At 37.8% G+C, this 72,089-nt stretch overlaps 2 protein-coding genes across 2 annotated transcripts; both read left to right on the top strand.

Annotated features, from left to right (window-relative positions):
* The first annotated feature begins 13,362 nt into the window (after nt 1–13,362).
* LOC131058971 (uncharacterized) lies at nt 13,363–64,495 on the top strand. Its single transcript, XM_057992478.2, has 5 exons — nt 13,363–13,644; nt 61,344–61,482; nt 63,199–63,425; nt 63,588–63,845; nt 63,918–64,495. The coding sequence occupies exons 1-5, from the start codon at nt 13,603–13,605 to the stop codon at nt 64,230–64,232; spliced, it is 981 nt and encodes a 326-aa protein (XP_057848461.2). The 5' UTR covers nt 13,363–13,602; the 3' UTR covers nt 64,233–64,495.
* Nucleotides 43,155–46,973, top strand: LOC131058955 (uncharacterized). The gene is made up of 5 exons (XM_057992475.2): nt 43,155–43,899; nt 44,012–44,295; nt 44,486–44,955; nt 45,072–45,483; nt 45,587–46,973. The coding sequence occupies exons 1-3, from the start codon at nt 43,169–43,171 to the stop codon at nt 44,632–44,634; spliced, it is 1,164 nt and encodes a 387-aa protein (XP_057848458.2). The 5' UTR covers nt 43,155–43,168; the 3' UTR covers nt 44,635–44,955; nt 45,072–45,483; nt 45,587–46,973.
* Nucleotides 64,496–72,089: the final 7,594 nt, after the last annotated feature.

Here is a 72,089-nt window from a genome sequence, read left to right as displayed (position 1 = left end):
CTTCTTTGCCATCTGCTTGTCTAGAGACTTCATCACCAAGATAGGTGGGTACTTGTATTTTGATTGGTCCCACATGTTGTTTCAAACAAGGTATGGTACCAAGGTTACCATAAAGGGTAGAGCCCATTGCCCAAAACCACATTGATCCCTACACCCCCACCCCTATAAGCATGAACTACACTTTGCATGAAGAGGGGGAGGAGTATATTGTCAGTGAGCCTACTACTCTTTTGCAAGAGGTCCCTGATTGCTTGCTGAATGAATGGGCCAATGGTTTTTCAGTTTGATCCATTAGTTGAGACTGAAGAGACTAGGCTTGGCACCTATTGTATCCATGAAGAGGATACTCCTATCCCTAAACTCATCAAGACACAAGGAGACTCAAAGGAGTTATGGAGCATGTTTTTTATTTTTTAAGAAACAAGAATGATGCAGGTGGTTGTGTGATGCTTGTTTCTCCTGAGAAAGATAAATATTTCTTCTCTTTTAGGCTTCAATTTGGTTGCACCAACAATGTTGCTGAGTATGAAGCCTTAATCCAAGGTCTTCAACTTGCACAAAGTAGAAAGATCAGATCTTTGCAAGTATTTGGAGATAGTGAGTTGGTTTCTAATCACATCCGATCTCAAAATGTAACAAAAAACAACCTACTCAAATCATACAAACACGGGGTTTAGGATTTGATTGAAGGATTTGAGGCCTTCAATATCCAAAGCATTCCTAGAGGTCTGAACAAGCGTGTTGATAGGATTGTAGCGGTTGGTGCTCAAATCGACATACCAGTGCATGTTGCAAATGAGAAGGAGCAACACATCGAGCTTTTTGTGAGGCCTGCTGGCCCAGACAGTCAAGTAAATTGGCAAGTGTTCGAAAGCGATCGGTAGATTGTCAACTTCTTGCAAAATGAAGCAGAATTTTATGCTAAAAATCAGTCTAAGCTGCAAGACCAGTATGGAGATCAAATCATGCAACTTAACTCCAACAAGTTGCCTAAAGGTCTAGTTACCTTGGAAGGCATTTTCAACTCAAATGATTAGTTGAAGAAGAAGATGAACTTGGTTGCAAAGAGGGGGGGGGATAACAAGACAGTTGTTGTCATTGAAGTTAGGCCTCTAAACTTGGGCAAGGTGTGTTCCTCAACCGAACAAGAGGCCTTTGTTGAACTTTGCCAAAAATATGATGACATAGTCGCTTGGACCTATGAGGAATTGAAGGGTTTTGACCCTAGCTTAGCCCAACATACCATAGAGCTAAAATCGGATGCAAAGCCAGTTAGAAAAATGAAAAGGCCAATAAACCCCAAGATTGAGACACTAATGAGGAAGGAGTTGACCAAGCTCATAGAAGCCAATATCATCTTCTCTATCAAGAACTCCTCTTGGGTGGCCAACCTTGTCCCTATAAGAAAAAGGAATGGGGAAATTAGACTATGTGTTGTCTTCAGGGATCTCAATAAAGCCTCCCTCAAGGATCACTATCCCCTTCCCTCTATGGAGCAGATTCTCCAAAAGGTTAGTGGATCGGAAATATTTTTATTCTTGGATGGGTATTCAGGCTACAATCAGATCTTGGTCCAAGAATCAAACCAATACTACTAAGTGGAGTACCTATGCTTATTGCAAATGCCCTTTGCACTAACCAATGCAGGTGCCATGTTTTAAAGAGAAATGAACATGGCTTTGAAGGAGGTATTAGAAAAGTTTGTACTTTTATACCTTGATGACATAACTATTTATTCGAAGCATGCAATTGACCATCTTGGTCATCTTGAGCAGGTGTTCATGAAATATAGGGAGTATGGTGTGTCCCTGAACCATAGCAAGTGCGTATTTTCTACTGATCAAGTAATATTGCTAGGACACATTGTATCCAAGGAGGACTTGACCATTGATCTAGAGCGAGTGGAGGTTATTCTTTCTCTTCCACTCCCCAGTCACAAGAAAGGATTGCAAAGTTTCCTTGGTAGGATCAACTTTGTGAGGAGGTTCATTCCCAACCTTTCCATGATAGTAAAACCCCTCACTTCCATGTTGAAGAAAAACTTGGTTTTTAGTTGGACCAAGGAGAGGAGGGCCGGTTTCAAAGAGATCAAACAAGAAATCGCTCAGGCTCCTACCCTCGTTAATCCTAACTATGAAAGGGATTTTATCCTCTATACCTTCAGAGGAGAATCCAACATCTCAGTTGTCCTAACACAGTTGAGCGATGGTAATTTGGAGTGACCTATTTCTTTCTTTAGTGAGGGGATAAAGGGCTATGAGCTTAAGTATAGCTATGTAAAGAAGCAAGTCCTCACTATTGCAAGGGCATTAAAAAAGTTCAGACACATGTTGTCTAAAAATAAGATCCAGCTCTTAGTGCCACATGCAGGTGTCAAAGATTTCCTTCTGTAGCGTCCTAAAATTGCGACACTTGCAATTTCGACTGCATTTCGGTCTTCACGATGGCGACGCAACACACAACCTGAATGGAGACCCCAAAACTTGCTCACGACACTGAAAACTGCATTTTTCAAGCACCCTGGCCTAAACCTCCTTGCACCCTGCTGTCCCGAGAGGTGGGACTAGAGCGCCCAGCGCCCTGGTCCCTGGGTCCTATTTTGGGCCCGATCTCCTAAGGGGCTCGGGTCTTTTTGTTTGCAATTTGGAAATTAACTTTCCTGGTCGGCCTAAGGTCGGGAAAATCAGTCTATCAGCCCTAAAAGACAAGTATATAAACTACATTTTTCTCTCTCATTTGGCATGAGGAGGATATATGTAAAAGCGTGGAAACTATACTCAAGCATTCAAGCATTCAAGCATTCAAGCATTCAAGCATTCCTTCTAAGTCTCCATTCAAGGCTAAGTGTTGCATTCAAGTCAAGGATTCAACCATTGAAGAGGAGATCATATACTACATGTTACATACAACATACAACATACAACATCTATACCTTTGCACATAAGGATACAAACATCCTTAGAACAAGGTATTAGTACTTGTTTTACAGTCATTTACATTTATAGCTCTTGCTCATTTCTTGGTTAATTCCAAAACCGGGGTTTGACCTAAAGGCAAACCCCTAATCCCTAACCCCCCAATCGTCTTCGCTTTTCTGTGTGTAGGTTGCAGGTACGCGGCTGAGATTGAAGATCTGGAATCCTTGTGCAGAGATGAACCGATCCCCCTTCATTTGACGGATTTTTCGGAGGACCGTGGCGCCGGGCGCCATCGTCTCGACAACTTTTGCTCAAATTTGCAGGACAGCGTCGTATCAACATTTTACTGCTAATTCCAGGTCCGCAGCTTCATACTATAACCTGAACTCAGTTTATAAGCAAATCTTTATGACTTTCTATGCATGCTTAGCTTAATTCTCCTATGCACATTCTTTACAAAAGAGGGTAGCCTTGCTTTCCTAACCCTTGAAATTCATTTAGCATCCAATCTTACATTGTGTGGGATTGGATCTAGTGGGTTTCAACCCCTCTTTTGAATGTAAAGTCTCTCCCCTAAGTGAAAACCATCGAATCCTAGCGAACCTCCCTTCTCTCTCCTTGGAGTTGGAAGAGGGGAGAACAACTAGGGTTCGATCGCGATTTTCCACTTTACACCTTCTAAACAAGGACATTGGTGAGAAGAGGGTTGGGTGTATAACCAAGGTCATGGAGTATGACATCAACATCGAGATCACCAAGCTTGTAAGAGGCTAGGGCCTATGTGAACAACTTGTCTCATCTTCTAAGACTACTTCAGAGGTCGCCCTTGTGTTACAAGAGGATCAACCAACTGGAAACAACACTCAATTTAGTTGGGTAAGTGACATGACCACATTCTTAATGGAAGGTAGATACCCCCAAGTTCTAGACATGACCAAAAGAAGGCATTTCAGGTTGCAATCCATTCCCTATGTCTTAGTGAATAACACTATGTTTTGAAAAGACTCCAATGGAGTCTTACTAAGATGTATCGAGCAAAACCGAGTCAGCAGATTGCTAGAGGAATTTCATGAATGTGGATCTTCAGGGGGCCACTTATCTACAAGGACTATGATTATCAAAATAATGACGGCTGGTTATTACTGGCCATCCTTATTCAGTGACTCACATAGATGGGTGAAATATTGCAAGAAATGTGCTCTCTTCTCTAGGAAGCAAAGATTAGTTGCCCTACCTCTTCACCCCATCCAAGAAGATCAACCATTCACACAATGGGGTTTAGACTTCATTTTCATGATAAATCCACCTTCTATTGTTGGCCACAAGTGGACCTTGACCACAACAAATTAATTCACTAGGTGGATAGAGGTAGTTGCATTGAGGGATGCCACTAAGGCCTCAATGTTGGAATTCCTTGCTAGAATTGTAACAAGATTCAATGTACCCTCCACTGTCATTCAGACAATGCAAGGGCATTTGTTGGAACCCAAATCAGTTCTTGGGCAGTTAAGTATGGTGTATACCTGAAGACATCATCCAACTATTACCCTCAGGGTAATGGTTTAGTTGAATCTTCCAACAAGAACCTCATCAGGATAATTAAAAGGATGATTGAAGATAATCAGAGGGCATATCATACTAAGTTGAGGATAGCCTTATGGGCTGACAAGATCACACCCAAGAGGGCAATCGGTAACTCCCCTTTCATGCTAGTATATGGGAAGGAAGAAAGACTATCAACTTCCCTAGAGTTACCCTCTCTTGAACTAGCACATCAGCTGGAATTAATAGAGAATGATGCCATGACAGTAAGGTTCGATGAGCCAACGGAGCCAGAGGAGGTTAGAAGCCAGGATATGCATACACTTTAGACTCATCAAGAGCAGGTCAAGAAATTTTTTGACAAAAAGGTGACTCATAAAGTTTTCAAAGAGGGAGATCTAGTTCTCAAGTGGGATGCAGACAGAGCCAAAGTTGGGTGACACTCCAAATTTGATGCTATTTGGAGTGGTTCATATATGTCATCACTAGTTGCAAGGAGGTCAATACATTTCATCTCTCCAGACTTGATGGTGAAGTTCTTCCAATCCCAGTGAATGGGATTCATCTCAAGCCCTGCTTCTGAAGAGGGTGTTGATGACTATGTAAATATTAGACTAGAATTTGTTTTTCTTTCATAAGTGCTTGTGCACCTACCACACTCTCCTTGAGAGGGTGTGCGTTCTAGTTTCTAGTTTTCCTCCAAGTGATGGCGCACACATGTTTTGGCTGTTTTCAATTACTCGGTGCCCAATGGATGCTCAAGGCTTCTATACTTCATGCTAAGTAGGCAAACATCTTGTAGAAATCGTCAAAATTTTTGTCATTTTATGACACCCTTGGTCCATCAGTAAGAACCGATTAGAGATATGATCCATGGACCAGTGTTGCACTAGTTGATCAAGGAGAAAAGAAGATAAATTATGAAGTATGAGGTATTGCCTTGCCCGAAGGAAGTTCCTCCCTTGGCCTTTTCTTCCTTCCCTATAATTCTGAAATCTCGAGGTTCCAAAGTTCCTTCTCTTTGCCTTCTCTTGTTTTTTCTTCTCCAGAACTACAAAACCCCAAGGTTCTGAAGTTTCCTCTTCATTTTCTTCCCTTCCCCGGAACTATGGAACCTTGAGGTTTCGAAGTTCCTTCCCTTTGCTATCTCTCCTTTCTTTTCCTGGAACTCTGGAACCCCAAAGTTCCAAAGTTCCTCCCTTTCTTTCCCCTCCTCTTTTGTTCCCTGAAACTCCGAAACCCCGAGGTTCCAAAGTTCCTTTCTCTTCTTCTTCCCTTCCCCAGAGCTCTGGAACCCCAAGGTTCCAAAGTTCCTTTGCTAAGTCTCACCTTTTCTTTGCCTCCTTCTCAGTTACTTTCCCTCTTCTTCTCTAAAACTCTGAAACCCCGAGGTCCCGAAGTTCCCTCCTAAGCTTTCTTCCCTTCTTTCTTCAGAACCCCGAGGTTCCAAAGTTCTCTTCCTTTGCTTCCCTTCTTCTTTCCCGAAATTCTGAAACCTCAAGATTCTGAAGTTACTTCCTTGGCCCTTTTCTCAGTTCCCTCAAACTCCAGAACCTCAAGGTTCTGAAGTTCCTTGCTACTCTCTCCTTCTCGAAACCCCGAAACCTCAAGGTTCCAAAGTTCTTTCCTTGCCTCCCCACTTCGAGAACCCGAGTTTCCAAAATCCTTGGACTTCTTTCCGACTGACAACACTTCCGGATGGTGTGATCAACACTCAAATCTTTAAATGCTCCGATGACTTTTGTGACGTGTGCACCTTCTTTTACGGAGCGATTGGGGTGCATTTAATATTTTTGGTAGGATTTACATCAAGGGAGGTACATGCTCATGCTTATTGTGGTGATTTATGTCATGTCTGCATGCTTTGACTTTGGAAGGTCAGTCAATCCACCCTTCTCAGAATTGCATTTTCAGGGTATGGCTAGGTTGCTTGCATGTAGAGAAGTCAAGTGCATGCACTTCCCTGCACTCCCAGACTGACATTTCCCTAGACACATAGAGGTCATGATCACTCTTGTAACCAATTTTATATATAAAGGTTGTTAAGCCTCATTGTAAAGGGTTCTCTCCCTAGTGGCTTGAGCTATTATATGCTCTTTCACTTCTCTTGTATTTATCTTGCATTTTTGCAGCTGTAAGTTTGGCCATTGGCCTTATAATGAATTGAAATCACCATTCTTGCCTTCCTTCAACTTATATATGTTGTGTATGTTTCCTTACCTTAATCATAGGTGTATGTTTTGTGTCTCTTCTCTCATATATGTGGTGTTAATTTGTTTCAGAGTGTGACTTGTGGGAAGCCTTCTCCCCTCTTGATATTTAGCGAATTATAACTTCCATACATGCATTGGGGTCACTCATACAATTGAAGGTTGTGTATCTCCTAGGCATTTCAGTTGATTATTTGTGTCATTTCGAGTAGGGAGAGAAACAATCTCTTCTTGGTGCATCACCTCCTTTTGTTTTAATCATTTTCTCTCTTCCCTTTTCATCTGCAAGTTGTTAGGATAGGCTTAGGAGTAAGTTTTGACGTGTTGAGTTGGTTCAACACTTGCACCTGGATTGAGAAGGAATTCAACTTTCTCCGGAGATTCAACCCCCTTGCGCAAGGTCCCACACTTCGGGGTTGATTCCATGTTTCACAAGGTTGCTGAGTTGATAGCTTAGCAAGGGTGCAAGATTTTGTGATAACAGTATCCTTTCTTTTCATGACTCATAGTGAGGGGAACTTTACTACTTGCAGTCATGGTTCTCCCTCCTGATCTTTCCTTTTACTTTGTCAATCAAAGTCATAAGATCCTTAGTCCATTGAGGGCTTGGTGTATCTTTACTCCTTGATGTGGTGAAAGTCTTTCAATCTTGTCTCCTTGTACTTTATCGGTAGTATTGGCGTACGCTTATACTCCTGCTAAAGTGGGGGCTAAGTATAGTGTCATAAAATTGTGACCCTTGCAATTTTCGATCGCATTTGGGTCTTTGCATTAGTGGACAAATCCCTAAGCCTGATCGAAGAGTTGAAACATGCTCATGTCATCAATAACTTGCATTTTCCATCATAATGCACTACCTTTTGTTGCTGCCTATCCTAAATTAGGGTAGGACAGGGGCATGGCGCCCTATTTTGGGCCCCCTTTGGTCCCCCCTTGCATTGGGCTTGTCAATTATGAAGTGGGAAAATTTTCTCTATGTCGGCCTAAGACGAGAAATTACCCAAATACCCCTAATTGCCAAGTATATAAGGAACACTTCCCCTCCTATTTATATAAGCGACGATAAGAAGAAATAAGTGAAGTTGATCATAAGTGGAAATAAGTGAAATCAGGTGCAAGCATTCAATCATTCATTCAAGCATTAAGCATTTCAAGTCTCCTTTCAAGGATAGTTGTTGCATTCAAGACAAGGATTCAACCATTAAAGAGGAGATTTCTATCAACATTAAGACATCCTATTTCACATATCCATTCAAGCAAATTAGTCTACAAAGGTTGCAGGTGCATGGCTATAATTGCAGGTTTAGGCTTCATTTTCAGAGATGGAAAAAACCTTTTCGGTGCACGGATTTTTTGGAGGACCGTGTGCAACTTACACACGGTCCCTACAAATTTTGCTCAAATTTGCAGGGAAGCATTGTCTCGACATTCTACTGCTAATTGCAGGTGCACAGCTTCATCCCGCATCTCTATCTCAAGATATAATCGTTTCTTTGTCATTTTCAGCACTTAGTCTCAATTTGCTTAATTCAACTAGTCTATTACAAAAGAGGGTTAATTTACTTTCCCAATACCTTCCAAATTTACTGCAATTCACTTAGTATTCGATCTATTACCATTGTAGATTGGATCTAGTGAATTCAACCCCTCTTTTGAATGTAATGTGTGAAAAATTGAAGGGAATCTTTTGTGAAACTTTCATCCCTCTTTTGAGGGATTAAAGCTTTCCACTTGATCTCCCCTCATCATTTTTCACCACATTACACTTACAAACTTAATTTTAGTGAATAAGTCTTGTATACTCTCAAAATTGGTTGGATTCAACCTTATGAGTTCATTCTCCAATTGATGACCTCTTAACTCATCCTGCTTACCAAAGAGGTTTTCCAAAGTGGTCCACACTACATTTGGTGTAGTGGCAGATTCAATGTGAAAAAGAAGGTTAGGAGAAAATACATAGAGTATTAAAAGCTTCATCACATTTATTAAACCATTTAATCATTTTTCCAACATCTTGTGGTTCAATTTCAAGTCCCACATTAGCATGATGATATCCATGTCTTTTCAGATATATTATCATAATAGATTTCCATTCAAAATAATTATATGGTGTTAAAAGAGGAAATGTAGATGCATCCATGATAGAAGAAAATAAGATTGCAAAGATTCACGAAGAGTGCAAGAAAGAAGACACAAGAGACACCCCCCCTTTCCACTAGTCTCAAAAATCACCCCCCCCCGAAATATTACAAGGTTGACACTTTATAAGTAGTGCGTTTACAAGGCCTTTTATCAGATTACAATGCTTTTAAGGCTCCAATGGCCAAAAATAGAAATTTTTAATAAAAATAATTTTGATACAAGATCTGAAAAAATTGGCCTTATATTTGCTCAATGCATCTCAATACCTTTCCAACAACTATTCGTTTTTAAAAAATAGAGTTGTGAGGTGAAATATATGACATGTTCAAAGAAAAAAATGCAACTGATTCAACCTACAATATCTGATGAAAAAAGAAAAATATTTCAATGAGACTTGCAAGAATGGAAAGTGCTCATTACCAGCTTCTCGTTGAGTATTCGTTTGCAAAAATCCAACACTTGAGGCAAATGTTATGCAACTTTTAAGAGAGGTTGCTAAATTTGCCTACTAGAAAAATGGCTCATTCCCTATTCAAACTTGATTTCTACAAAAAGTATTGATTCTCTGGCAACACCATCAAAAACCCCAAAAGTTTTTTGATGTTGGGAAAAAAACCCAGAAATCGTTTTTCTTGAAATGAGAAGTAGATGGAATTTTGAAGCTAAAATGAAAACAACTCCAATAAAAAATAATTCACCCTAGTTTTTTTTACTGTGTCCTCTAAACTCTAATTTTGTTGAAATAAAAGTCACTGTTGACTTTCTCAAGCCTTTTGGACACTCTGAAAATGCCGAATAAGCTTCCAATATTACCAAAAAGCTACAATCAACTAGATCTTACAAAAACACATATTATAAACCAGATTTAACTAAAAGCTTATGTTCCTTTAAATTGTTTAGATTCTCCAGGTCACACGAGAGTGCAAGAGAAGAGCATACTTGGTTTTTAAAGAAATTATTAGCTATCTAAAAGTCTCAAACCTTTCAAATAAAAAAATAATAATAATGAGCTATACCAGACAACATAGCTCTAATACCATGTTAGATTCTATGAGAAGCGAGAACCGAACCAGGATTTGATGTCGGTTCTAGATCACATGCAACTCCAACATAACAGATGATCTAAGATCAAAATAGCCGAATGAAGATAAATTTGATATGAGAGAAAAATAGAGACATAAGAGAATTTTGGAGAAGACTCGCATCGAGCTATCTCTGAACTAGTGAAGGTGAGAGTATATTGCTTATTATATAGGAAAATAATAGCATATACATCCAAGGGGTGCATTAACTTCTATTCCCCATAAAAGTGGAAGGTTTTACCTTTTTGGTAAATTTCAAAACATGTGGCATAAATTCCTTACATGAAGATAGGAAAGGAATTGATAAAGTTGGCACATAAGGCCAAAAGAGGGTGAGAAACCCAACTACCCCATAATCCACTTAGGAAATGACAAAATCATGGTTATGAGAGGTGGCACAACAAACCAAAAGAAGGTGTGTAATTCAACTACCCATGTGAGGTGGAAGTTACATATGTAGCTGAAGAATTTTGCCACGTGTCCTCATATTAACCACTCCTTATAACCTAAGCAAGCTTAACTAATATGTGTAGGAAAAATAAATACCCCCTAACATAAGAAAAAAAAAAAACTTACACTAACATAGCCTCTAACTAACATTGAAGAATCCCTGAGGAGTCCCATTCACTATAATAAAAATGGAGGGCTTGGTATAACACTAAATATCCAATGTAATGATTCCTAATACAAACCAAATCTTTCCATTAGCTTGAGAAGGATTCTCCAATCAACTCATTGCATGACTTCTTGATGTCTAATTTAATTAACATGCCACTTGTTTTGGTTTTAGTTATTGAATAAATAACTTTATGTACTCTATATTTTTGAAATGATATTTGATAGAATTAGTTATAGATTTTTTTCATAATGTTTGAGATAATTATATATAAAGTATTGCACAGTGAAACATGACTAAATTGAAAGGTTTCCATAGAGCTCTTCTTGGGAATAAAGACAATTAATGTACTTTTGATATCCCTCAACATAGTGCATTTCTTCTTTGATTTTTTTGAAACTTCTCATATATTCCATTCCAATAATGTGCCAACATTTTTTAAAGAAACTTGTTGAAACATAATTGGGTCTTCTAACTTTTTTTGGAAACATTTTCTATGTGGCAAGTTTGATCTTGTCTTGAGTGAAAGGCTCCATTAACATGATGTTTTGTTTATCCCATAGGATTTTTGTGTTGTGTCTCATCATTTAAGTTTATGCAATCTTAAGTTAGAGCCCTCCCAATTGTTAAGTAAAATTCAAAAGTACTCCACAAATTCATTACCAATGTCCATGGGGTTTCTAGAATAGGTGTCATCCATCTTCTTAATGCTAGTGATTTTCTTATATGATCTTCTAACCTTGATGGAGTTGTGGAAAAACTAATGTTCCTATCTTCTTCATGGATCTAGGCTTCTTTAGGTTTTTTCCTCGAGTAAATCTTATTTCTCCAATATCTTTGCATGCTCTTTCATTAGCCTTTTTTCATTAATGCTTCCTAGTCCATTCCATGGCTTAATATATTTTTTCTTTAATGGTGATAATTTAAATTCCACCATTTCTTTCTCTTTAAAGACATTTTTGAAGTGTTTCCATTCCAAATGTTGTTTTAGATGATTCTTAATATATCCAAGATTTTGTAGATGTTGACATTTTGTTCTCATTTTATTTGTGGATCTCATTCCACTAGGTTTCAATGGAGCCACACGATTTCAAAATTGAATGGGCATTAGGGAGGAGGATGGTCTTCAACAATTGTAAGCTGGTGAGAGAAATAATTTGATTGATAAATTATACATAATAATTATCATTCATATTCAAATGGGAGTAAGGGCAAATAACTAGTGCATAAAAACCTATCCAACCTCTCCACGATATAAGAGGAAACCCCAACCTTCTATCTATTTAAGTGTAGGAGCCATTTTTTGGAATGATATCATGTAGATTATTCTTTTCTACAAATTCACCAATAGGGATTTAAATGCAAAATCCCCCCCCTAGTTTTATTTGAGCTTAAGAATTGCATTTAAGTATGCTAACAATTATTATAGTTAAGGCTAATTATTTAAGAATGGAACTTAATTGTTCCTACATTGATATTTTTTGATTGGATCCCAAAACACCATATACATTAATGAGTTAAAAATTTCATTTAATGGAATGCCTTGGCATCTTACATTTTAGTGTGTATTGGCTACAATAACCTCAATCTTAGTTTTTATGGGACTCCAAAGTACTAAAAAATACCCAAAGGCCCCTTTAGCTTCCATAAATTCACCCTACCAATATGGTCATTTTTGCATTAGTTTGCCAGACTATTTTGTTCAATTTCATTACTTGAAGAAACAAGGTTTGTCAACTTTTGATATTGTTGGTGTAAATTATGTCTCATAATTACACTTTACTTAAGTTGACTTAGAATAATGCATTTATTGTAGTTTTCATATGAGACACTTAGAGAAAGTGTGCACATAGGGAAGTTACTTGTAGGAAAAATTCCACCTTTTGTGGTCTTATCTTGTTGTCACATTCCACCTATGGTGGGTGATCCACCTTTAGTGGAATTTTTTTTTTTTCTCCTACCTACCCTTGTATCTCATTGGGCCACATGTCATGATTGTGTGCTCTCATAGCCTTGCCTTTATAAGCATACTCATTTACATTATATGTAATCTAATCCGGTTGATCATCTTATTGCATCATTAATAAGAATACAATTTGTTCTTGTCACATATTATTTCTCTCTTGTTCTTGTGCTTTCCATTAGACTCTAGATCTTGGTTGCTATAGGCAAATTCTCACAGATATTTCTATTTGATGCTTTTTCAAGTGCCATTTGTTAAGGGCATATAAGCCCCTAACATTCCATATAATGATTTTCATTGGTTGTTGGGAAGGAGAACTCCCTTCTTGGAATTCAACATTATGTTATTTATTTTCATTTAATTGTATATAGACGTATCCTTTTCTCTGAATTCCTTATTAGTTTTGATTTTATTTGACTTATTAGCATTTCTTCTAGTGAGAATATCTTTATATCATATTCAAATGTTCCTTTTTGTCCAGAAGTCAAATAATTCTATACACTTTAGACCCTTCTCATAAAAGTTGGGAGCTTCCCTCTACTTATTAATAATACCAAATATCTTTAGGACCTCTTCAAGGATAATCTTAGTTTTAGGTGTGATTATCCATCAACTCCTACTCCGTCTGGTCATCAACCTTTTCTATTTCTAATACTTTGTTAGGGGATTTGAAGAGAGTGGACAATTGTTTCCCACTTATAGAAGTTTCCCTCGTCTGCGTCTTTTGTAAGCCTTGGGATAATGTCCATACATCACTTGAGCATTACAATATATCACAAGAGCCTTCTAATTCACTATTTTTCGCCATGCCCCAGTCTTTGAATTGATCTCAATAGAAGATGGAACCCAGTTTATATATATACCAATTCCCTCTAGGTTTGTCCATGGAACCCATCCCTAGCAGCATATTTATCCCCCGACTCGAGCGACTCTCATTAAGAAAGGTTCTATGAATTCTCGTTGAACACACAATTTACTTTAAGGCAACGAAAATGACGTTGAGAATTCAAGTTTACAAGTCATATTTGCCCAGAGCGTTCTTATAAGTCAATCAGTTACTCGCAAATCATCTTATACCAATTTCCGTCGTCCATTGAAACCCATCCCACCGTGTAGAGCATTCGCAACAATGGTTAAGGCCATTAGAGTACACCAGCTAGGAGGCCCTGAGGTACATCTCTTTTTTCCGATCATATTTTTTTTCTGCAATTTCAAGCAGAAAGAACTTCGAGCTCTAATGATTTCCTAACTGCGATTTCTCTTCACTTCATTCTTATCGTGTGTGTTGTGCATCTGTTATAGCAAGTTTTGGGGACTAAGAATGAGCTTGTCGTTCATGGGTTTCTGTGCTGGGGTTTTGAGAGTCTAATAGATTAGTTTCGGTTTTAAATATTAGAGGGTTTCGAGATTAAACGCTTTCTCGTGCAGGGGAAAATACAAATGAATTTTCGAATTTTAACTGTTTACAATTCTTCCGAGTGTCTAGAATCGTTTAGCTGAATGTATACAGTAAACCGTAAAGTTCTGGTTGAAGTTTTGAGATTTAGAACTCGTAATGCAACCCTGTTTAGGTTTTTTTTAAAATGGAATTTTGCTGATTACCGAATTTAAATTTGAGGGGGATGGCGAGAAATAATTATTCGCTAATAACCATTGGAGTTGCTCCTATATGGTTTGGGTGGATTGGCAAAGGTCTTGTATTGTCTGGAGCGTGGTCACTAGGTTGAAAGCTCATGCAAACCGATTTCTCAGAATCAGGAGGTTGTACCAATTAATTTCTCAGAATCAGGAGGTTGGACCAACTGATTCCTCAGAAGCAGGAGGCTGTTCTAACTGTATTTTCTATGTTTAGAAGTATTTTTTAATGGAATGAGGAGGTTAGACCAACTGATTCCTCAGAAGCAGGAGGCAGTTGTAACTGTATTTGCTATGTTTAGAAGTAGTTTTTAATAGAATCAGGAGTTTGGACCTAATGGTTCTTCAGAAGCAGGAGGCAGTTGTAACTGTATTTGCCATGTTTAGAAGTAGTTTTTAATGACTAGTCTTTTAGGAACTTGATGCAGGGAGACTCTCCTCCTCAAACTACACATGCAAATCCACAAATGATTTGACTTAAAAATAATTTAGGGTACTTCCCTATCACAAATTAACAAAGAAACAACAAGGGGATTAAATAGGAAAACATGCAAGACTTGTTTCTTGCTTTCAATTGATTATCTTGAAAATGAATTACATAGTTGTTCTGAAATTACAATTTTTTCAGCCTCAAAAGGGCACATACTTAAATCTGAAATCTGATTTCAAAATCAGAAAAACATGCAAGAGAAAACTACAAGGAAATTCTCAATCTGAAAATAATTCTTCAACTCTTGAGCCTCAGTTTGTTCCTCTAACTCTGACCTTCAACCTGCAAACTGAAAAACTAGAATCTCTAACTCAGCCCCTCAATATATAGACTCATGGGGGCTCAAAATACAACCATAAAACATTACCATGGGTCAAAACAAGGTTCTGAAAAACCATGGTAAAAATCCATATGACACCAGCATGTAAACATAGTAAAATACAATAAATGAATTACATGGCCTCCACATGTCCACCACTTTCTTATCCAATCAAGTGGTTGTCATAAAGATGCTTTGTAATTCCTCCAAAACCTCAAAAATAGCATATGCAAAGACATGCAAGCTTGGGTTCCCCAATTTGGGAAACATGCAAGTGACATATGTCAACATGCATAGGCATGCACGACAAAAGTCACTAACTTCCGAAATGGATGCGTAAGTTTAGTATTCTTCCAGGATGCTCTTTCATCCATTGTTGACAAGTGTTCACAAATTTTTTCCACCTTTCAAAGTGGGTGCATTGGTCAAGGATTCCTTCATTGTGCCATGTAACCTCCATCGACATGTATCCAACTCCCTTGTAAGATGCCACCTTGAGGACTTGGCCAAATATTTAGGACCCAAAAACATTAAATTTATTTATCAGATGATTATTCTAGACATTGCACAAAATTGAATAAAATATTTTTGGTTGATGCAAGGTTGCCCTTATACCATTGGGATGCTCTTGCATCAGAAATGTTGCTATGTGATCACTAAATAGAGAGAATTACCCCATGTTCCCATTCAGTTGCTTAAGAGCAATTTCTGCTTAAATTTAAGTAGTTGGAGTGTTTCCATGCAAATTTTTAATTTAGGGAAAATGATAAATTGGAAGTTTTCCCTATTTTAGTGGAGCAGTTGTTGCCTAAGAATTGAAAATAAAAAGAGTGGGGGGTTGGAAATAAGTAGCAACCGCTTAGTGGGAAAAGTGACACGTGTCTCCACATTTTTTCCCTCCTTTTTATTTGCTTTTAATTTTTATCTCAAATTTTAACTAAATAGATCATCATTATTAATTTCATTTAAAAACACAATTTAAGATAGCTTCTTAAAAATAAGCAGCAAAATTGACTATTCATTGGGCTAATAGTTCCATAAATATCTGCTTAAAAAATTGAGCAGTGGTTGCTAGCTAAAATAAGCCAAGCACTAGCACGAGGATCAAATGGGAGAGCAAGTCTCCTGAGCAAAGGGGGATTTTAAGTTGAAGAAGAGAGGTAGGTGGTGGGGGTAGTAATTTAGTATTTTTTGGTAGAGGGAAACGAGATTCATGTAAACCTCTTATGTGTAAATAAAAGTTACTTCTTGATATTTTTTGGATACGTTGTAAGTGAGAATGTATTCCTCACTATCTGCCTATGCTATTGGTTAAGATTTATAGAATTGTTCTATGTTGAAACTAAGCAGCAAACCTGTTGCATCAAAACCCAAGCATTGCAAAATTAGAATAATTGAAATTGAAGGGATGCAAAATTAGTATAATATACGTATGAGATGAAGTTGAAAGTTCCCTCATCCTGACAAATCATTTTCACATGTTGAGTTGTTGTGTTGGATAGACTGGGATTTAGACATCATCTCTACCTAACACTAAACACTTTCATCTGTGATGAGTTGCATGAAACATTTTCCAACCGTTTGCATTTGCTATGGAAAAGAATTGCAAATCAAGAACTCGTTCTGAATAACAATTGCACTTTGGGGATGGGGAACCTTAGTTCTAGCAATATTAGGATTTCAAAATGCTCTGCATGTATGTTTAGATCAATTCAAACTAAGTATTTATACTCATCTAAGCAAATAAAATAACTAATATAATTACATTCAATAATTTTATATTCCAAAATCAATAGATTGTTTATGAAATGGTTCTAGGAGCCTTTGTGCATCTCATGACAAAAATAACTATTGAAAAATTCTAAGAGTATGTAGCGAATAATAGTTGTGCAAAATGTTTTGCACATAGCAACTTGTATCATGATTTTACCATCCTCAACCATCTTGCAAACAAAGTGGTGTTAAACATCTATGCTTAATATGAGCATGGTACATTGGATTCTTTGTGGAACAGATAACATTTTATTTGTTACATCCAATCTTCCCCTTTGTACACTCAAAACCGATACCTTAACACAATCTTTGTAACTACTCTACCTCCTTGCAAACATGTGTAGCCACTATGTGCTCTACTTTTGTATTGGACATCGCAACCATGAATTTCCTCTTACTCATTCAGTGAATTGTGCCCCCAAATAGAGTAATACATAGCCATTGGTTGACCTCTTGTTGTCTGAATCTATAGCCTAATTTGCAAGAATAAAACCTTGTATACCCAACATCTTACTCATATGAGTTCAATGATAACAAATACAATAATTCAAAGTCCGAGTCAAATATTTGAACGCCTTTTTCACATAATTTTAAATGCCCTCTACTATGGTTAGACATAAACATGCTAAGAACTCCAATTGCTTGGGGAATATTTGGTTTGGTACAAACTATTGCATATATTAGGCTACCTATAATATTAGCATCAAGCATATTATACATACTTTCAAAATCATTATCCAACTTAGGCTATTGTTACAAAGATAATTGAGTATTTTTTTGGTCAGTAATAAGATATTTTATTAATTATCAAAACATTTTACAAAGTTTGATACAACTTTCAGCCACCTTCCGATTCATAGTTTTGAGCTCAAAAAACCATATAACCCAGAACAAGGGCACATAAAGCCCAAACCCTAAAACTGTTAAATTAGAACCAGAAAGATAAAAATTCAGAAAACAAAACAAGAGACTTAACGATTTATCCTGGGAAAACCCTCCACCTGAGGGTGAATTACCCAGCCACACCAAAATTGAATCTTTGAATCTTTATTATCAATATGAATCTAATACAATGCTTTTAAGTCTAACAAGAAGCTCTTAGAAAATGAGGACTTCTACCTTACATTCAGAAAATGTCCTCTTTACGATGAGATGAGATCACAAATCAATCGAACATAGAATAATAATACTGAAAGATCGAAAAACTACAAGACAGCTGAAGATGGCATCATCCCTTAAAAAAAGGTCCACCAAAAGATTACTGAAAGCATATGATAAAATTGTCTTGCTTAAGAATATAGCTGCACTCCTCGAAGAACTTGTTGCAATACCCATTCCAAAAAGAAAGAACACGAGCACGAGAACAATATAACACGAGAGGACAGAAGACGGAAAGCAAAGAGACACAAAGATTTCGATGATAGTTACAAAACAGCTTGAAACTCCTCCGGCACCGACAAGGTACACCAAGACGTCGACACACGAGATCCTCATACTGACGGAGCTCATGAAAGAGACGAAAAGAATATGATACGATACAAAAGGAACTGAAACACATTCTGAAAAATCATAGCGAATATAGGGGAATTCACAGCCACAACAGAAAATGATATCTACTGAAGTTATAAACATTAACACTCCCTCTTAACAAAGGAGATATCATTAATTGATTACAAGTCATGGAGTCTCTCAACATGACAAAGACAATATGAAAGCAACAAAAATTAATCACGGATTCTCTCAACGTGATAGGCATCATGGATTCACTCAACATGATGTTCACCATGGCTACTCCCATGAGTGAAATAGCACAAGCTCTCATCATGGAGTCACTCAACGTGATGTTGTCATGGAGTCTCTCAACATGACATTCACCATGGCTACTACCATTAGTGAAAAGAGGCTCAAGGGCTTTCACCTTAAATTTCTCTGTCACAGAGAAAAATGCATTACAAGGGATTGCACCTCGAACTTCTCCTTCATAGAGAAGAACTCATTAACAACATGAAAAGATTCATTACAGCTGAGATTCCCTCTTAGCAAGAGCATCGTTCTCCACAATGCCAAGCTTGTCTCGGAAATAACAAAACTTCACTCTAGGAAGTGGCTTGGTGAGAATATCCACTGTTTGCTCTGCAGTGCAAATGTACTTGAGCTCCATTGCTTTCCTTTGAACCATATCTCTCAAGTAATGAAATTTTATTTCCACATGCTTGGTTCTATCATGAAAAACAGGATTAACCGAAAGCTTCACACAACTTTGGTTATCACGATGAATCACTGTAGGTTCCAAAGGCTGTCCAAACAATCCTGCAAGCAATTTGCAAAGCCACATTGCTTCTCTAGCTGCTATAGCAGCTGCAACATATTCAACTTCTGTTGTACTTTGGGCCACACATGATTGCTTCCTGCTGCAGCAGGAAATCATAGTTGAACCTAAGCTAAAACAACAACTGGAAGTGCTCTTCCTGTCAGATACACATCTTGCTCAGTCTGAATCAAAAAAACCTTGCAATTTCAGACCTCCACAAGAAGTATGTTTTAGACCACATCCCAATGTACCATGCACATATCTCAATATATGTTTAGCTGCAACAAAATGAATCTGTCTAGGTTCACTCATAAACTGACTGAGAGTGTTAACAACATAACATATATCAGGCCTAGTATTAACTAAATACATCAAAGATCCAATCAATTGTCTATACATCGTGGGATCAACCAAGTCTGAACAAGCTGCAACCTCATGTAACTTTTTCAGATTTGCTTCCATGGGAGCTGCCATAGACTTGAAATCTAACATACCAAATCTTTTCAAAAGATCAATGGCATATTTCCCTTGACTCAATATGACTTCATTTGGTCTTTGCCACACTTCTGAACCAAGAAATTATGCATCAAACCAAGATCTTTCATCTCGAATTTAGAAGCTAACTCTTTCTTACATCTAGCAATGAGATCATCCTCTCCAGTAAGAAATAAATCATCAACATATAGAACTAAATTAAGGCTTTATCATCAATTACCTTGAAGTAGATATTTGGATTTGCATCATTTTTAAGAAAACCCAAGCTCAACAAATACTGATCAATTCTTTCATACCAAGCACGTGGAATGTAATATCCCCATAATTTTTTTTGATTTTGTCACAAAGTTACATTCAACACAACACTTGTTATGGTTAGGAAATGAAAACCAAATGTTGCTGAAAGTAACCCTCCACTTTTTGATCACCGAGAGCCCAATTTGGGAGGGTGAGAGCATACAGTGTTGAGGGGATCGTTAGATGCCAATAACTGAAAATGATTACAATCTTCTGGCGGCAAGCTAGCCCCTTCCGCTTATACAACGGGATAATGAAAACAATGCAATCATTTGGCGGTAAACCCGCTAAGGACAAGCTAAAGAATTGAAGAATGCAATCACTCAACCACTTGTTGAGCAGGAGGACTAGAAATGAAATTCGAATCAACTCTACCGCTTATGCAACGGGAGGACAGTATTACAATATCCAAAATATAGGCGGCAAGCTAGCCTCTTCCACTTATGTAGTGGGAACAAGATGAGCAATTACAATAATAAAGAGCTGATAGTACTACTAATCAGCACTACAATGTTCATCACAAAATTTATAATTTAAGTAATGATGCTAATCTAAGCAGGTGGCCAAGCCAACCTCTTCCACTTAGATAGTGGGACAGTTAAAAACCAAGAAATTGCTGTTAGTACTACTAACCAACATTACATTGAATAGAGAAGTGGAAACCAAGTGCTGATTAAGGACTTACAATTGCATCGAACACTCCAAACAACTCTAACAACCCAACCAATCACACTCACCCAAAATACACTCCAAACTAACAACTTAGAATTCTGAAAAAACCATCCACACAGGGAAAGTCGCAGACCAGCAAGCTAAAAACCCACCAAATCACTCATATCTTTCTCTATACTCAACGAAAAACCCCCAAACTAGATGCAAATGAAAGATGCAAAGAAGGCGATAAGGATATAATATATAAACAACAACTAACAATGCCCCAAACCCAAGACACACAACCTAAAGCACCTCCAGCATAGGGCGTACCAAAGCATAAGTTCGATTTTGCAAAATAAAATTCAATACACCACGAAAACTAATGCAAACTTAGAGGAAGAATCGCCCAAGGAAGAGAAGATGAATAAGCAAATACCCAAAATGAACAAACACACTCACAGGGAGCTACGAGCGAAAATACACTCCAGCCACACTAAATCAGCAATCTGAAAACTCACTAACAACACTCCAGAAATCAAAACACCACAAATCTTCATCTTTGTTGAGCTCAATCTGCTCCTCTGGATGAGAAATAGTCATAGGTTCAGCTAGGCGCTATCTCTCAAGCACGAAACTGAGGAACAAGGAGGTATGCATCCCTCGAAGTCAGAGTCTGACAGCACTTCGACAACACTTTGTTATCGTAACAATAATGGATACCAAAATGAGAGCCCAAGGTTCTTATTTATAACTTTTTTCTCAAGGTGAGCTTCTTTTCCCTCCAATATGGGATTAAACAACCACATTCCAATTTCCTTAATTTGCATTTCATTTCATTTCTCCAAAATCGCCCATTACTTGGTGGCAAATACACTTTATAAAAAATACATTGATAAAGTGTATTATGGCGTTTTAAAGAATAAAGTGAATTATATCATAAAATTGTCTTATTTTTCCTCCTAAGGCGTCCATCTTGCCTTATCAATAATTCACTTATAGAATATTTTCCTCAACCAAAAATCGCCCACATATAATTAAGGAAATGACTTAGATATCAATATAACTTAAGCAATCTCCTTGAAATAAATCGTCCAACCTTGGCGCCTGACTTAGGAGAATTAATAAAATCCTCTGAATAACATATGCTTTCCCCTTTCCTAAGTCGACCATCAAATAATTTAAATATTAACCTTAGAATGGAGTATTAATATTTAAATAAATCATCTTAAAATCAAAGATTGATCAGAACCAAATGAGTCGGAAACTGAAGTGCTGAAAACTGTCAAGGTGAATTGGGTTGGAGCTTTGCACTGAACTACTAAAAATAGCACTGCCTGAAATGACACTTACTAAAAATAGTAAGTTCTGAAAGCAACTCCAAAAAGATTGCTCTTCAAACCCTGAGCATGATCTCCGAAAACCCAGAAACCTTGACGACTGTCACCAACTTACTAAAAATAGTAAGTTCTGAAAACTTCTTGGAACCAAATGCATGTCATACCCTTGCGAAGCTCTCGGAAAACCCAGAAGGAATCCACAGCCTGAATTGTAGAATTCCGACTAGTCAATCATCAAACAGCTCACACAGACCTCCACGAAAGTTGGAAACCCTAATTCTGCATTTGACTGGCCTACGGGCATCCAAGGATAGGCTAACAGTCATTGGAAAGCGTAGTGCTGAAAATGGGGACATTACATGGAGCTTGCTTAAGACCATACAAGGCCTTTTACAATCTGCATACATGTGATTCTTTCTCATGGATCACAAATGCATCTGACTGCTCAATAAAAACTTCTTTTTCAATTACACTATTCAAGAATGTTATCTTTACATCCATCTGATGCAATTTCCACCCTTTAATAGCTGCAATAGCAATAATAGTTCTGATAGAGGTGTACCGAGCTACAAGAGCAAAGGTCTCCTCATAGTCTATACCTTCCTTTTGAGAAAAACCTCTAGCTACAAATCTAGCTTTATATTTTTCAACACTTCTATCAGCAGCATGTTTAATTTTGAACAGCCACTTAGAAGAAACAATAGATTTACCTTTGGGCCTAGTAACTATGTCCCACACATCATTTTTGATTATGGATTGGTATTCCTCCATCATGACATCCTTCCATACTTGCTGTTTTGAAGCCTCCTCAAAACTTGAAGGTTCATATGCTATAATATGACTCATCAAATCAACGTATCTTGCAAACTTATGAGGTCTTTTACTTTCCTTGAGAGTGCCACGTGGGGTTGCATATTTTTCAGCCTCTTGCATAGCATGTCTAGCCCACAAAGGTCTCTTCTTATCAGCTGAAGCATTACTTGGACTAGCAGTAGTGTCTATAAGTTCAACTGGATCAACAGGATTAATTGAATCTTCTAACTCTATAGACTCCCTTTGAATCTTTGAAGGGGAATCCGGGACAGCCATATCCAAATCTTGAGAAGACACAAAATCTTCTCTATCAATTTCCATAATAGATTCTTTAGACCTTTTGCAAGCTACATCTTCTTCAAAAGAAACATCTCTGCTGATTTCAATTTGCTTTTGACCTGGAATTTAAATTCTGTATGCTTTAGATGATTCTCTATAACCAACAAAAATACCTTTCTTTCCTGAAGGTTCTAACTTAGTTCTCGTCTTTTGGAATATGAATTTACATTGGACATCCAAAAATCCTGAGATGACTAATATCTGGTTTAGAACCTGAGAAAGCTTCTTCAGGTGATATATTATCTAGAATTTGATGTAGACTACAATTCTGAACATAAATAGCTGTCCTGCAAGCTTCTGCCCAAAGAAATATTTGAAGATTTTGATCGTGAATCATGGCCTTTGTTGCCTCAACAATAGACCTATTCTTTCTTTCAACAATTCCATTTTGTTGAGGATTATATGGAACACAAAACTCCCTCTTAATCCCAACTTCAAGACAAATTTTTTGAAACAAACCAGAAGTATATTCACCCCCATTGTCAAATCTTAAAACTTTGATCCTCTTATCAGACAGATTTTCAACAAGGGCTTTAAATTCTTTAAATCTGGATAACACTTCATCAGACTCTTTGGATTTAAGAAAATAAATCCAGGACTTACGAAAGAAATCATCAATGAAAATGACATAATACCAAAAACCACTTAATGAAGCAACCAACATAGGTCTACACAAATCAGAATGAATCAGCTCTAGGACATCTTTAGCTCTACTTTCACTACCATGAAATGGATGTTTAATGTTCTTACTTAGAGCACATCCTTTGCAGATGCCCTCATGATCTTGATTCAGCTTAGGAAGGCCGACTACGACCTTCTCCATGGAAGACAAGGTTCTGAAATTAAGATGAGCAAATCTTTTGTGCTACTATTCACTTGAACTTATAGAATCATGAGCAAAAACTTTAATAGGATGAGCTGAAAGTCTATAAAGGCTTTCGTGGCGAACACCAATCTCACGAGCAGAAATAAAGCTTGAGTTCTTCTTCCATGCAAGGACTTTTCCATCAGCAAATGCAACATTATAACCTTTATCTTGCTGAAATGGAAATTAGATTCCTCTTAATTCCAGGAACAAACAGTACATCACTCAAGTGAAGAGGAATACCTGAATCTAAACAAAAAGAAGTAGAACCAACACCCTTCACAGAATAGGAAGCATCATCACCAATGATAACTTGTAAGTGAGAGTCTTTACCTTCCATATTAGAGAGGTGCTCACGATAACCTGTAATATGGCGGGAGGCTCCACTATCAATAAGCCATGTATCATTGTCAGTAGGAATATTACTGGAGAGAGCAGAAATAAATAAGAACCCCTCTGAATTTTCACTAGACTTTCTATGAGGAGAAACATTTTCAACATTTGCTGCAGCAGCTTGAGGCTTGGGTCTTGAAGGACATTCTCTACCAAAATGACCAAATTTGTCACATCTGAAACATTGTACTCTAGAGAGATCCTTTCTTTTCTTAGATTCAAGAGCTGAATCAAAATTTCTATCTCTGTTCCTTTTGAAGTTTTCTTTCCTTCCTTTTCTTTTAGACGCATGGGCAGCAAGATCATGATCTTCTTCATGATGAGATTTATGTCCAATTCCTCTTGCCTCCAATCTGCATTCCTCTTGAATGCAATCAGCCCTCAATCGATCAAACTTAGGTAATTCATTTCTTCCACTAATACCTTGAATGAAAGATTCCCAAGAGTGAGGAAGACCATTCATGGCCAGCATAACTAGATATTTATCCTCAATAGAATCACCAATAGCATTGAGCTGATCCTTCAATTCCATAATCTTCATAAAGAAGGAAACAACAGATTCACCTCTCCCCATTTTAATATGAAAAAGTTGATGTCTCAATGCTAGAGCTCTGCTAGTACTATTGAATTCATACAAGCTTTGAAAGCACTCGAACATATCTTTGGCTGAATTCAATTTAGATATAATAGGTACTAGATGATCCTTAACATAATCAATTAGAATCTTTCTAGCCATGAGATTATTCTTCCTCCAGTGAGCTTTCTCGGTATCATCTGAAGGTTCATCTACAACAGACTTTGCATAGTTAAGAAGATCATTCTCTTCTAGCACAATAAGAATCCTGAATTTCCATGAAGTGTAATTAGCTGCACTATCCAATCCGTCTTCAACTTTGAGTCCATTCACCATGATGGAAAACTTGAAATAAACAGACTAGAGCTTCAAACAAAGAAAATTTCAAAACTAAGCAATCTGGTTCTGGATCTTTTCTTTAGACCCGCTATAATACCATGTTAAATTAGAACCAAAAAGATAAAAATTCAGAAAACAAAACAAGAGATTCAACGATTTATCCTAGGAAAACCCTCCACCTGAGGGTGAAAAACCTAGCCACACCAAAATTGAATCTTTATTATCAATATGAATTTGATACAATGCTTTTAAGTCTAACAAGAAGCTCTTAGAAAATGAGGACTTCTACCTTACATTCAGAAAATGTCCTCTTTACAATGAGATGAGATCACAAATCAATCGAACATAGAATAATAATACTGAGAGATCGAAAAACTACAAGACAGCTGAAGATGGCATCATCCCTTAAAAAAACGTCCACTAAAAGATTACTGAAAGCATATGAAAAAATTGTCTTGCTTAAGAATATAGCTGCACTCCTCGAAGAACTTGTTGCAATACCCATTCCAAAAAGAAAGAACAGGAGCATGAGAACAATATAACACGAGAGGACAGAAGACGGAAAGCAAAGAGACACAAAGATTTCGGTGACAGTTACAAAACAACTTGAAACTCCTCCGGCACCGACAAGGTACACCAAGACGTTGACACACGAGATCCTCATATCGACGGAGCTCATGAAAGAGGTGAAAAGAATATGATACGATACAAAAGGAATTGAAACACATTCTGAAAAATCATAGCGAATATAGGGGAATTCACAGCCATGACAGAAAATGATATCTACTGAAGTTATAAACATTAACAAAAACTACCATCAGTAACCCTACATCCATATTCACAGTAGCAATAAGCACCCAAATACAAACTAAAACAGCTACCATCCGAGACTATACCATCTTTAACCCATACATACTTCGACCATGTCACAATATACATATTCTAAAACAAAATTTAGAAAGACCTATAAAATTATACAAAATGCAAACAAAACCTTGCACAATTAATTGTCTTTTTCATTTCTTCCTCACAGATTTTAAGGGTCCATTGACCTAGAAGTCCTTTACATCAAATTTTCTTGTTGGTGCCTCCTCCCCAAGCATTCGTTTACCTCGTGCATGCTCTTTCTCTTTTTCTTGCAAGAAGTGCTTCGAGGAATCCCAACTAATGAAGGCCTCTGCCCGATGCTCATCTCAATTCATTCCTTTTGCCCACCGAATAAAGGGCATGAACTATTGTGGGGCATCACCCGTTCCTTTGCTCTCCTCAATCACCAAAAAACCCACCCCCAGAGTGGCCCTCTCCAACACTGATTGAAGTCCATATAACCAGTCATTCATAACACACCCCTTTAAAATCCATTCCACCTCTTCCTTCCTACCCACCTCTAGGCCCCATGCATCTACCATTGAGACAATGTCGGCATTTGTTCGATAACGATGCTCCGTCACCATGAATTCATCCCCTAGTAAAATCTCCAAAATCTATAGATTAACATCCTCATCAAATTTGAAAAGGCTCTTCAGTCTCTTCTCAGTAATCTTCCCCATGAAAGCCATATTGCTGGCACGATGTAACCAAAGAAAATGTAGCCTCCATATTCTATCACCTTCGCCACCCATCCTTCACAATGAGCGCCAAGCAACAACTGCAGGCATAAATAATTCATCGACCCCTGTCACATCCATTCAATGCCGCTTATTTCCATAATTGTCCTCCAAAATGGTGGTGGTCCACCTCATTAAATCTCAAGATCAACATTGCGAAGATCTTAACGCACGCCGTCCATACTATCATTGAAACTAACAACCCACTTGGACAATTTGTCCGCAATCTCATTACCACCTCATCTCACATGGACGATTTCAAAGTCGTTGAAGGTTGATAATATTTGATTGCCCACAATAATAAAATTATTTAAATTCCATGCGCTAATTTGAAATTTCCCCTTTCTTTAGTGCATTAATAATAATTAGAGAATCTCCCTCTAGGTATATTTTAGACATGCCTAATCTTTTGCCCAATTTTAAGACTTCAACTGTCGCCTAGGCTTCGGCCTCATTATTCGTGCCCTCTGCAAGTTTCAATGCTCCAAAGGCAACAATACTTCCTTCCCAATCTCTCACCACAAATCCAGCTCCCGATGGACAAGGGTTGTCTTTAGAGGCCTCGTCAAAATTCAATTCAAATTAACTTTCCATTGGTCTTTCCCACTCCACCTTCGTCACTTGATTTGGAACTAGATTAACTCAAGCTTGCCCATTAACAGGCCAAAGATAATTGAGTATTGACAAGTAAAAGAATACTCATTGGCTTACGCTCCTACATGGCGAATTGCTGCAAAATAGTGTGAACATATTTTTGTGGGTTAAGCCAAAGCTTTTTGTCAACCCAATCTCCATTAATCTTCATACCCAAGATATATTTTGTAGACCCCAAATACTTCATGTCAAATTCACTAGAAAACTAAGTTTTGAGCTCCCTAATCATCCCCAAGCTAATTTCAATAAACTTGTCATTAACATATAAGACAATGATTAGGAATTGATCATCAATTAATTTGAAATAAAAAAAATGCTCAGTCTCACTCCTTACAAACTTGAGCTCCAATGCAAAAGCATAAAATTTCTAATATACAATCAAAATGATTGCTTCAAACCATACAAAGACGACTTGAACTTGCAAACCAAGTTTTCTTTTCCTTTCATGACAAAATCATTTGGCTATTTCATATAAATTTCTTCTTCAAGATTTTGACACACAAAAAACATTTTTACCATCCAATTGCTCTTCGTCAAAATCGCAAGTGTTGGAATTAGCCAAGATCTGAAAGTGCCAATTGATTACCTTCCACAAGTGAACAAAAACGAGCACAGTAGTATGTCTATCATATACAAATGAAGAGTGTATAATACAATGATTGACCTTGCATATATAGGCAAGGATGAGGAGGTGAGAAGGTATGAGTGAAACTCTAACTACTCCTCCAAAGGTGCAAACACTTGTGAGTTCACTTGACAAGGGTGTGAGCAAGTGGCAAGTATGCATGCAATAGGCGTCTCAAGTGATGAGGATACATGTCTCAATGCAATGAAGTGTGACAAAAGCATAAAATAGCTTAAATAAGTTTAGCTAAGTGTGAATAGGTCACTCACAAGAAAGGTGATTAGCTAACTAGTTTAACAATGACTCTATTTACACTAACAACAAATAATTGCAATAGAAAGTAGGAATATAATAGAAGTAAGTTTAGTTATAGGCGAAAATGGTCCACCTATACTTCCACCACCAATCTAGTCTTGTACTATTTTAACTTACCATCTACTTTGAATTGAAAATCATACCCATTGAAACTAAATTTCAAACCATGCAATTGGCAATTGAATTGATGTTAGGAAGAGATCCAAGCTGCCACTTATAACTCACATCTCTTGCATGACAAGAGATCTATAGATAGATTCCTAAAAATATATGATCTAAAACAGCACACTGGGCTAAAAATAGAGATGATTAAAATAGCATGGGCCATAAATCTATGTTTCACAGGGGCATCCTACTCCTAAAACCAGCTTGCTTGTCCCAAGAGTTTTTCAAAATGATAGAATGTCCTTGAGATGTGTACATGTGTCTCTAATATGAAACATACCTGCAATTTTTTTTTTGGTTTTTTGTTTGACGGTGGATTGTTTTGGGCTTGTTTATTGTGTTCAACATTTTGGGGGTTTGTTTGATAGGTTGTGTCTAGTTTGCAAAGATGAATCAATGGTTTTGTTGGGTGGGTTTCTTTCAACAAAGTTTCATTCAGTGGGCTTTATTCACTTAGAGACCACACAGATATAGAAAGGGAATTGCAATAAATACCCATAGCTTACATTTCTTTTCAATCTAGTATATCTTAAAGGATGGTTCTCATTATGTGTGCATCATTGCTTGCAATTTCCATACTGATCTAGGACAATTGGAACTTTAGTTAACAATATTATGAAATTTGGAAGATCAAATTTAACTTATAGGTGAAACCACAAATATCTATGATTTGATTTTTATTCAGTGTCTTCTCAAGTGTTTATTACATATTTTCTCATGTCTTCTAAATGCCTTTGATTTTATATCAACTCTTATATGCTATTTCCTTATAAAAATATATCAAGTAGATATGTGTTCTAACTTTTGTATGGTTAAACTTGTAATTATTTGAGTACTCCTATATATCTTTTATACTATCGTCCTGTTGTGACCATTTCACACATCACCCCATCAAAATGGGGACCCCCTCTCTTTTTTGGGTTTTGCTTTCTCTTTGCTTGGCTTCTCTCTGCTTGTTTGGTGTTTTGAGTGAGTTAGTGATGGCCTAGGTTAGTTAAGTTAGGGTTTCCTTCGTAGAGCTTGCCTAGGGTTCCTTTTAGGGCCAAGTCTGGCCTAAGCTTGGGGAAGTCATTATTCTCTGCCTAAAACCCTGATGTAAATTTTAACAAGATCTTGCCTGAGAAAGTTGGAGAATGTATATTTTGTAGAGGAAGTCTTGAAGGGTTTAAGTCTAGATGAGTTAGGGTTGTGAGTTGTTAGGCCAAAGTCTTGTCTTCTGTGGAGTCTGAGTTGGTGTGATGATGCAAATAATCGAAGTGTAGGCACGAACGACGAAGGCTAGCAAGGGCAAGTTTGGAGGGATGTAATTATGAGAAATAGACCTGAAAATTTGAGAGAGAGTTAAGGATTTGAGCTTAAAGAAGAATTTTCTTCCTGACCCTTCCAAAGGGTCTAGAGTGAATTCTCCTAAGAACCTCTCTTGGTCCTAACTTGGGCTATAACCCTTGCTTCCAGGCTTCAATTGAATGAAGAATGATCGATCCATGCCTTTGGAGGTGAGTTGCAACCAAGTGAGATGAGGAAAATTGGAGAATTTGAGCTAAGAAGCAAATTTCACTCCTGACCCTCTCAAAGGGTCCAAAGCGAAATTCCTCTTTAGGTCCCATCCTTCCAAAGGTACTGTTGTGATGTATTCACACATCGCCCCATTGCAAATGGGGACCCCTACTTTTTGCTTTCTAGGGTTTTTTTTCTGGGTCTTTTTGAGTTTTGTCTGTTAGCCTTTGCATGATGAGTGCTGTTGGGGGATCGCTAGATAGGAGGCTCTGCTTGAGCTAGGGTGAGTCAGTGGATGCTCTAGGTTAGAGTTTCGTTCAAGGTCTTCCTTTAGCTTAGTTGTGTCTTGTTTGAGTTCAAGTGAGTCAGTGTCATCTCTCAGGGTTAAGATTGATCCAATTGATGAAAAATGAGATCCTAGGCATGATTTGATGAGAAGAAGATCAAAGGAGGCCAGACTGGGTGAGATGAGCGGAATAGGTCAAGAAGTTTGAGCAAAACTCAAATTTCGCTCTTGACCCTTCCAAAGGGTCCAGGGCGAAATTTCATAAGGAACCTAAAATTGATCTAGGTCAGTGTATGGTTGAGAAAGTTGGCGAAGGACATGGAATGAAATTGATTTAGGATCAAGTCTAGGGCAAAGTCAAGATAGTTTGAGAAGGGATTTGAGCATAGAATAGGAAATTCGCTCTTGACCCTTCCAAAGGGTCCGGAGCGAATTCCTCCATTTGACCCTCAATTTTGGCCTTAGGTGTTGAAAATGAAGATTTTTGGGCTAAGTAAGAGGCAAGTTGGCCTGGAGATGATAGGAGAAGTCTTGAAAAGTTATATCCAAGGCAAGGAAAGGAGGTTTGAGGTATGAAATGAGCTTAAGGATGAATTTCGCTCTTGACCCTTCTAGAGGGTCGAGGGTGAAATTCATATTTCCTCTGCTTTGCTCCTTGTCTTGACCAAGTTTGAAACCTCTATTGCATGGTATGGAGGACTTGGATGCATATTTGCCTTAGGAAGAAGGTTTGAAGTGACAAAATGATAGAAATTAGCCCGGAGAAGGAAATTCGCTCCTGACGCTTCCAAAGGGTCCAGAGCGAAATCCTCATTTGACCCCCTATTTTGCCTAAGGCATTGAAAGGCGAAGTTTTCAAGCTAATTTGGTGGTAAGTGGACTTGACTGTGGTGAGAAGAAATTGGTTAAATCAAGTTTGAAGTGAGTTGAGGAGGAAAGAGGTGTGAAATCAACCCAAAACTTGAATTTCACTCCTGACCCTTCCAAAGGGTCCAAAGCGAAATTCTTAGAAGACACCCACTTCTTCCTTGATTAGACCAAAATCTTAGTTTCTAAGGCATATTGATTACTGTGTTGGCTGAATACTTTAGTCCATAGCCAACTGTTCCACAAAAGTATCTCAGGATGTGCTTGGCTGCCACCAAGTGAACATGCTTTGGCTGGTTCATGAATTGGCTAAGTGCACTCACTGCATAGCAGATATTTGGTCTAGTGTTGACTAGATACATCAAGGATCCAATCAATTGCCTGTACTATGAAGGATCTGCAAAATCAAAGTTAGCTGCAGAAATTCTCAACTTCTTCAAGCTAGTTTCCATAGGAGTATACATAGCTTTATAATCCATCATACCAAATCTTTTCAATATATCAATAGTATATTTACCTTGACTTAGAATAATTTCATTAGGTCTTTGCCACACTTCTAACCCTAGAAAGTAATGCATTAGACCTAGATCCTTCATTTCAAATTCAGTAGCTAATTCTTTCTTACACCTAATGATGAGACTATCTTCACCAATTAGAAATAAATCATCTACATATAGAACGAGAATTAACATTTCACCATTAAATAGTTTAAAGTAAATGTTAGGATCAACATCATTCTTATAAAATCCTAAACTAAGTACTTATCAATTCTTTCATATCAAGCTTTAGGAGATTGCTTGAGGTCGTAGAGAGCCTTCTTCAATCTGCACACATGAGTTTCTCTATTATGAATCTCATAACCTTCAGGTTGTTCAATATAGACTTCTTCCTTAATAACACCATTAAGGAAGGCAATCTTTACATCCATCTGATGTAATTTCCAACCTTTATGTGCAACAATAGGTATAATAGTTCTAATGGAAGTATATCTAGCAACAAGAGCAAATGTTTTTTCATAATCTATGCCTTCCTTTTGAGAAAAACCACGAGCTACAAATCTAGCTTTATATTTCTCTATACTACCATCAACAACATGTTTAATTTTAAAAAACCATTTGGAAGAAACAACAAACTTACCTTTAGGTCTAGGCACAATATCCCAGACATCATTCTTGATGATGGATTGATACTCTTCGTCCATAGCTAACTTCCATGCTTGCTGGTTCATGGCTTCTTCTATGCTGGATGGTTCAGCCTCAATGATGTTGCACATCATTGCAACATAGTTGGAGAGCTTCTGAGGTCTCTTACTTTCTCTGAAAGTGCCACTAGGAGCTGCAAACTTTTCTGCATCTTGAATTGTGCTTCTAACCCAAAGTGGTCTTTTCTTGCTAATTGCAATGTCTCTAGGTCCATCAGTTGGAACTAGAGGCTTAAGAGGATTATCATGCTCAATAGGTTCAGGAGGTTCAATAGACTCCCTTTGAATCTCAGGGTTAGTATCATATTTTGATTATCATTGACTTCTTTATCATTATCAATAAGAGAACCTTTAGATTTCTTGAAAACAATATTTTCTTCAAAGGTGACATCCCTACTTACCTCAATGTACCTTTGACCAGGAATGTAGATGTGAAATGCCTTGGAAGATTCACTATATCCAACAAGGATACCCTTCTTCCCGGAAGGCTCCAACTTAGTCCTCTTTTCCTTTGGCACATGAACATAGACAAGACTTCCAAAGATCCTTAGGTGGCTGATATTTGGTTTGATTCCAGTGAAAGCTTCCTGGGGAGTTATGTTCTTCAGGACACAGTGAGGGCATCTATTCTGAATGTACACTGCAGTCTTGGATGCTTCAGTCCATAAGAAGGTCTGCAGGTCCTGATCGTGAATCATAGCTTTGACAGCTTCAATAATGGCTCTATTCTTTCGTTGAGCTACACCATTTTGCTGAGGATTGTAGGAAACACAAAACTCCCTCTTAATTCCTGTTTCTACACAAAAGTCATTGAAGCCACTTGAGGTGTATTCACCTCCATTGTTAGATCTTAAAACTTTAATCCTTTTACTAGACATATTTTCAGCTAGAGCTTTAAATTCTTTAAACCTACTTAACACTTCATCAAATTCTTTAGATTTTAGAAACTAAATCCAAGTCTTTCTAGAAAAATCATCTATAAATGTAACATAGTATAGAAATCCACTAGGTGAAGGAACATACATTGGTCCACATAGATCAGAATGAACAAGTGCTAATTTTTCCTTAGCTCTACTTTCACTTTTATGAAATGGACTTTTAGTGTTCTTACCTAATGCACAACCTTTGCAAGCATCATAATGAAATTGATTAAGTTTAGGCATACCTTTAACCATCTTTTCAAGTGAAGGAAGTGCCTGATAGTGAAGATGGCCGAGCCTTTTATGCCATAGCTAGCTAGATTCAGGAGCTTCATGAATGAGTGCTCGAATGGGGTTAGCTGAAAGCTTATACAAGCTATCATATCTATTTCCAATAACACGAGCAGATTTAATACTAGATTTCTTAGGCCATGCAAGTACTTTACCCTCAAAAAATGCTGTTTGATAACCTTTATCTTCTAGGGCAGAAATAGAAATTAAATTCCTCTTAATTCCAGGGACAAAATATCACTAAGATGCAAGGACATGCCAGATTCTAAATTTAAAGAAGTGCTACCAAAACCTCTTACCGAATACTGAGCATCATTACCAATTACCACGTGAAGGTTGGACTCTTTCTCCTTCAAGTTTGAGAGATGCTCTCGATATCCCGTGATGTGTCTAGATGCACCACTGTCTATCAACCAAGTGTTACTATCGGTTGGCACATTGTTGGATAAGGCAAAAATGAAGAGATAGTCTTCATTATTCTCTGAGTTTGCAACTTCATTCAGGTTGGCCTCTCCTTGCATGGGCGGATTCTGACATTCTTTGGCATAATGTCCAAACTTGTCGCATTTGAAGCAATGGACACGTGAAAGATCCCTTGGCTTCTTCCTTGAATCGAAAGCAGGAGGTCTGAAGTCTCTATCTCTTTTGAAGCTGTTCTTCTTCCAATGGCCTCCCTTTCTTCTAACATGTTGAGATGCAAGCACATGTTGATCTCCCCCATGAGAGCCTTTATGTATTTCTCTGGCAGCAAGGCATGACTCCTCTTGAATGCAATCTGACCGGAGGCGATCGAAGGAAGGGAATTCAGCTCTTCCACTTATGCTTTGAATGAAAGGATCCCAAGAGTCAGAAAGACCATTCAAAGCAATCATGACAATATCCTTGTCCACAACCTCGCTTCCAATGGTGTTGAGTTGGTCCTTCAATTCTTAAATCTTCATGAAGAAGGACATGACTGAATCTCCTTTGCATATTTTGACTTGAAGAAGTTGCTGCCTCAATGTAAGTGTCCGACTGATGTTGTTGATCTCATATATCCCTTCAAGATGTTTAAACATCTCTTGGGCTGTCTTCAGTTTGGAGATAACTAGAACAAGATGATCCTTCACGAAATCAATAAGGAACTTCTTTCCCTTGAGAGCATTTTTCTTGAATTGCTTTAGTTCTTCCAGATCCGAAGGTTCAATTAGATCCTTGTCTTGCACAAATTGTAACAACTCCAATTCTCCAAGAGCAAGGAGGACACAAACCTTCCATGATGTAAAATTGAGGGCACCTTCAAGTCTGTCCTCTACTTTCAAACCTGTAACCATCTTGCAAAACTAAAATAGCAAACTGAAAGTGAAGTACAACTAATAATCTGATTATTTTGAATGAACCTAAAGCTCTGATACCATGTTAATTTTAAGCAACGAGTTGTTGATTTAAGCAATTAGATTATAATCAGACTGTGAATGAACAGTAACAATAATAAAACACAAGACAAAAGACACCAATACCCTGGGAAAACCTCTCTCTTGGAGGTGAAAAACCCAACCTCAAATACAATATGTATTATCTTAAATGTAGGCAATTACAAGGCAATACACTTATCTTAGATTGTTGTTCAATATATCAATGAAGCTTGCAGCCCTTATCAACAACGGATGGATAGAAGGATCAACAACAGATGTATAAGGTTAGATTCACACAATAGAAGTCCTTCTCAAGTTCGTATGAGGGTCTTTGACTACTTAACCACAATCAACCTTGAAGATTTCGCACAATAGACTTGTGTGAGTTCGTGTTGATGTGTTTTTTATGCACATGCGAACACAGAATAAAATACCCAAAGGTATCTTATCCTCTCTTGAGTAAAGTTTCCCGACTGCTGAAGATCTCGCCGAAGGATCAGTCAGAGTAACTCCAAGGTTCTGTTATGTAGGATCTCTACGTGTGGATAAACTCTTCGTGGTATGATATGATTTTGCTGGAATCACAGGGGGACTTACACTTGATGACTGAACGTCTGATTTGCTTTGAATATTGCTGGAATTTCACTAGATTTTGAAAAAAAAGGAAAAGGATGAGGGCGAGGAAAGGATCTAATTCTGACACTAAGAATGTAGGAGCAATGAATAACCTTTGATGAAATTCTAACTAAGTCTTGTTTTGACATCCCAAGACCATCTCCACAAGGTTAGTGCGATCTTCGGAGGAAAGCTTTATGATGTTCATATCATCGCTACAGGCATAAACACCATCAAGCTGATGCATATCAGTGAAGAAGCGACAATTGACGTTAAGCTTAAACTGAATGATTCCAGTTGACTACACAAGGCAAGTTTGCAATCAACAAACTGCTAGTAGTATGGATAAACAAATTTCACCATCAATCAAACACATTTCTTCCATTCATCTAATAACATGAAATCAAATCTGAGAAGTATAAAGACCATGCAAATTGTTGAATCGACCCATAGATTTCACCATTTCTTCAATGAAGTTTACAAGTCTTTTACAACAACATCTTGGCAACAATCCTTGCCTTCGCTTTCTATTCTACTCTAATTGCTATTCTATCGACTGACTATTCACTATTAACTAACTATTCACCTTCTAACTACTGACTAACTCTTATTAGCCTTTACAAATGAGGAGCCAGGGCTTATATTGCGCTCACAATACAATTCAATGGCCCAGATCAATTTGAGATCAATGGCCGAGATTTAACAATAAAAACCCTAATTAGGGTTTGTTACAACAAACTCAATTCTGGCCAATGAAATAATTGCATTATTTGGACACATGTCTTCTCTGGAATATTCGACCAATGGATAACCGGGGTAGGTACATCGAAGTTTGTGTCATCTTTGATGAGTCAGGTACATTGAATCTGGACACGCTGAGGTGGACCAATCCGACTAGAGGAGTGATGACTGGGACGCCACCTTATCTGACACTTGCAACTTGGTTGATGTTCAATTTGATGATGCTGAGAAGCTAACTTTAATTAACTCTTCTGAGACTATCTGCTTCTCCAATGGACCCTTTCTTTAACCTCTTTTGTCTTTGATGTGCAGGATGGATGGTGTACCTTTCCTTCAAATGCTGGATTGGAAGAGGTCGTCCTTGATGATGCTAGACTGGAGGAGGTCGTCCTTGATGATGTTGGACTGGAGGAGGCCGTCCTTGATGATGTTGGACTGGAGGAGGTTGTCCTTGCCCTGGCCTGGTCTTCTTTCACCTGCAAGACAAACCATAAAATGATTAAGGACACATAATATATTTATTCTAACATAGCATTTTATACCTTAAATCATCAACAAGAAGACATCAAAATGAAGTTTGCTCAAGGTTCTCCCCAGGGACAGGCTCCATAAGAATTTCGCCCTAGACCCTCTGGAAGGGTCAGGAGCGAATTTTGCATTCCTGGCCAATTTAGACCTCTTTTCAACATTACCTCACAATTAGCTCCTCGCTTGGCCCAAACAAGGTGAAAAATAGTAGTTTCAAAGGATTTCGCCCTGGACCCTCTGGAAGGGTCAGGAGCGAATTTCGCATCTTTGGACAAATTCCATCATGTCTCTACTCCAAAATGCCTTCCAAGGCAAGCATACGCTATCCTTCTCCTCACCAAAGGCTGGGAATCCACAACTTGACCTTCCTCATGGGCAAACTAGGTGATTTTGGGAATTTCGCTCTAGACCCTCTAGAAGGGTCAGGAGCGAAATTCCTTCTTTAGGCTTCATTTTACACTTCCTTCACCTCAATTCATCTTGCAAGGCTTAAATAACCTCCCTCCAGTCTTTTCATGCCTTAGGAATCAAAATCTTGCCTTGACACAAAGGGGAAATAGTGATTTTGATGAATTTCGCTCTGGACCCTCTGGAAGGGTCAGGAGTGAAATTCACTCTTTGCTTGCCTATTCACACCCAATTTCACTTTCTTCACTTCACTTCATCTGGACTCCCTCACATTGAACCCATTTCCCAACTTGCCAATATTGGTTTGATCTTCACAAGGCCTAAAAGGTCAAATTCGCTCAAAAACCTAGCCAGGGACAGGACCTATGCAGAATTTCGCTCTGGACCCTTTGGAAGGGTTAGGAGCGAAATTCTTATTTTAGCTCAAAATTCACACTTTGATGGTCAAACATCTTTCCAAGGTATTCCAAATAGTTTTTCTCACCCTAGTTCAGTCCTGACTTAGCACAAAATTTGGAGAAAAGGATGGTTTTAGTGTTTTTTGCTCTGGACCCTTTGGAAGGGTCAGGAGCGAATTTCTTCCTCTAGCCCAAAATCATCATTTTTGGAGACCAAAATCCATTCAAGGGCAATCTCAAGGGCTTCTATCATCTTTGTCCAGGCCTAGCTTGGTCTAAATGCGAAAGGAATAGGTGGATTTTAGAATTTCACTCTGGACCCTTTGGAAGGGTCAGGAGCGAAATTCTTGATTTGGCTCAATTCCTTCAATTTCAATGTTTCCTAGCAACTTGAAGTTAGTTTGCAATTGTCTTGTCACAAATTTGGAAAAAAGTGGTTTTGGTGAAATTTCGCCCTAGACCCTCTGGAAGGGTCAAGAGTGAATTTCTTAATTTAGGCTTATTCCTACATCATTTCAAGTTGAATTCACCTCAAAAGGCTAGAAAACACTTCTCCTCTCACATCCAACCCAAGTTTGACTTGATTTTGCAAGGGAAAATAGGTGGCTGAAGAATTTTCGCCTTGGACCCATTGGAAGGGTCAGGAGCGATTTTCATCATTTGGCTCAATTCCTTCAATCTTGATAATCATTGGCAATTTGGAGTCATTCCTAAGGCCTTCTTTAATCATTATCCACACTAGATTTGACATGAAACTAAGGGAAAAGATAGGTTTTGCACAATTTCGCCCTGGACCCCCTGGAAGGGTCAGGAGCGAATTTCCCTTTCTAGCCCAAAATCATAATTTTTTGAGACAACAATCAATTCAAGGACAATCTCAAGGGCATCCCTCACCTTGGTCTAGGCATGGCTTGGTACAAATTTTGGAGAAAATGATGGGTTTTAGGATTTTCGCTTTGGACCCTTTGGAAGGGTCAGGAGCGAAAATCTTGTTTTAGGCTTATTCCTCCATCATTTCAACTTGAATCCACCTTAAAAGGCAAGAAAACACTTCTCCTCACCCATCCAAGCTACAAAAACCCAAGTTTGACTTGACTTTGCTAGGAAAATAAGGTATTTTAGGAATTTCGCTCTGGACCCTTTGGAAGGGCCAGGAGCGAATTTCCTATTTTGAGCTTGTTTTGACTACTCCATTACCTCAATCCAATATTCAAAGGCAAGAACACATCAAAGTCCTTCTAACCATGCCATAAAACTCAAGAATTTGACCATCTCCAAGAAGAAAATATGAGTTTCCAAGAATTTCGCTCTGGACCCTTTGGAAGGGTCAGGAGCGAAATTCACCCTCTTGGCTAAAATCCTTCATGTTTCAATGCTTTCGAACATTTCCAAAGGCCAAACATGTCTATTCTTCCTTTCAAGATACCTTGCAAATCAAAATTTGGTCAAACAAGGAAGGGAATGAGGTCTAAGAAGATTTTCGCTCTGGACCCTTTGGAAGGGTCAGGAGCGAAAATCATGATTTGGGCTTGTTTGTTCAATTTTCAAACTTTCAATCTCATTTGGGAGCAAGCATAGATCATTCTTCAACTAAGGAGCAAGGTTTCAAGCTAAAACGAGGGAGTAAATGAAGTATATAATGAATTTCGCTCTGGACCCTTTGGAAGGGTCAGGAGCGAAATTCATCTCCTAGGCAAAAACTTGATTTTCTAAAGCATCCCACTCCCTCTTAGGGCAAGAACATACTAATTCCTCCTTCATCATGCCAACGCCTAGCCAAAACAAGGAAGAAAACAAGAGATATAAGGATTTCCGCTCTGGACCCTTTGGAAGGGTCAGGACCGAAAATCATGTTTTGACCTTGATTCTTGATTTTTCAAACTCTAATCTTCCTTGGGAGGCAAACATAGACTACTTTACTTTCATTTCCACCTTGGTCCTGACTTTGGCTAAAAGAAAAAATGAGTGTTTTCAAGAATTTGGCTTTAGACCCTTTGGAAGGGTCAGGAGCGAAATTCCTAATCTTGGCCAAAATCCTTCACATTTTCACATCCCATCACCTCAAAGTTAGAACGTTGGTCTAAACAAGGGAAAAAATGAGGTTTTCAAGAATTTCGCTCTGGACCCTTTGGAAGGGTCAGGAGCGAAATTCCTACTTTAGGCTAATTTCCATCATTTTGTCACCTCAAATCTCCTCTCAAAGACAAATGTGCATCAAAACCTTCCCATCACGCCCGAGAAGTCAACAAACTTGGTCATGCCAAAGAGCAAAGTGGAGAAAAATGAATTTCGCTCTGGACCCTTTGGAAGGGTCAGAAGCGAAAATCATCCTTGGGCTCAAATCCTGACTTCATTTTCACATTTCCTCATTCAAACAAGCATTTTTACCTTCATTCAAGCCTAGGAATGCGTTAGTTCTAGGTTTTGGTCAAAGTAGAATGTCTTATGGAGAATTTCGCTCTGGATCCTTTGGAAGGGTCAGGAGCGAAATTCGCTTTGGACCCTTTGGAAGGGTCAGGAGCGAAATTTGACATTTTGGTCTCTCTGTCAGGATCATTTTATGGAATATAACATTTAAGTATAAGTGTACTTTAAGTGATATTCCATATACACTGTTAGGATGTTTGAGAGTGGTTTCGGACCTCTAGGAGTTATATTGCAAAATCTAGTTTTTGGAGGATTCTTCAGTTTTCCAGACAATCAAATTTCAGGATCAGGACATTCCAGACAGCCAAATTTCAGGATCAGGACATTCCAGACTTAGCCAAATTTTAGGATCAGGACATTCCAGACTTAGCCAAGTTTCAGGATCAGGACATTCCAGACTTAGCCCTTCAAGAATGATACTCACTCACCAAGCAAGACACAATTAGCAACAAGAGCAAAACCAGGCCCTAAGGAAGACTTTCAAAGAAACCCTAATTCTAGGGCCCCAAAGACTCACCTTGGCTCAAGCAGAGCCTGCCATCCTAGTGATCCCCCTGGCGACACTCGAAAAGCAAAGGCTAATAGACAAAACTCTAAAACCTAGAAAGCAAAACCCCACAAAGCGAAAAAAGTCTCCATTTGCAATGGGGCGATGTGTGAATACGTCACAACAGTTTGCTTGAGTGAAGGAGAGATTGCTGCTTGGAGAGCAGATAACATTTGCATGAGATAATGTGATTTTTTAATTACTTAGTTTGCTGTTATATTTATATCCCATCTTTGGCGCCAACCCTCAAGTCGGCTTGCATTTAATTTATTGATTTATTTTCATTTATTGCCTTTCACATTACAAATTTGGGTCCAGCCCAAAGCTACAATTAAGTGTCTCCACGTTACAAGTTTGGGTCCAGCCCAAAGTTACAATTGATTGCCTCCACATTACATGATTGGGTCCAGCCCAAGATAATTCGATTTACATAAGAGATAATACATTTGTATTTATAATGCAATAATCAGGTATTCGAGCTAGCTATTATTTTCAACAGATACATTTTCCATATGATTAACTCTTAAGGCAAAACCAGAGATTACCGTGTGAAGAAATAGTGGGAGATAATAACGTACGAGAAGCTGCAACTATGTCCATAAAGGAAGACAACGATTGAAGTAAGCCAAGGGAGAAAGGAAATACAGAACACTTAAGACAGGGATAACATATACAATGGAGTAATTGGTGATAGCTGTTAAAGATGATAGCTTCAATCAAATAAATATGATCATGAATGAGCCTTACATCATTAGAATAATTTATATATGTATACCAATATACATAATAATAATAATTGAGTTTATTATTATTATATATATTAATATACATACATTAATATTCTTGTCATGAATAAATTAAATCTGATTAAATGATCTAATGACTGATCATATATCGATCATCATCTTCCAAGTGTAAAATCTGTGATCATGCATGATCCATACCCTGACGATAGAGTGTATCGACTATCTTCTTCGATTTACCATAAATCGATAATGTGTATCGATTTACCTTAATCGATAATGTATATCAATTAAATGAATATTCTTCATTTTAACATACCGATTGTGAATCGGTTGTGTTAAATGAATAGTTAACTATCAATTGTGAATCGGTTTGATAACTGAAACGGTTTGTGTTAATGCATTATGAAACTACCAATTATGAATCGGTATGGTATTTGTAATATTAAATGAACAGACATATCGGTGGAGAGACATGTCTCCACATGTGTGGAGACATGTCTATCCATCGATGTGCTTCCCCATTTAGATATATATAATTCACAAACAGATCGATGAAGGTAGTACAACAATCAATAAGTATATGCCTTTGAAGATCGATCTATTCTTCTCACTCAGCAATAATCATACTTGGTAAATTAATTTACTGTGTATTCCTCCTTAGTGGAGACATGTCTCTCCATTGATGTGCTTCCCCATTTAGATATATATAATTCACAAACAGATCGATGAAGGTAGTACAACAATCAATAAGTATATGCCTTTGAAGATCGATCTATTCTTCTCACTCAGCAATAATCATACTTGGTAAATTAATTTACTGTGTATTCCTCCTTACACTTGCAGCAACCTGCAAGATTCATAGGTTAGTAAGAGCATCATTTGTGAAACATAAAATTAAAAGATACCTCTATTCTATCTACTAAGAAATCTAATCTACATCAACATGGTATCAGAGCAAGGTCAAGGAAGATCCGATTAGATTTGAGATAAGTAGATTACCTATCATTTTGCTCTTAAGAAAAATCACATTTCTTTCTTTAGAATGGCAAGTGGAGTCAGATTCGAAGATCGTCTTGAAGGAGCATCAAAGTTTGTATCATGGAAGTTTAGGATTATGCTTACCTTGAAGGAAAATGAACTAGATTCATTTATAAAGGGAAACATACTTGAACCCAGAGTTGGACTACTTGCCGAAAACTCGACGAGTAGCAAAAACTTGCAGAGTTTTTGGGCTAGGCGAGTAAATTCAACTTCTACTCGCCCAAAAGTTCCCCGAGTTTTTGGCAAAAACTAGGCGAGTCCGAGTTAAAAACTCGCCCATCTGTTTCCTCATAGCCGAAAACGGTAGAAAGTATAGTCATTTTTTGTTTTTGATTGGGTTTTGGGCTGAGAAGAGGGAAGTTGACTTGGAGTGACTTGCAAGGTGATTTGGAGTGATTTTTGAGTGATTCCAAGTGGATTTGAAGGAGATTTGAAGGGAAAATCAGATTCCCAGGTTATTTTAAAAATTTTTTTTCTATGCTTTTTTAAAACAATTTGTTTATTTTTTTTGCATTTAGATGGATTAGAAATGATTCCTAGGTAGTCTAAATCCTTTTTTAAGTTATTTGCACAAGATTTAACACTAGATTTGACAAGTTTTGTTGAATTTTCACAATTTTTTGAAAAATCTAGTTTTCAAAAAAAAACAAAAAACCCTACTTTAAAAAAACAAAACTTTGAATGATGTCTAAATTTATTTAAACTAATGTAGATAGTTTGCTAAATTGTTTAACTAAAATGTTAATTTTTTTTTCACTTTGTATGTGTAGGTTAAGTAAGCATTAATCATGGCAAGAGAGCAATGGCCACTAGATCCATGCCCATCTGGATATATAGGCACCCGTCCTAGAGGTGCTAGAGATGGGGCATGGAGGTATGCCTATGAGGGACCCGATCCTGGGTTAGTTATATGCATAAAGTGTGAGAAAATACTTCATGGAGGCATCAACCGCCTCAAATACCACCTTGCAGGAATAGACACGCATGATGCTAGAGCATGCCCTGAGACCAATGAAGAAATAAAAAGACAAATGAATGCCCTACTTGTAGCTGGGGAAGAGAAGAAATTGCAAAGGGAGAGGGCAAAGCTAGCCATGAGATCAACCATAGCTGAATCTCAAGGTGTTTCTGTTGACCTTGAAGAAGAACAAGAAGCACTTGAGGGCAAAGTGGGCTCTCGGTGTGGCCCACATATCCGCAAACCCACCACCACCTTGCTCTTTGCTTCTGCTTCCTCTAGTAGAATACCTGGCACTGTTCCACTTCCATCATCACGATCAGGGTCCATAGGTGATTATTTTGTGCCCAGGAACACACCTGGAGCACAACCATCATTAGAGGCCATTGGATGGAATAAGGAGGTACATGAGAAAACCGACATTGCAGTAGCTGATTTTTGGTACTTCAACAACATTGCATTCAATGTGGCGGACAATCCTTATTGGCTGAATTTGGTGATTGCTAGGACAGTTTCAGGAAATGGGTACAAGGCCCCTTCTTGCAAGGATTTGAGTGGGAGGTTAGTAAATTTCTACATGGTCTACTTGATTTCATTTTTAATTATTTTTTAGATTTCTTGTTTATTAAATCAAAATTGTGTACTAAGACCTAATTTCACTTTGCACTTACAGGTTGCTCACCAATGCAGTTGCTAGGGCAAGAGAAGTGATGGAGGATAGAAAAATTGAATGGGCTAATTATGGCTGCACCATTCTTTGTGATGGGTGGAGCACCATCATCAATTTTTTGGTTGCTTGCAAGGAAAATGTAGTGTTTTTGAAATCTGTTGATGCCTCCAGCAAGGTGAAAAATGCAAAAACATTGGCTGGAATGTTGGAGCATGTCGTCATGGAGGTGGGGGTAGAGAATGTGGTGCAAATCATCACAGATAATGCAGCAGCGTATGTGTCAGCAGGTTGAATCCTTTTAAATTATCACGTTTAGGCATTAGCAATATTTTCATTTGTTGTGGCTTTGTTTTACTTAGTTGCACATTTCTTAAGAATAAATTCTTCTTTTGCAGGAGGAATCCTCCAAGAGAGGGGTTGTTGTGGCTTTGTTTTACTTAGTTGCACATTTCTTAAGAATAAATTCTTCTTTTGCAGGAGGAATCCTCCAAGAGAGGCACCCCACTCTTTTTTGGACACCTTGTGCAACACATGTCCTTGACCTTCTTTTGGAGGACAAAGGAAAACTTGAGTGGGTGACTCCAGTTGTGGAAGATGCAAGGAGGATCACCAAATATATTTGGTGAGAGCTGGTGTCACAAGGTTTGCAATGATTTTCTTGACGTTGCAAAGCCTTCTTGCTGCATTGACTTCTTTGAAACAAATGTTTGTAAGTGGAGAATGGCTTAACTCACCTTATTCAAAGAAGCCTGAAAGCTGGTGTCACAAGGTTTGCAATGATTTTCTTGACGTTGCAAAGCCTTCTTGCTGCATTGACTTCTTTGAAACAAATGTTTGTAAGTGGAGAATGGCTTAACTCACCTTATTCAAAGAAGCCTGAAGGAGAGGCTGTCGCAAGCATAGTCCTCGACAACCAATTTGCACAAAGTGCTGCAGAGATTGTGAAGGTTGTTACTTCAAAACTTTAATTTTTAAATTTTAGTTATTCTTGATTCAAGTCTCTCATTACTAGTTTGTAACTTCATTATTTAATCTTTTTGTAATTTGTATTTTTCAATTGTAGGTGTCAAAGCCCTTGGTTCGAGTTCTTTGCTTGGTGGATGGGGATAAAACCCCAATGGGATATCTTTATGAGGCCATGGATAGGGCCAAGGAGTCTATCAAAAATTACTACAAGGGGGATAGTCTCAAATTTGATCCCATTTGGGAAATTGTTGATAGGAGGTGGAACAATCAGCTCCACCAACCCATTTATGCAACAGGGTACTTCCTCAAACCTCGTTTTAGGTTCAGGGGTTCTTACTCAGATCTGAATGGAGAAGTCATGGAGGGCCTCAGTACATGCATTGAGAGGATGGTACACGATGTTGAGGAGAGAGACCTCATTGTGAGTGAGCTCCAAAATTATGAGGGAGGAAGGGGTAAGCTATTCTCTTCAGAGCTGGCTAGGAGAGGAAGAACCACTCAAACCCCAGGTATAACATTTGCCATTTGGTTTTTGGGATCTAAAATGATTGATAAATTATATTTTCTCTTTTCTCTTTGCTTTCTAACTTTTCCATTTTATTTATTTTGCAGATGCTTGGTGGCAAAATTGGGGTGGAAACACCCCCCATCTCAAAAAATTTGCCCTCAGAGTCTTATGTCAGCCTTGCAGTTCATCCAATTGTGAGTGCAATTGGAGCTTGTTTGAAGCAATCCACATGAAGAAGAGGAGCAAGTTAGCGCATAAACGACTCAATGACCTTGTCTACATGCAATATAATCTTCGATTGCGCGTAAGGAAGGTAGAGGAACTAGAAGGTGGTCCAATTGACTTGGATGATATAGATCCTTATAGTGATTGGACATCACAGGAGCAGCCTCCATTGTTTTCCGACATTGACATCACTGATTTGGAGAGGCAGGCTATGGAGGAGGGGGGTGGATTTGGTTTCACGTTGGATGACATTGAGGAGTCTTATGTCACAGGTTGCTGAAGATAACATTAATATCTTCTTTGCATCTACAACTTTTCATTGACATGTACATATAGGCAATGCCCACTGATCAAGGCATGCCTTGACCGGTCATGTCTTTTGACATGCCTGATCAAGACATGACTTGATTGATGCATATGCACCGCTTCACTTAAGCGATGTACCTATAACTATCGGTCACGTCACATTCAATATATTAAACCGATTGCTATCGGGGCACGTTAGTTAGTATGTTTGACCGATTAGTAACCGGGCCACGTCAGGAATATAATCATCCGATAAATAAGATAATCATCGATCGGTATAAATTGAGATTAAGATGATAACTGTTATAGTTATCATATGATAGCATCAATCGATACTACCATATGATATCTATGATAGTTATCATAATTTTGGTTTGATCTTATTACAATTATAGTATGATCGATTATGCATATAAGATGATTATAACAAGTTCATTTATTTAATCATGAGGTCTACATTTAGATTTTAGTTATATCGATAAGGTATATGATTGAATGAAAGATAAATGAAGTCTCTCATTCAATCATTTATCTTACCGAAGCTACTAAGTTTCAACAAGGAGGAAGAGGATTCATTGCTAGTGCTAGAAGCAGGTGGAGACATAGCTTCATCCAGGATGGAGGATGAGTTAGCCATATCGAGCGAGGAGGCACAATCACGCCCACAACAGACTTATATGACTAGACCCTCTAGTTCTACCTCTCCCCAAGTTTTTGCTAGAGCTGGGAAGAGGAAGTTGTAATTGTAATTTGTAATGATGTATTTACTTTTGGTTTTACAAAAACTATTTACTATATTGCTTTCAGGCTTCCAGCCATCAACATTCCTCATGAGGATGCGATTTTGTAGACACTTTGCATTTAAATATATCTAGAATCAACTTATTTCTTTGGTGTTATCATTTATTGACTCATTGGATGCATCTTCTCATTAAATTTTGCAAAAAAAATGCATTTTTAATCAAATTTAAGTGTGTTTTTAAGTTTGCCGAGTTTTTCCCGAGTTTTTTCCCCAGGGGCTTGGCGAGTCGAGCCGAGTCGCGAGTAGTCCAACGATGCTTGAACCAGACGATGATGTTGAGAAAATTTAATGGAACAAGAACAATGGAAAAGCCATGAAAGTGATCGTGGATGCAGTTGGAGACCAGACGATGATGTTGAGAAAATTCAATGGAACAATAATGATGATGTTGAGAAAATTCCATAAGACGATGACGTCTTATGGAATTTGAAATTGAAATCTCTCATGAACTCATGAGGTGCCCTCTTGATCGTAGTCAACTGCTCCACAAGTGATAGGTGATCACTTTTGTCTTCGAAATGGTTGCGCAACCTCTCCCCCAATTCATCCCAATTGTGGATGGAGCTAGATGACAACCCTCTATACCACTGCAAAGCATTACCTTTCAAAGATGTGGCTAAGAGTCTGACAACAACATCATCATGAGTGATATTATGGACGGAGCAGATGTTCGCAATGTCTTGAATGTGCTCAATGGGAGTAGTATCTATTTCACCAATGAAGTATGATATACTCTTTAACGCAGCCATTGGTATATCATTCTATTGAGTCAAAATAAGGGGACTCCCCCCATTGAAGGTAACAAAAACCTGATTTCTTGCCATGTGAAACAATGGTCTATTGATATGAGTGGTGGGAGCCCTTGATAGTAATGGTCTTGTAAATGGAGGGGTAGAATGAGACTTGGGAGAAGGAGTGTTTACAACCTGTTGACGTGTATTTTATACACTATCAAGCACAGAATAAAATACCCAAGGGTACCTTATCCTCTCTTGAATAAAGCCTTTGATTGTTGAAGATATCGCGAAAAAGGATCAATCAGGATGACTCCAAGGTTCTTGTATGTAGGATCTCTACTTGTGGAAAAGCTCTCTGTGGTATGATGTGATTTGCTGGAATCACAAGGGGACTTACACTTGATGCCTGAACTTCTGATTTGCTTTGAATATTGCTGGAACACAGACTCTTACTAGCTTAGAAAAAAAAAAAAAAAAAAAAAAGGAAAAAAGATGAGGGCGAGGAAAGGATCTAATCCTAACACTAAGAATGTAAGAGCAATGAATGATCTTTGATGGAATTCTAACTAAGTCTTGTTTTGACATCACAGGAACATCTCCACAAGGTTAGTGCGATCTTCGAAGGAAAGCTTTATGATGTTCAAATCATCACTGCAGGCATAGACACCATCAGGTTGATGCATATCCATGAAGAAGCGACAATTGAAGTTAAGCTTAAGCTGAATGATTCTAGTTGACTACACAAGGCAAGTCTGCAATCAACAAACTGCTAGTAGTATGGATATACGAATTCCATCATCAATCAAGCACATTTCTTCCACTCATCTAATAACATGAAATCAAATACGAGAAGTATAGAGACCATGCAAATTGTTGAATTGACCCATAAATTTCACCATTTCTTCAATGAAGTTACAAGTCTTTTACAACAACATCTTGGCAACAATCTTTGCCTTCTCTCTCTACTTTACTCTAATTGCTATTCTATCAACTAGCTAATCACCTTCTAACTACTCTCTATCTGTCTTCTAACTGCTTCCAACTATATTCTAACTATTGCCTTTACAAAATGAAATGCCAGGGCTTATATAGTGCCCTCAATACAATTCGATGGCTTAGATCAATTCAAGATCAATGGCCAAGATTCAACAGTGAAAACCCTAATTAGGGTTTGTTACAATCATTACATAACATTTAATGCTTGATCAATGATAAAATTGTATTGCTTGGACACATGTCCTCTCTAGAAAATTCCACCAATGGATAGCTAGGGTAGGTACATCAGAGTTTGTGCCACCTTCCATGAGTTAGGTACATTGAATCTGCAAATGCTCAGGTGGACCACACTGACTGGAGAAGTGATGACACTTGTAACTTGGTAAATATTCAACTTGATGTTGTTGAGAAGCTAGCTTTAATTAATTCATCTGGAACTATCTGCTTCTTCAACGAACCCTTGTTCTAACTTCTTGTGTCCTTGATGTGCAGGATGATTGATGTACCTCGCCTTGGAATTCTGGATTGGAGAAGTCGCCCTTGATGACGTTAGTCCAAAGAAGGCCGTCCTTGTCGATGCTAGGTTGGAGGAGGTCGCCCTTGTCCTTGCTTGATCGTCCTTGATGAGAACCTGCCGACTTGTAGATCCTCTGGGCTTTGGAGTCGCCATCTTGATACCTACACAACATTTCAAAATTAGTAATATATCTTGAAATCTAAAAATTAAACTTTAAAAGGAAGATTCAAGATTTTAATTAGGAAACTTCATGATAAATCTTGAGTTATCATTTCCTAATTAACTACGCAATTTTCAAAACTTGAAGTTCAAAATTCAAAATTTCAACATTGGGACTAGGATGATCTCGCCATACCTCCACTTGAGAATTAATTCTAAAAAATGATGCAAAAATAAGGTGAATTTGCTAGGCAAAATGTAGATCAAGACCCCCTTTAGCAAAATGCGCCTTCTCTAGTCTTCACAAGCATCAACTCCACCACCTTAAGTCTTCAACACTTGAGGAAAATTCGCTCCAAATAGGCCAGCTTTCGCACTTCTTCTTTGCCCTTCCAAATCGCACTTGAAACAATGAGTGAATGATTTGAATAATGAAAACATGCCCCAAATATATAGAGCGCTCACCATTTCATTTTCCCATAGGCCGACTTGATAAAATAGGCTCCGAAATAAATAAAATTGAAAAAAGAAGAGGCCGACTTGATAAAATAAAGACAAAATAATGCCTTGTGCGCTCAACTTTTAATTTTTTATTTCACAAAAATTAATTTTAAATGCCTTTATAATAGAAATTCAATTTTTTGAGGCCCAAAATTAATTTATTAAATGCCAATTTAATTAATTTTTTCAAATATTTTGAAGTTGATGATTTTGGCATTTCATGCGATTTGGAGGATATTAACGTCCAAGTAGAAAATAGTAAATGCCAATAACTTCGCTCTGATCCCTTGGAGAGGGACAGGAGTGCCTTTTCACTTTTGTCCTCAATCCTTCATTTTTTAATTGCCAATTCACGTTGTGGGGCTAGCAATGATCCCTTTTGTCCCTTCAGTGCATGTTCAACTCGTTTTTTGCAAGGCAAAATTGATGTTCTAGAGATTTTCGCCCTAGTCCTTCAGTGAGGGACAGGAGCGCCTTTTGCATCTATTGCGCAAATTCTTGATCATATCAACCTCAAGGCATTTTAAACATCATTTCAAATTCGCGCCTTGGCTTAGATTTGTCCAAACTTGGTGAGAAGGACTGGATATTAGGTTTTTCGCCCTGGTCCCTTGGAGAGGGACAAGAGCGATTTTGCAAATCCAAGCTTATCCGTCCTTTGTTAGCCTTCCAAATTATATTCAATGGATAAATCATGTTTTCCTTGGTCTCTTCAAATCATAAAATTGTCTTGATCCTGCAAGAAGAGTGCAAATTTGAAATTCAAGCTTCGGTCCTTCAGTGAGGGACAGGAGCGAATTTTGTCTTCTAGGCCAAAACGCTTCACTTTTCACCATGAAATGTCTTGGCTAAGGAAGATATCATCTTGTTACACGCCATGAATAAGAGTTCAAGTCTAAGAAAGGTCTAAAATTGTGCATATAAAGAAAATCGCTCTGGTCCCTTGGTGAGGGACAGGAGCGCTTTTACCTTTGTAGACAAAAACTCCATCATTTCATTGTCTTTGATCAAGTTTGGATGCTCTATCACGTTCATTTCGTCCTCCACCATGCCTTTGATTTTCCAATTTGACCAAACAAGGTCAGGAATGACTCAAATAAGCCTTTTCGCCCTAGACCCTTGGTGAGGGACAGGAGCGCTTCGCCTTGGTCCCTTGGAGAGGGATAGGAGCGAAATTCGCTCTAGATCCTCAGTGAAGGACATGAGCGAAATTTGACTCTTTGAACTCTCTATCAGGATAATTTTTATGGAATATAACATTTAAGTATAAGAACACTTATACTTTAAGTTATATTCCATATATACTTTCAGGATGTTTGAGAGTGGTTTCAGACCTCCAGGAGTTATATTGCAAAATCTAGTTTTTTGAGGTTTTTCAGTTTCTAGACTTAGTCAAATTTCAGGATCAGGACATTCCAGACTTAGCCAAATTTCAGGATCAGGACTTCACTCCAACAGGACCTGCTATCCTATTGATCTCCTCGACAGCACTCAAAAATGCAAAAGCCAACTGACAAAACCCTAAAAGACCTAAAAAAAACAAACCCTAAAAAGCAAAAAACAGGGGTCCCCATTTGCAATGGGGCGATGTGTGAAAAAATCACAACACAACCCTGACCTCCCTAACTGGTGATAATGAAGGTCTACCTCTTCGCCTTCTAGAGCCTGAAGATGAGAGTTCTTCGAATTGGAAACTACATCTAGAAGACGCCCTTGTATGAATTTGGGGCATGAAATCCGGAGCTGCAACAAGTCATGAGCAAGCGGTGGACCTGTTGAGTAGAGACTTCAAAACCTTGGGGTTTTGAGGTTCCAAGGTTAAGCACTTCGGAATCTGGGGGTTCCGGACCTCCAAAGTAGCGAACTTCGAAACCTAGGGGTTCCGGACTTTCGGAGTTGTGAGAGTTGCGATGACTTGGGAACCTGGGGGTTCCGGGGTCCCTGAGTTATGAACTTCGCATGAACAAGAACTGGACCTTGAGCAGAGTCACCAAGTGCTTGAAAGGTGATTGCCTCTAAAGGCTGCAACGCTAAGAATTAGCATTGAGTCCTTAGCATGTAAATCGAATGAAGTCCCACCGGGTGTGCCAAAAATTGTTATCACAAAAGTTCGCACCCTTGCTGAGCTATCAACTCAGCAACCTTGTGAAACATGGAAACAACCCCAAAGTGTGGGACCTTGTGCAAGTGGTTGAATCTCTGGTGAAGGTCGGCTTCCTTCTCAATCCAAGTGCAGGTATTGAACCAACTCAACACCTCAAAACTTACTTCTAAACTACCCTAACAGCTTACAGAGGAAAAGGGAAGAGAGAAATGCTTAAAATGAAAGGAGGTGATGCCCCAAGACAAGAGATTGTTTCTCTCCCCACCCGAAATGGCACAAGGAATCAACTGAAATACCCAAGAGATGCACAAACTTCAGTTGTATGAGTGACCCAAACGCATGTATGGAGGTTAGAATTTGCTAAGTGTCAAGAGGGGAGAAGGATACTCACAAGTGACACTCAAAAAAGCAAGTTAACACAACATATATGGAGAGAAGAGCCACAAAACATACACTTATGATGAAGGTAAGGAAACATACACAACATGCATAAGTTGAAGGAAGGCAAGAATGTAATTTCAATTCATTCAAAGGCCAAAGGCCAAACTTACAGTTGCAGAAATGCAAAAATAGTTACAAGTCTTCAAGAGAAGAGAAAGAGCATAGGAAAGCTCAAGCTAGCAGGGAGAGAACCCTTTACAATGAGGCTTAACAACATTTATATAGAAAATGGTTACAAGAGTGATCATGACCCCTGTATGTCAGTTTGGGAGTGCAGGGAAGTGCATGCACTTAACTAGTATATGCAAGCAACCTAGCCATATGCACAAAAGGCTATTTTGAGAAGAGTGGATTGACTGACCTTCCAAAGTTAGAGTATGCAGAGATGACATAAGTCACCATAACAACCATGGCCCCGTACCTTCCTTGATGGAAATCTTGCTAAAAACATTAAATGCACCCCTATGGCTTCACAAAAGAAAGTGCATAAGTCATGAAAACTGTCGGAGCATTTAAAGCCTTGAGTGTCGATCATGCCATTCGGAAGTGTCGCCAACTAGAAGGAGTTTGGAAGACTTCGGAGACCTGGGTTCCCGAAGTGGGGAAGACAAGGAAAAAACTTCAGAACCTTGGGGTTCTGGGGTTCCGGTTAACTAAAAAAAAAGGGCTAAGGAAGGAACTTCGGAACCTCAGGGTTTCGAAGTTCTGGGGGAACTAGAGAGAAAAGGCAAGGAGGGAAGGAACTTCAGAACCCCGGGATTCCGGAGTTCCGGGAAATAAGAAAGGGAAGCAAGGCAAAGAACTTCAGAACCTCGGGGTTTCGGAGTTCCGGAGAAAGGAAGGAAGAAAGGCTAGGAGGGAACTTCAGAACCTCAGGGTTCCGGAGTTCCGGAGAAGGCAAGGGAAAGGAACTCCGGAATGTCGGGGTTCCAAAGTTTTGGGGAATTGAGAAGGAAAGAAAAGGAAAAGGCAAAACTGTGCAAAGGGACTTTGGAACCTCGAGGTTCTGGAGTTCGAGGGAAGGGAAGAGGAAAGAAAGGAACTTCAGAACCTCGGGGTTCTGGAGTTCCGGAGAGAAGAAGAGGAAGGGAAAGAAGGGGAGGAACTTCGGAAACTCGGGGGTCCGAAGTTCCAGGAAAAGAAAGGAGAGGCAGCAAAGGGAAGAAACTTCGGAACCTCAGGGTTCTGGAGTTCCGGGGAAGGGAAAGCGAGAGAAGGCAAAGAGAAGGAACTTCGGAACCTCAGAGTTCCGGAGAAGGAGAACAAGAGAAGGCAAAGGGAAACCTCGGTGTTTCGGAGTTCCGGGAAGGAAGAAAAGGCCAAGGGAGGAACCTCCTCCAGACAAGGCAACACTTCACACTTCATGATTCTTCTGCTTTCCCTTGATCAACTAGGTAGCGCTGGTCCATGGAACATATCTTTGATCGGTTCTCACTCATGGACCAAGGGTGTCATAAAATGACAACAGTATCAACACTTCTTCATGATGGGGAATACTAAATACGTCCGTGTGTTCCCACACTCGCTGATTATAACATTATGTCATAATCTTTTTATATAATTGACAATATTGTTAATTGTTGTCCACTCGATATCAAACATCATCATAGCTGATGACTAGTTGCAGATTTGGTATTCAGAATGTTGTCAATTTGGTAAGGAATGACATTTGATTATGTTCTTGGAGTATCGATGTCTCCATACTCCCTCGATGACTTGCATGGTTGTCCATTATAAGTTTATCTCAAATCGATATCTTTCACACAATCAATGTCTCGTATTATTCCCCTCTATGCCAATGATATTGAAGATATTTGGATATGATGCTTGCGATAGATTCACATGGGTTACCTTGGTTGAGGCTTATACAATTATTGGGAATATTATCAGTCATAATTATTAATTAAATGATAATATAAATAAATAAATTTCAAATAATCATTTCTTGATAATTAAATAATAACAATAATTGTTTCATTATATATATATAACGATCAAGGATGGGATATGACATAGGCATCGATGGATAAACCATAGGCATAGATATGAAGAATTCAGAAATTTCCCTTATTCACTGGGTGCAATAAATGGTTAACACTACTTGTCAAATACTTGTTGCATCATTCCTTGAAGCTCAAAGGAACTAGCATATATATTTGACTAATTTTAATTGGTCATATTTGAAGAACTCCAAAATGGTAGTAAATTTGTGTGGCAAGCACCTTAAAAATAATTGTGATCTAGCAAAGTAACTAAGTTAACACTAGTTTAATGGAACTTGAGAAGAACGTTAAGAAATGATACCATAGGCACTACGAAAGATTTGTTTACTTAGACAGCAGATCTCAAGCAAATGTTGTATTGTCAATAACATACTTATCTGAAATTTGAGAATTATTTAGATTTCATCATTTCTTTACAACTAAAAGGAAGCTAATGGAGATAGAAACCTTAATATGAAAATATTTTAATAATCATCACAATGTATGTTGTGAGTTGCATTTTTCAAGGGAGTACATTAAATTGATCATAACATCTCTTATGGTTTTACCAAAAGGAAAAATAAGCTACTCTCCCATGTAGGTTTTATGTCTTTTATCAAAACAAGCATTGCATTAAACATATACAATAAAGCTTGTAGTAGTTAAGATTCAAACTTAAAACTTTCCTCATTAGAAGTAGATCATGGCCCAACTACCAACTTGCCTAACTCAACACTATAGATCTTAGAGTATATCAAATAAATTAATAGTTTATCTAGTTTGTATTGTATTCAAAATGTATGTGTCACCTTGAGCCATGCACTATGTGATTTGTGTTCTTCATGTTATTAAAAAATTCATGCCTCTTTCTGACAGAACTATTTCTCCAATGAATTTTCAAGGATATGTATGATGGTGCTATGTCCACATATAATAAGTAGGTATATATTAAGGGTCTCAGTCAAAATAGTCCCAATAAATCAGAGTAGCCTGAAATGGCTCAAATTTCTTGCCAAAGATATTGATGGGACAGTAAATATGAACTCCAGCTTCAAGGGAATGAATCTGCCGCTTACATGTCCAGATATATGAGCTTATTTCTAAAATGAAAGAGGGAAAATCTATATTGATTGAACTAATGAGACCTTTCTCTATTGTCTTTGTTTATAATGTATCTCCTCCTGTAAAATTATGCTGTGTAATGATTATTAGAAATGTTGATCATGCTATGTGTGACATATAGAGGCAGCTTTGATTAATGACAAGCTGGTTACCACTTGACACAAGAATCAAATGTCACAGACCACTTCACTTCACCTGTACTTCTTGCCATGTGTATAGGCAACAAAACATATACCATGAGGGAAACTTCAAGGAATGAAGCATAATTGCTCACAATTTTAACCACAACAAGGGATGGGCTTTAGCTTCATTCAAAGTATGGTGTTTATTAGTTGAAAATGCTGCTGCCAAAATGTAGAGTTAAAATAGAAAGAAATTTTTCTAGAAATGACAAATGGTTATCATCGATAGTGGCTCAGACTTTTATTGGAGACTGTTTAACTAAGCCTCCAATAGAAGTGGGCACATGTTAAAGCATAACAACAACTTTGAAAAAAATTGCTCGAAGAGAGAATCATGACAGGCTACTGCATCTTTTGTGACAACTTAAACTAGATCTAGAATTAGGAAAACATAGCACAATTTTTTTATTAATGCCTTGCTCTTGAATGATTTGCAGTACTGTTTAATATGGTAAGGGGTCGAAAGCTGCTTACAATAACAACTCTAGGGATCTTATGTTTTCTGTTTGAGTCTCACAAAGTTGAGGGATGAATAGATTGGTCTAATGGTTTGAACTTTTAACAATTGTATGGTTGCATCTTTGGATTTCAATTTTCAATCGCAAACCCCTCGATGACAATGATGATGACAGTTTGATAAATATTTTTCAAGAGTCCAAATTTAGTCCAAGTACTGTGCAACATTTTCACAATCACACACAGACAAGCAAAATAAACGTTTTATTACAATCAACAATCCTCTAGAGTTTTTGTTTCACTCCATACTCACAGTTCCAGGTAACCACTTTTAAATATACCCCGAAACTTGAATGTGCATTAGTGCAGAAGAATGCAATTTAAAAGATAATGAGATTACAACACCATTAATTATACTATTGAGCAATCCAAAATGCATCAAACCATAGAAGAAAGTTCATCTGGGAACCCCAAAATCTTGTGGCTAATGAGGTAAGAGGAAGCGGCCATTGGAGGGTTTTCATGAGCTTGCAAAAAATGATTATCACAAACTAAAGGAGGCTCTGATACCAAGCTAGAAACCTTAGATTTTTATGCGTGATGATATATGCAAAATATATTGTGCAGAAAATATGTGTCATGAAATAAATTGAAAAACAGAGAAACACAAGTTATGGTGGGAAAAAGGTAAAACCCCACAAGCATCACTAATGACAAAATTTACAATTACAGAAACAAAAACCTAGGGTAATTACAGAAACAAAAACCTAGGGTATCACAGTTGTTTCCTCTTTGGACCTTTTTCTTCCTAGTGGCCTCAAACAAACCGCTTTTGTGTCAAGTAAATATCCAGGTATTTACATATTTAATTCTCTCCACATATTATTCCACAATTGGGATTCCTTAAAATATAGGGTGAAAAAGGTAAGTTACAACCATTCAGGAGTTTATTAAATTTTTTCATAAGACAGCAATTATTTATTTAATTAATTAATTAACATAAAGATAATTCTTTCGTGTACTAATTTTTATTAATTATTGAATAATTTTATAACCATATGCATATTTATATTATAAGGTCTACACCTTATACTTAGGGCCTTATACATGTTATTTTAGGCCTACTTATACAAGTGTGGACCCCTGATAAACATTATTCTCTTGCACATATCTATACGCGGTGGCATGTTGCTGCCTCTTTTCTTGATCTAAATTGTTACGTAGAGAGCAATTTAGAAAATCTCTGCAAAGAATCCCAATTACTGGTGAATAATCTGCACTTAGTGATCTGAATCAGATTACCGATTTTTTCTTCATACTAGAGCACGTATGACAAGGCTCCAGAAAAGGCAAAAAAATATGATTTAATCTGCAAAATCATGATTAAATTCAGTTTTTATCTGCAAAATTGCACTTTAATCCTGATTTGGCATGAATAAAAAAATAAAAAACAATGTTTTCTATTTGGAGCTTAGAAAATCGGTCCATATAAAGCTTCATTAGTTCTATTAAGAGCAACAAACTTTCGTCTAGCAAGGTAGAGGAGTTAGCGTAGTGCATAGCGTGCCATATGTCTTCAACATTGGAAAACCCTTAGTATTGATTGGCATGGATTGGCGATCAATAATTGATGGGTACCTTTAATTTTCCTTGGAGATGGGTACCTTTAAGCATAATTGACGAGCCTGATATAGCAGACTCTGATAGTGAGGATGTCTAGTGCCATGACAATGATGGCACTCTTTAGGTTGCATGGAACTGAAGACCAAGCATTAGCTACCTAAGCCTTGTTTGTTGTTTTCTGATTCTCTATGTTCTTTCTTCTTAAAATAAACTTTAATCTTTCATGTAACATTGTGTTTTATTTTAATTTAGCGATTGGATTTTATTTAATATCTACAATGATAGGTCCTTTTGACATTTAAATGAATTTGTAGTGAATTGTATGTTGCATTCTTTTCACCGTTTGGTAATATGTTTCAGTTGTTCTTTTACTTCAGAATCTCAGATACATGATCTATCATAATCTTTTCTATATAATTTGAGGTCTATGTTCTTCATGCCATACCCTGAAATTTTGGGTGCTTCCATCCTCATTTTCTCTAACTAGATTTGGTGGGCCCTTTGTTCTTCAACTTAGATGGTCAGTCCCCTCCTCATCCACATTCCTGTTAAAATAATATTGTAGTATTTAGTTATATTGGTCAATTAAGTTGTTAGGATAGACTTTAGGAATATTCTTTATTCTCTTCGTTGTCTTTTGCTTTTCTTAGTTGTCGATCTTATACTTATCAGATAGATCATTTGTAATTCGTTTTTAAGGAGACTTCCTCTCCTTTGTTATTATTGAATATAGAATATCTTGATAATCATTCATTGTCATTACTTTTTGTAATATGGTATTAGAGCTTTGGAAGAAAGCTCGAGTTTTGAAGGAATCTTAAGATTGGTAACAAAGAATTTATCAAAAGGGCTCGTTCGAATTTTATGGTGCCATATGGATCTACCAAGGAAGGAAAAATCTCAGATTTCTTTTTTGAAGTTTTGGCGGATTTTTCAATAAATTCGTGGTATCCGTTTTGAAGTTTAGATGAATTTTTTTATAAATTTGTGGGCAATTTTTTGGCAAATTTTTTCAACAAAGTTTGTGGGTATTTATACCTGAAAATTTCTTAAGGGTTTTCAGAAGTTCTGGATTGATTTTTTGAATAAAATTGAGGGTTTTTTAACAAAAAAAAAATTGATGGTTTTTGCTTTGTAGATTCACATGACCCTTTTCTAGTAATTTTTTGAATAAAAATCATTGGACTTTTTGTGGAAAATCGAGGCACTGTTTGTTGCAACAAATTATGTTTTTCTTTGTATTTGGACACTGCAAGGGTTTATGGAGGATATTGTGCTAGTTTTGAAGGGTTTTCTCTCTATTTTTTGTAGAAATTGTGCATGCATCTAACCATTTAAGTTTTTGGTGTATTTTAGTGTTTTGGGGTGCCATTTTTCCTTGGTTTGGCACACAATGACTCTTCCTGGGCACGATAGGTTTTTTGGCAACCTTCAGACTGTTCGATGAGACTTTTATGATTTTCTGCATATTTTGCACAATTTTTTTTCAAAATTGTGGTTTCTTTCCATTGCCTAGGGTTTGGTGGTGATTTTCTGATGTTGTTGATGATTTTTATACAACTAGGGTTTTTAGCCGAGTTTACAGACTTTTTTTGGTGACTTTTTGGTACAAAAATCATGGGTACTACGACGGTAAGGGTTTTGAATATTTTTTCTAGAAGTCATGGTGTTCTTTGGATGACTAGGGTTTTGATCTATTTTTTCCAGAAAATAGTGGTGTTTGGTATCAATTTTTAATTTTTTTTTTTAAAATTTTGGGCTGCCTGCGGTTTCATGTAAAATTGTTTTGCAGATTTTTTGCTGACTTTTAAAGTTTTTTATTAAAATTGTGGGGTTTGTTTTCTGTTTGTGTTTTGCAGATTTTTTCCTAAACATTTCAGTGTTGTTTTCAATAGCAGTGAATTTCTTGCTTTTTGTGACTTAGAATTATAGGAGGGATGGTCATCTTGGTCACATGAAGAAGTTCTACAAAAAGAGGTTGGGTGATTAGCAATCCAATTATAGAGGTTCTCCACTAGAGGCTCATGTCGTAGAACATTCTGAGGAGTCAACCTTCTATGCTTTTTGACTAGCAGATCATTTCTAGTCATAGTTTGAAGACTTGTGGACTCGCCACGGACTCACGAGTCCATGGGAGCCACGAGTCAACTCGCCAAGGACTCGCGAGGCGAGTCCATCTGAAAGACTCGCGCGAGTTTTTTGCACGGACTCGCGAGTCTTTCAGATGGACTCGCGTGACATAGAAAAAATGTCATGCAAGCTTTAAAAGTGATTTTAAAAAATATTTTTTGGCCTTCATTTGGCATAACTGAGGGAGTGAAAAATAAAAGAAAAATAACACCCGACGCCTTTATAAAATAATAAAAGTATTTTTGGCCTTGCAGGAGCGCGCAAGGGGTGATGCCCCTTGACCCCAACTTGGGGGTGCTGCCCCCAAACCCCTGTTGAAAAATATAGGGGGAAACTGCGCTGATGGAAGTAGGGAAAATTTAACCTTTGAGTCTGATTAGGCTCCATATAACAACATAATTAGCATTGAAGAAATCTTGGTATTATACATTTTAGAGTTGAAAGTTTGAAACTGTGAGTATGAATGATGAAATTTCAAATATTGCGCGTTTGTAGATCATATGACATGTATAATGTTTCAATTATGGCTCTTATGTTCTCTAAATGCATTAATTTCTTTATGTTTTTTTGTAAAACTATGGTTTTTTTTTTGCCAAGTCCTTGCCGAGTCTTTCGCGAGTCTTTTACAAGTCCGAGTTCGAGTCCAAATTTTTGGTTTGCCGAGTATGTGGCGAGTCCGAGTTTTAAAACTTTGTTTCTAGTTTTTGGGTTTGGCTTGGTGTAGTTGACAGATTGACCATTAAGGGAGGGTACCAAAATAATATTTGTAATATTTAGTTATAATGGTCAATTAAGTTGTTAGGATAGACTTTAGGAATATTCTTTATTCTCTTAGTTGTCTTCTTCTTTTCTTGGTTGTCGATCTTAACCTTATCGGATAGATCGTTTGTAACTCTTATTCAAGGAGACTTTCTCTCCTTCATTAATATTGAATATCAAATATCCTGATAATCTTTAAATTTTTTTAATTTCCAGCTTCCTCTCTACTTGTGTGGATTGTTGACATTCTCATTTGATCCATTCCATCCTATAGGATTAATGATCTTGATCCTGTAAAGATTTTTTGATCTCTACGGTTGACATTGTCTTGGAAACCTATGATACTTTGAACATTGACTGTAGTGGTCAGACAATTTTAGTTTGTAATTTTATCAAAATTTGTTTTGATGGTTTGCTAACTTTATTTGACCTATTGGACAGTCTATTGTTTTTTTCATTGAGAAGAAATATTATTATTTTGATGTACGATTTGATCTATAGGGAAGAGTTTCCAATTGTATCTTTACCAGATAATGGTTGAGTTGAGAGGGATATTGTAGAAAACCTGCTAAGTTAGGAAAATGTTACATTTTGGTCTATGAATTTTAAAAACATTCAACAATCCCTTTTTCAGCTTTTGCATTTGAGGCTTATTAGATAGAGAGGCAAATGCTTGCATCATTGAATAAAAACGATTTGTTTGTTTAAGAAGTGTAAGTTTATTTACACATGCAATCTTACAGCAAGATGATTGGCATTCATAGTTTATGTCCATATCATACATAAGTTCTTAGCTATTGCAATGACACGTATTTGCAGGTACTTAAGTGGGAGGATGTGGAAGTCGGAGAACCTGGTGAGGGTGAAATACGTGTTAAACATAAAGCTATTGGTGTGAATTTTATTGATGTATACTACCGGAAAGGCGTGTACAAAACTGAGCTACCTTTCACACTTGGTAAGTATTGAAAATTCTGCTCATTACTGAAATATCTAATTTCATTCATATGTTCTGATTAGTTTTAGATTACATGTTTAATGATGCTTTACATCAGTATAACTTGCATGGAATACACAATTGAGGCCAAACCTGGACATGCGAGCCTTTCAATTATAATCACTAGTAAGTTTCTTTGTAATTAACAGAAAGTATATGTTAGTAACATTCAGTGAATGCCAAGTTTGTCTCAATGTGAACAGTGCAATAAGTTAATAAAAGGCTATGGACTGTCTTGTGAAAAGGCCATCCCTTGAATGCCTTTGGCTAATTTGGAAAAATGTATTGAAAAGGCATACACATTATTCATAGAAACTTAGAACTTGTGCAACACATGTTGAAGCAGATAGTATTTAACTTTATCCATTTGATGTCTGAGTTAAGTTATTTTTCACATTCCAAATCTTTTTTTTTTATTAATCTTGAAATAATGGTTGCCCAGGATTTCTCCCAGTATAGTTCAGTAAATGTGTGTTTAGGCGTCCTATTCATTATCCATCCTGGATGCAACTATACATATTACAAATATGATAATATTTCTTTCCCTATTTATTTTCCAGGTAGGCATTGTTTGCCATTTTCTTTTGGACTGCTTTGGTACACAATTGTACAAAGACAATTAGAGAACTATAATTAACTATCTCAATAAACAGTAGGAAGGCCTAGCCATTTTACGCTGTTACTATTAGAACGTGCTTAGCCATATGGAGGCAATAAAACACATCCTCAGTGCATAGAGGCTGCAAAGAGGTAGTACAGAATAACCACCAGTTTCACTAAAATCTTCAGTGTATCTAAAAGCTTCAATTTCAGTGAAGCTGCAGGACCTGTGCAACCATGGAATCCACAACCTAGAGGCCAGTGTGAGGGGGCCATGGGATGGGATTGGAACAATATAAATATCCCAGCTCAATCTCACAATGGAAAGTGCCATGGCAATATCAATCAAAACATTGGGTGAAGCAAAGGGTTCTTCCCCAGGTCTGTCATATATAGTTGCTAAGTATTTTAAACTCTATGCATGTTTTGTAACATTAAGGTGAAAAACAAGTGTGAATAGTTTTTCTTCCTTAAATCAATGTTTATACTTTAGATCATTCTTTAAGGTAATGTTTCAAAGGCATGATAAAAAATCCGAGACTCGGGCACGGGAACTCAAAATTGCCCACTATGCTGCCAAAACCCTAAACTAACCAACGGAGAAAGCAAGAAAGAGGGGGTCCCCGTTTGCAATGGGGCAATGTGTGAAAAGGTCACAACATGACGACAGATCTCCTGCTGTTTGATTACGTCATAACCCACTTTTCTACTTCAATACACGCTGCCTTTATCAAGTATCAATATTTATGCAAGAAAATTTTGAACCATTTTCAAGTTTGCTTTTGTCATTTTTGTCTATAATCCTAGCTAGCGTTCTCTATTGCTTAGTTAAGGATGAACTTAAACATTTTGAAGTTACTTGCTCACAATCTGTATCTGTGCATGTTTCGTATTTCAAGGTTTTCTAAATGTCAAATCCATCATCTCACTGATGAACATTTGAATACTTATATTAAATGTCACTGATAATGTGTAAAATATTTTGAGGTTTTTTTGGTAGACATGTTTAGTATTTTGGTCTAGGGCATGTTCATAGCGAGTTCCATTATTACCTTCAGGCTTTCTGTTATTTAACAGGAATGGAAGCAGTGGGAGTGGTAACTGCTGTAGGACCAGGATTGACAGGAAGACAGTTGGGCGATTTAGTTGGCTATGCAAGGAATCCTATGGGTTCGTACTCTGAAGAACAGATTCTTTCTGCAAGTGTCGTTGTGTCAGTGCCATCTAACATTGATCCTATCTTGGGTGCTGCAATTTTGCTGAAGGGTATGACTGCTCAGTATCTTGTTCGGCGTTGCTTTAAGGTATATGATATAATTACCAAGTGCAAATTTATTCTAAATTCACTATCATACTGTTTATGAGATCAGAAGGAAAGGTTAACTGGGTACTTCAATTTTACATTATTTTTGTACTTCTGAAATACCTATTCATTGAATATCCATTATGGAACATGATGAGTATAGGTGGAACCTGGGCATACAATTCTTGTTCATGCTGCTGCTGGAGGGGTAGGATCCTTGTTATGTCAATGGGCTAATGCCCTTGGTGCAACTGTCATTGGCACAGTATCTACCAAAGAGAAGGCTTCACAGGCAATTGAAGATGGATGCCATCATGCCATCATCTACACCCAGGAAAATTTTGTAGATCGTGTCAAAGAAATTACAAAGGGACAGGGTGTGCAGGTTGTTTATGATTCAGTGGGCAAGGACACATTCCAGGTATACAGATGCTGCAATTTGTTTTTGTTTTGAGAAGTACCATGTTTTACAATGTTGATTTCTATATGTCAGGGGTCTTTAGAGTGCTTGGCTTCCAGAGGTTACATGGTGAGCTTTGGCCAGTCATCAGGTGTCATTGATCCTGTTCCTTTGTCAGCCCTTGCCCAAAAATCTTTGTTTTTGACTCGGCCTTCAATGATGCATTACACTGCAACTCGGGAAGAGCTCCTGGAAAGAGCAGGAGAATTATTTGCCAATGTTGCCTCCGGTGTTCTAAAAGTACGTGTGACTAAGACATACCCACTGTCAGAAGCTGCAAAGGCTCATGCTGACCTCGAGGCTAGGAAGACAAGCGGCTCAATAATTTTGATTCCTGATAATAGCTGATGTGCAAAAATATATGCAACTGCGTGTCACTCTATGTGTGGGCGTATTTGTTAATTGAGCATGGCTTTTGTAAATAAGATTTGCAGTAAATAAGCTCAAGTGTGAAGAAGTTTACTAGTTTGAATTCCTGGTAATTTAGACCCAGAATCATTCATTCATGCTCGACATCTGTCTTAGCATGGTTGGATTATAACTGCTAGTGTACTGATCTATATTTTGTACGCTCATGTTTACTAATTAAAGCTTTTTAGTTGAAAAAATTACTTAAATAGTCAATTTCCATTGCGCTGTGTGACTATTTTCTCTTATAAAGTTGCTTAGTGACATTGTTGGAGAAACTTTTCAAACTTATAGTTGACAGGAAATCTTGGTCAGAAGCAGTATCCAAATTGTTCAGGCCTTTGTTGATCATTATAGATTGTTTTTTTACTGTTCAGGTCATCACTCCTGGGCATGAAGCTCCTTCCTAGATTTGCCTTAAGGTTCTGCATCAAAAACTTCCATCTTCTCAAAAGAGGGCTTGTGATTTTTTCCTGCTGGGATGAGCTTTCTCAAGCCCTTGTGTTGATAGGCAATAATAAGGCCCCTGGTTTGGATGGTTATCCTTGTGAATTCTAGAAGACTCTTTAGCTTACTTTTGGCTCTGATCCACACAAGGTTTGTTTGGAAGCTCCTCAACAAAGAAATCTCTTCAAGGATTTATCAGTAAGTGCAATATCAAATTCCTTCCCAAGGCATTTGGCCTAGTAATTATTAATAATTCGAGGCTTATCATTTTCTTTAGTGCATACTACTAAATTATTACCAAGGCTCTTGCCTTGAGGATAAAAAACATACTCCTTTACATTATTTAACCATTGCAGACAAGTTTCATTTGAGGGAGATACATTTCGGACAAAATCATTGACGTTTTGGAAGATATTCAATGGGACAGCCTCTCCAAACATGTGATGCTCATCAAAATAAACTTTAGAAAACATATGTCAAGATATAATGACTTTTTGTTTTGGTCCCCACATTCATTAGGGTTGTGGGAACTCCCTTCAGTGATATTGCTTCCTGTTTCACCATTATTGGTTTGAAATCTAGGGGTTTTGATATATTTAGATCTATCAGCAAAAGATTCTTGTTCCTTTTCTTTGTGTTTGCCATAGTGGGTTGTAGATATTTCTTGGCCCATAAATTTTCATGAGGGATTTTAAAAGCTCTCTCTCCCTTTGAACTGACAAGCAATTATATATGGAGACTTTTCTGATTGCTCCTTCCTCACTCTTGCATAAGAAGAGATAATTGTGAGGGAAGCCATTTGATGTTGGGATACTCTTGTTTAGCTTTAAGGTTCACGATTCAATGATAGAAGATTCATTGCTTTAGACAATCACTTTACTCATCTTGTGTGGCTTTAATAATAAAGATGGTTAGGGATTGACCTTCTATTTATGTTCAAATTTTTGGACATCCTTTATGCTTTGGAGGCAATTTTTGTTGCCTTGTAGGGTGGAGAAAAAATCTAACCAAGCCATTAAACCCATATCCCTTGTTAGAAAATTCCAATTTGCTTTTCATTTTCTTTGAGTTAACTTCTTTTGTGTTGTGGTCTTATTTCATCTCAAGGGTGGAAAAAAATATCTCTAATTGGAACTTTAAACAACATGTTCCTTGGCTTATTCCAATTTTACTCTAAAGTACTAGAAGACCAAATACACGAAGTTTGAGAGAATTGTAGGGCACACTTCAATGAGCACATGCTTGTAGTAATTATTGTATGTAGATTCTACATTTTTGTTGTAACTTACATTGTATACATTTTTTTAGACAAATAAAATGGTGTTATTTCATCATTAACATAAGCAATGAATGCCTATAGGATATCTAACTTCAATTTTGTCTCAAAATTTGTACCCAAAGAATCCTATTCAAGGCTTAAACAAAAGTAACACACATTGGTGTTGTTGGTTCTGCTGCATGTACTTCAATTTTTGACACACAACAATAGAGGCCAAAGTGATAATATTTCATCATTCAAGATGTGCGGGAAGCATACCATCTTGCTTGTGCCCAACTAGCAAGGAAACAAATTGTTGGTTCAAATCTTATGTTCATTTTGCTCCATTTTGGTATTTTCAAGGTCCTTGAACTACAATAGTATGTAGAAGTAAAAGCTAATACTCAACATCAGGCTTCCATATAGGTTGAATATATTGATTTGAAGAAAATCTTTATCAACAATTATCAAAACTACCTAAAGGAGGTAAATTGGTCCTTGGAATGTGTCTCGAATAACAATTCTAAAGTTGACAATACAAGTAAATTGAACTAATATTTAGGAGATATATAGTTACATGCATTGCTTCACCTTAGTATATGTATGACATGCCTCTAGTGTGTGTTATGTATTGAGTGGTGCAGGAGCACCTAGTTTTTAATGCATTTTCACAATTTTGGTGTGATAGTCTATAATAGTGGATTAGTGTTTAAATAATGGACTACTTAGAGGTCCACATGTGTGTTTGATAGTCATTTGAAGGATGATTGTCACCTAGGTTGTTTGTTTTCTCAAATTTGGCCTATGAGCCCTTGTAAGCCCAAAATGGCACAAATTTGCATTATGATGTAAAACGTCTTGTAAAGCCTCATTAGGCATTTAGGCATTTCATTTTAATGTTAGGGAGTCATTCTAGGAGGTTTAGTTTGAGTAGAAAGACATAGAATGCACAAATGCACATTTGAGCAAAAGTTGTCATTGTTGCTTGACAACTTTTTGCAACTTTTTGAGGAACTTTGCATTTTTGAGAAAATCGGTGGTTAGGCAATCGATGAAGAGTTGGTTATAACCAAAATGGCATATAAAATGCTTGAGAATGATTGTACACAAGTTGGAACATTTGTGAGCAAGTTTGAATAGATTTTGAAGACAATTTCTAGATTTTACCTTGTAATTTTGTCATTTTTGTAGTAGAAGTCCATACCAAATGGATTGACCTTGCTACTGTTCTTTCATGGTAGCTTAGTGTATGTTATTTTATTGCTCAGGAGGTGTTTGTAATGTCTTTTAGTGTAGGTTTGAAGTGTGTTTACAAATTTGTATTCCTCTTGGCTTGAGCAAGGGTTCAAGAGCCCAATCATGGTTCCAACTTGAAATCCCTTGAGTTTTTCTCAATGGCCCTTGGGTTCAAGTTATGGAACCCTTGTACAGTGTAAATGTGTTTTTTAATGGCTTGGAAGTTGTTGGGAAGCAACTTGTTATCATTTCCTAGGCGAGCTCCTTCATAGCTCGATTAGGAAAATGATTGAAAACTTTGTAATTGCTTGCAGGGATGAAGAGTTGTGAATGTGCCAAGTGTTTGGCTTGAAAGTATGATGTGTGGCAGAGTCTCTGTGAAAGGGTGGAGGTGTGATAGGTTGGAGAGAGCAACAAAACCCATTGGAGAAGACTGCTAAGTCTTAACCCCTCTAAAAATGCCATTTTTGGGATCCGTACTAGTACGGACAGACCAGACTACCTAACCTAGTGGATCATAAATTTTTTCCAAAAGGGTACTCAGATCACCAAAGGTGTTGGAAGGTTCTTTGATAGATTTTTGAGTAATTGCCCAAAAACCGGTAAGGTAGGGCTAATTGGGGCTCTAGGGCTACTAGGCCTAGAAAGTATGAGAAAGAGGGAGCAACGTGAAAATGGTGAAAAACTAGTTGAAGAATCATTTGATTGGAATTGAAACACCTACAAGATACCCCCTAAAAGCCCTACAAGTACATGTTGGAGAGTTGGATAACATAATGGTTGGATTTACCCTTGTGAATCTAAATCATGCCTGAAGCAACTAAAGAGCACAAATTGATAGGGAGCACTCCAAGAGAGTTTGAGTGTTTGACTTGTGAAAGGACAAGTGAAGAGTGATAGGAGCCCACTAAAACATCATTCAACTACCTATTGAACCAGGTGTGACTCTCTTTGAGAACCCCTCCCCATCAAAGTGGTATAAGAGCAAGCTAAGATTTGGGAAGAAGCCAGTTCATGTCAGAGACTGAGTCAGTAGGAGAAAATAGCCTCATGATGGTGACCAATGCAGAGTTAGCCAAGAAGGTAGAAGATCAAGAAGAAGAGAATAGACTCCTCAGGGTAAGACTACAACAGTTGGAGAGCAAACTAGACGCAGTTGAAGACAAGACTGAGAAAGTAACAATCCAAATCAATGAAGGGAAGGGTAAAGAAGTAGTAGAAGAGGATAGCACACTTGAACCAGATCCTATTCTACTTGAAGAACCTTTCCTTAGAGCCATCAAATATTTAGGAGGTAAATCCCTAGGAGTGCCACTTTTTTGTAGAAAAATGGAACTAGAAGTAGTCATGGAGTGGATTGAAGGATTGGAGAATCACTTTGAATGTGATGGGATTAGTGAGGCACAAAAGGTGAAAATAGCCAAATCTAGATTGAGAGGAGCAACCTTGACTTGGTGGAAATTCATCCAAGAAGAGAGACAAAAGAGGGTAAGAACCCAATTGCCACTTGGAAAGGAATGCTAGCCAAGGTGAAAGAAGCCTATATTGCTGAAGACTATGAAATTCAATTGCACAAGAGGAGACAAAACTTGAGACAAAGAGAACTAGATGTGAGCAGCTACACTGAAGAATTTCAGAAGTTGTGTCTGAGATCTAAGGTGGTGGAAGATGAAAGCATCAAGGTAGCCAGGTACTTGAATGGCTTGAGATGAAATATACAAGAAGAGTTGAGTTTGTTGTGTCCTACTACTGTTCATAAGTGCTATCAATTGGCACTCAAGGAGGAAGAGAAGAGAAAAAAGAAACAAGAGCAAAGCAACAGAGGCAGAGGTAGAGGAAGAGATGGCAGAGGTCATAGAGGTAGCTGTGGTGGAAGAAGTGTAGACCAAAGATCCCATGGGGAATCCAAGTTGGTAGAGCAAAGTGGGGATTCCAATAGCAAGAGAAGCTATAGAGGAAGGGGATCTAGCAACTCTAGTAGAGGAAAGTCTAGTGGATCAGGAAGAGGGTCCTATTTCGCCACAAGGAGGTGAGAGGAGAGTAAGTTATGTTCAAGAAGATGTAGCAAACATGAAGGCATCAGAGGTGAGTTTAGATTCTGAGGTTGGAGAGAATCTCATGATGAGAAGAGTCTTGATCAAAGAACCAGTTAAGGAGGAACCTAGCGAAAGAAGATCCTTGTTTAGGATAAAATGCAAGATTATGGGTAAAGTATGTAGAGTGGTGGGTGGATTGAGGTTCCACTAATAACATAGTGTTAGAAGAAGCAGTGAGTAAGCTCAACCTACAAAGAGTCCCACATAGTGATCCTTATAGGGTTACTTGGCTCAACAAGGGGCAGCATGTTCTAGTGAATGAACAAACTTGGGTGGAGTTCACTATAGGAGGCTACAAGGATAGAATCTTGTGTGACATCTTGCCAATGGATGCTTGCCACCTACTCCTAGGTAGGCCTTGGCAGTTTGACAGAAAAGCAATACACCATGGGGAAAAGAATGCCTATACCTTTAAAAAACATGGGATCACCTATAAAATTCAGTCCATAGGAGACCAAGAAGAGAGTAGATCAAAAGGTCTCAATGTGCTGCTGGTTGGTGAGAAGGAGTTCATTAACACTTTCAAGGAAGGAGAAGGAGTGGGGTTTGCACTTGTAGTAAAACCAAAAGAGAGAGAGCAAGGAGAAGAAAGTATGCATTCCCAATGAAGTGCAGCAAATTCTAAATCAGTTTAAGGACATTATCAGTGATGGAACAACAACAACCTTGCATCCTCAACGTGTCATAAGTCACCAAATTGACTTCATACCCAAAGCCTCATTGCCTAATAAGGTAGCTTATAAAATGACACCAGAGCAGAACAAAGAGATAGCTAAGCAAATACAAGAACTCTTGGACAATGGTCTGATAAGGAAGAGCATCAACCCATGTGCAGTTCCCACCGTTTTGACCCCAAAGAAGGGAGGTACTTGGAGACTTTGCACTGATTCTAGAGCTATCAATCGGATTACAATCAGGTATAGATTTCCCATTCCAAGGATTGAATATTTGATGGATTGTTTAGGAGGTGCTGAATACTTCACCAAGATAGACCTCAAGAGTGGTTATCACCAAATCAAAATCAAGGAGGGAGATGAATGGAAGACAACATTCAAGACCACAAAAGGACTTTATGAGTGGCTTGTTATGCCATTTGGACTCACAAATGCCCCTAGCACATTCATGAGACTCATGAATGAAGTACTCAAGGATTATATTGGTAAATTTGTTGTTGTTTATTTAGATGACATCTTGATTTTTAGCAAGTTTAAAGATGAACATCTTAAGCATATAGAGATTGTGTTGAAGAAATTATGTGGTGAGCAACTAACCATCAATTTGGAGAAATGTGAGTTCATGAAACAGGAATTTATATATCTTGGGTTTGTAATCTCAAGTGGTGATTTGAAGATGGATACTTCTAAGGTGGAAGTCATAATCAGTTGGCCTACACCTAGGACAAGAACTGAAGTAAGGAGTTTTCATGGCTTGGCACAATTTTATAGGAAGTTCATTAGAGGGTTCGGTGATATATGTGCACCTATGCTTGACATAATCAAAGGAGGTGTGAAGACTAAGTTTCAATGGACCAAAGAAGCACAAAGAGGATTTGATCTCTTAAAGACAAAGGTGGCTACTCAACCGGTACTAGTTCTTCCAAGCTTTGACAAGCTCTTCACCATTGAATGTGATGCAAGCAATATAGTAGTTGGAGCAGTCTTAAGCCAAGACAATAGACCAGTTGCATTTTTAAGTGAGAAGCTCAATGATGCCAAGAAAATGTATTCTTCTTATGATTTGGAGTTATATGCACTTGTTCAATCACTTAGGAAATGGAGGCATTATTTGTTGCCTAAAGAATTGTGGTTTATACTAACAACCAAACTCTTAGCTTTCTCAATTCACAAGAAAAGTTGAATCATAGGCATATCAAATGGGTAGAGTATCTGCAGTCTTATCCTTTTACCATTAAGCTTAAAAAAGGACAATGTAATAGTGTTGCTGATGCATTAAGTAGAAGGTTGCTAACAGTTCAAGAAGTGTAGCTCAAGAGCATTGGAGTGGATAGTTTCAAGGGTTTATACCAAGATGATGAGGACTTTGCTGTCATCTGCAAGGTCTGTGAAGAGTTTAGGAATCATTTTCATGGTGAATATGTAGATTTTACCTTACAAGATGGTCTTTTATTTAAAGGAGGATAGCTTTGTGTACCTAAAGGATCCATGAGGGAAAATTTGATGCAAGAGAAGCATAATGGTTTCTTAAGTGGACACTTTGGATTGAATAAGACTTTGGAACTTGTCCAAAGGTTCTACTATTGGCCAAAGATGCAAAGGGACATCAAAAGATATGTGGAGCAATGTGTGGTTTGCCAAAGAGGCAAGGACACTTCTTCTAATGCTGGTCTTTATCAGCCTTTACCTATCCCAAACCGACCATGGGAGTGTGTAAGTATGGATTTTGTGGTTGGTTTGGCCAAGACCAAATCATGTTTTGATAGTATCTATGTTGTGGTAGATAGATTTAGCAAAATGGCCCATTTTATTCCATGTAAGGTGACTCATGATGCTAGTCATATTGCTCATTTTTTTTTTAAAGAAGTCATTAGGATTCATGGCTTACCTATCAGCAGAGTATCGGATAGAGATGCAAAGTTTATTGGTCATTTTTGGAAGACTTTATGGAAAAGATTGGGTACTAATTTGTCTTTCAGTTCAGCCTATCATCCCCAAACGGATGGCCAAACAGAGGTGGTTAATAGAACACTTGGAAACCTTCTTAGGTGTTTGACAAAGGAGTATGGATAAGCTTGGGATCAGA

This window comes from Cryptomeria japonica, chromosome 9 (assembly GCF_030272615.1).
Source record: "Cryptomeria japonica chromosome 9, Sugi_1.0, whole genome shotgun sequence".
Classification (NCBI taxonomy): Eukaryota; Viridiplantae; Streptophyta; class Pinopsida; order Cupressales; family Cupressaceae; genus Cryptomeria; species Cryptomeria japonica.
Note: the sequence above shows the minus strand (reverse complement) of the source record. Positions and strands in the feature narration are given on the sequence as shown.

Coding starts and splice junctions, on each gene's coding strand:
- LOC131058971 (XM_057992478.2), top strand. CDS start 13,603: ATGGTTAAGGCCATTAGAGTACACCAGCTAGGAGGCCCTGAG. Junction 61,483..63,198: donor TGAGCTACCTTTCACACTTG/GTAAGTATTGAA, acceptor GTTATTTAACAG/GAATGGAAGCAGTGGGAGTG. Junction 63,846..63,917: donor TGGGCAAGGACACATTCCAG/GTATACAGATGC, acceptor TCTATATGTCAG/GGGTCTTTAGAGTGCTTGGC.
- LOC131058955 (XM_057992475.2), top strand. CDS start 43,169: ATGGCAAGAGAGCAATGGCCACTAGATCCATGCCCATCTGGATATATA. Junction 43,900..44,011: donor TGCAAGGATTTGAGTGGGAG/GTTAGTAAATTT, acceptor TTGCACTTACAG/GTTGCTCACCAATGCAGTTG. Junction 44,296..44,485: donor AGCAGCGTATGTGTCAGCAG/GTTGAATCCTTT, acceptor CTTCTTTTGCAG/GAGGAATCCTCCAAGAGAGG.